We start from the raw sequence: 72,089 nt of genomic DNA, 5'->3' as shown, positions 1-72,089 counted from the left end.
TAGGTAGATGGGAGCCAAGCTATGCAATTAACAACAAATCTCTTAACTTCTCGAATTCTCTTTGCCAGCTCCAGTGCAAGTGTTAGGGTTGGAGGTCGTACTTTCGCATCACTCCGGAGCGTGATTATGAGATCTACCCCACCAATTTTCAAAATTCACTGCTCATTTGATGTACAACTTTTTGGTACCATAATTAATTAAGATTAAATAGTTTTGCATGCAAGGTTTTGTTTTGAATGGGGGAGAAAAGTGACAGTCATATATGAACTAACGAGATGATTTGAAATGCTCTCTAAGCTAAAGTTTGTCGTCTTGATATCGGACCTCGGTACGGAGTTTTTTTTTTGACATACCGAATATCAGTACACCATCCATACCGAGTACCGGTATCGAATCGGTATAGTACGGTACGCTTTATACTATCCGATTGGGGCTGGTATGGTGTACCATACTCTAAACAATAAATCTAGTTAATTTCTATAGCAAAATTTCTACAGAAGTATATACAAGATAGCACTGACCCCACTTTATGGGGCAACAAAGCCCATGCTCTCCTTGGATATTCCATTTCCATTCGTTTCCCCATGTTATCGAGTGCAGGCCCTTGATACCAACGAAGACATGAAGACGGCAACTCTGTACAAAAATAGTTGTAAGCACCAACCACAGCACTCTGAACTCCTTTTCTCCCTACGTCTCATTCATCCTTGTCAAAATCAAACTGTGGGCAGCACTTAAAGTGCAGTTGGCTTTATGGGCTGTATAACGCTTGTCCAATTTTGCGAACCAACAATATTATCAAAAATTTTCCGCGCATCACAAATTGATACCCAAGTCATGCACGTTTCCTATTACTTTTTTTTCTTTTTTTCCACTAAAATAAAAGAGGAGGAGGAGGCAGGAAGGGACAAGTCCATTCCTGCGTAGCAGCCCCCACTAGGCCCCCACTCCACTAGGAGAATGTTCGATGCGGATAGAAATGACCGTATATTGGGCACGCTGGCCGGTTTTACTCATACCCTCCCCACCCGTAGGCCCGGCTCGCTACCCCTTTGGGCTCTGGCACGGTTGCCCTCCGTGTGAGTACGTCACACCCAGTACCACCGAGACTACTAGCGGACTCATTTATGCATGGTTCCATTTACCTACGGTGTATATGTGATGCCCCAACCTAAGTTCACGAATCGGAAGTTGTATCAACTTGCTGCATACTCATAGTGAACTATTTCCATGAGCATGTGGACATCTTAACATGATATCATAAATATGTAGTAGAACAAATTCAATAATAATATATAAATTTTATTTTAATAACTAGTTCAATATTTAAATGTCTCACGATTTTAACAATATTCTAAGCATTACATAAATTTAAATAAATTTTAATCTAAGATAATCTGTACCAAAGTTTTGCTAGTCACTCTTCCATATTGAAAACCCCGATTAGGCTTTCTGAATTTATAAAAAAAATAAAAAATCGTATAGTGAGCTAGCTAAACAAATCAAATAATCAAATAGATAATAATTAACAAAAAATAAGTATATATATAGTACTAATATACAAATCAAATTTTTCTTAAAATATTAAATTTTTATTTAGTATTCAACTTCTATCAAATATTTAATACATCTTATTAATCTTAAGCTATGACCACATCTTTTCTATGGCAGAGTCATATATAATACTGGCTAATCTTCTTGTGGTGAGCTGTGCATTATCTTGCAGCAAATTAAGTACTTCAGGACTGTGTATCTGCTTGCAGTATATCACTCATCATCTTGAATATAATTTTCGGAAGAAATTATATGCTAGTGTATTAGCTCCATTGGCGGGCCCTCAATATAGCCAAGTCCAAATTATGTAGTGGAGAAGGGGAGTGGAAGTGGGAGAAGGGATTAAGAAAGGAGAGGTTTTTCAAGGAGGGTGGGTATAGGGAAACATAGAGAAGGGTACAAAGATAGGGGGTTTGGACCGGGCTAAAGATCAAATCATGGGTGCAATTTGGAGGGGGTGGTCGTGCATTCCATATTGGAGGGCTACATGGCGGTGCCAAATGTGTCCCTGCATGCATTATGGCCATATATTGTACACGTGTGACTGAATGACGAGTATAAGCCTAGCATGGTGAGGATAGGCAAGATAAATTATTATAAGGTAGGTCATAATTACATGCATGTCTTTATGTTTTCAACGTCAAACATGCCTGAAAGTGAAGAGTCTTTTTACTTTAGGGAGATATTCCTTTTTGAGTCCATAGTTGTAGCTTTGTCATGTAATGATGAAGCTCGAGTTGCTTGTGGAAAACAGTAAAGTCGATTTGTCGACCTTTGTAGCTTCATTAATTAAGTAGCTGCTAGCATTTGTAGCATTTGCATGTAGTTGACTTGTTATGATTTTGATGATTCATCACATTGAACGGTGCTATGGGAACACTACATGCTTGTTTCCTCAAAGGAGTCACCTACGTGTAGATATAATATTATCAACCAGGATCCTCTGTGGTGCGCAAACTGCACTGCTGTGCAACCCTTTATGGCCGTCATCAGGAGATGGGCAGCCATCAAACAACATTGTTTTTCGGGAGCCGGTAACGTGTCCAACTTAGTATGCCATGGAATGAGATGCATTATTTTGGGGTTTTAATAAAATTCATTTATCTTATTCATGTATATATTTTTAGGTTAATTATGATAGAACGCGACGTTTATTTGGTATTAGATATCTAAGGTCTATAGGAGCAATGTAGGGTGGACAATTAATTGGTTGATTGAAGAACTGGTTCCACTTTTTTATTCCTTAAATTGTCACAACAAGGCTAGGAGACTTTATTTACATGGCTGTCGATGGTGGTTAATAACCATAAGATGGTGGCAACTCTTTCTTAATTTCGGAGCAGCGACTCCATAGTAACACCCGGTAGTAACAACCTTTCAAGATTAATGATGTTCTCATCATGTGATAACCTTTATATGCTCTCTAATGTGAACTAACATGAGTCGAGTTACTTTGAGCCAAGCCATGCAATGAACAACAAATCTCTACAGTGCAAGTGTTAGGGTTGGAGGTTGTACTTTGGCATCACTCCATAGCGTGATTATGAGATCTACTCCACCAATTTTCAAAATTCACTGCTCATTTGATATATAAATTTTTGGTACCATGATTAATTAAGATTAAACAGTTTTGCATGCAAAGTTTTGCTTTAAACGGAGAGAAAAGTGACAGTCATACATGAACTAATGAGATGATTTGAGGTACACTCTAAACCAAAATTTGTCGTTTCGATATCGAACCTTGAATAGGTACTACACTAGCACATTGTTGGTATGGTACGAAGTTTTCTTGGCATATATACCGAGTGCCGATACACCATTCGTACCGGATACTGATACTAAACTGGTATGGTACGATATGCTCCGTACCATCTGATTCAGGCTGATACGACGTACCATGCTCTAAATAATATATCTAGTTAATTTTTATAGCAAAATTTCTATAGAAGTATGTACAAGATAGCACTAACCCTACTTTGTGGGGCAACAAAGCCCATGCTCTCCTTGGATATTCCATTTCCATTTGTTTCCCCATGCTATCAAGGGCAGGCCCTTGATACCAACAAATACATGAAGACGGCAACTCTGTACAAAAATAGTTGCAAGCACCAAGCACAGCACTCTGAACTCCTTTTCTTCCTGCCTCTCATGCATCCTTGTCAATCAAACTATGGGCATCCCTCAAATGCAATTGGCTTTATGGGCTGTATAACCCTTGTCCGTTTTGTGAACCATCAATATTATCGAAAATTTTCCACGCATCACAAATTGATACCCAAGTCCTGCATGTTTCCTATTACTTATTTTGCGGCACTCATTTATGCATGGTTCTATTTACCTCGGGTGCATAAGTGATGCCCCGACTCGAGTTTACGAGTCGGAGGTTGTGTCAACCACCGCATACTCATAGTGAGCTATTCCCACAAGCATGCAAGGTATCTAAACATGATATCATAAATATGTAGTGGAATAATTTAAATAATAATATGCAAATTTTATTTCAATAACTAACTCAATATTTAAATGTCTCATGATTCTAACAATATTCTAGGATAGTATATCAATTTAAATAAACTCTAATCTAAGATAATATGTGCCAAAGTTCTGCTAGTCACTCTTCCATATTGAAAACTCCGATCAGGTTAGTTTTATAAATCTATATAAAAAAATCGTATAATAAACTAGACAACCTAGTAAGCAATGATCACTTTAACTAAACAAATCAGACGATCAAATAGATAATAATTAGTAGAAAATAAGCATATATGCATTACTAATATACGAATCAAATCATTCTTAAAATATTAAATTTCTGTTTATGGATTCAAATTTTTTTAAATATTCAATTCATCTTATCAATCTTGAGCTATGACTACATCTTTCCTATAACAAAGTCATAACACCAGCTAATCTTCTTGCGGTGAGCTGCATATCATCTTACAGTAAAGTTCTTCAGGACCACATATCTGCTTGTGGTATATCACTTATCATCTTGGACACAATTTTCAGAATAAATTATATGCCAGTGTATTAGCCCCATAGGCGGGGTCCTCAATATAGCCAAGTCCAAATTCAAATAGTTATAGGTTTCATATTTTAGTTCTAAAATCATGCGATATCAAAATCAATCAATCATATCCATAATAAGATCATATATCGCCATAATATTTCAAATAACATATTCTGCAATAATATACCATCCATCAAATTCAAACATCATGAATAATACTACTTAAAAGTTGTAAATATAATAATTTAATAATTGCTAACTAATTTAAAAGAAGTAAAAATATTACTTACATTGCGAGCGAATCCAATGTATCAGTCCAATCAATTTCAAAAATTCTTCTAAGATTCTGGTATTTAAAAATTATATTTCCATCAAAACTTATCATGATTATTTCAAAAATAGAAAGTCTAATTCCAATACCCTCACCAAAGTAAAATATTACTCAAAAGTCGGTTCGATCAAAGTAAAATTCATCTAATTATGTTTGCACTAAGATATAGGAGTTTCGATAGAGATCAAGGTTTATCAATTCTCACGATATATGTTCGAAAAGGGCCAAGGTGGAGGTTGGCACGCCACCTGTCAAACATAGATCAGGGCCCTTCATCAGGGGTGATCTAGAATCTCAAAGAAAGGTGCCATGCTAGATCCAACATCTCTAGAGAGTAGAGAGAGAAGGTCCAATAGGGAGAGATATAAGAGAGAGAAAGGATGGAGAAGAGAGAGGAAAGAGAGAGAGAGAAACAAAAGAGGAATGGCTCTTTCTCTCCTCCTCTTCCTCTTCTCTTCTTTCTTTCTTCTTCTTTCTTAGAAAAATAGAGGATGAAGAAGGCTTTGATTGGTGGCTGACTATGGTAGTTCGGAAGGTGGAGCAAGCGATGGAGACATGAGGCAAAAGGTGGCTGGCGGTAGTGGTTGGCTAGCCAAAATCAAGCCAAAAATAGGGCCGAATAGAGATGATTTCTTGCCTCGGTGTACCCAGATTCCAGCTCGCTCATCGACGGATGGGGGTTTGGTTCTAACCATAGACCAACATGGGGAAGCGGCCAATAGCTTCGACAATGAATGTTGCTGACATGTATTGCCAAAAAAAGAAAAAAAGAGGCAAAATGGGAGATCCTTATCTGGTCGATTTTTGGCCGATTTCACGGCCAATGGCCATAATTTTGGTTTATGGGAAGAAGAATAAGGAATGGGAAAGAGGTCGGAGCATTCCTTGGCTCGGTCAGCGTCGTCGGATCTGATTTCCGGGAAGCACAGTGACTAGGAATCGATGAAGTTCGGAGGAGGACTCTGATAAAGTTGGGAGGGCCTTATATAGCAGTGGAGGCTAGGCTTATCCTAGCATCAGATAAAGTTCATGGTGGAGGAGGACTCTTCCTCCTCCTCCATGATCTACTAGGGCATTGCCCTGTTTCAGAGTTTATAGCGGCCTTCAAGCCGGGATTTGGGTGCTGAGCTAGGCCAATAGGCCGGCTCAATGAGGCTAGGCCTCACATTCTCCTCTCCTTTAAAAATTTTATCCTCAGAATTTTCTTTCCTTGTGCTTTCAAAAAGTTAGAGATACATAGTTCTAATCTTATCCTCAAGTTTCTAATAATTCTATTTATCAATACAACTTCATCAATAGTTCTTATCATAAGAATAAAGTCCAATACCTCTAGACTTGATTCTTTTGATAGATGATCTAAAAAAAATCTCTCTTATAAATATATATCAATGTCTTAATTCTGAATAAGAATGTCAAAGTTTCTTTGTCAAAATATTAACTACTCTTGATTAATCGATCTATCACAAGATTAGATCATAAATAACTCCAGTCCACCCTTAGCAGAATATTCATCAAGGTCAATAGATAACCTCAATCTCTTCTAATTTGATGGAGTATTAATATTTATTGAAGAAGTACAAGATTCAGATTTAGGAGAAAAGAGGCCTCCACTAAAATATTTCAGATCTAAGATCAAAAATCAATGATCTATTAATTCTAGTCTCAAGATGCTAAGAGTTTCTTTAGCACAACATAAAATTGGAAAACCTAAGTTAGTAGGGCAACATCTAAAACATCAAAATATTGACTTTTCGTTAATTAAGCAAATCTTACTATACAAGGAAACATATTAAGTATTTTGTTATTAAAACTTGCCAAATCAAAAGGATAATACTTCCAACCAATTTAGAAAAAATATAATTCAGTCCACTATGTTTTTGCTGCGCACTCTAATTCAAGCCACCAAAATTCTTTGGATTCATTGATAATTTTTGATCAAAATACTACTTTATATTATGAACTAAAGAGATTAAAAATTTTAATTTTCAGATAAAGCCCTAAAAGGATCCTTTGATTCTCGTCCTCTAATTTACCCTAAGCACCCATTTAGATTAACTCTCGAACCAATTGATACATTCAGAATCATCATATAGGCCAGTTACTATAATTCAAACATGAATTTACCTTAATGCTCTTGAAAATTCAACTAAATGATTTTAGATGAAACTCCAGTGAGTAAAAATAGTCAGAAGAATTTTTTCAATGCTCCACCAAGCTAGAATGCTTGAAATCAATAGATATGAGTAAAACCGACTTAATATCTCTCCTGAAGTTTTCTTCATCATGATATTTAGCATATATCTAAAATTTTCTATGATAATCATGTAAGCCTCTAAAATTCAAATTCTTAATGCAAAACTAGATTTCTAAAGGAACCTCAACAACATTAGCAAAAAAAATTCTAGATCAACTTATAAACTCAAACTTTGAATTGAAGTTTCATACACACCATATACTCATCGATAGACATAAATAAGATCTATTATTTGGATCCAAAGATGGTGATACAAATTATTAATGCTTCCACGAAGATGAATACTTTATGATCTCAAAATAAATTTAATTCTTCAATAAGAAAATAAATCTTTTTGTAGTATCACCAAGCATATTTTTCTTCTACATGCTAGTTTCATTTATAATCCACATACAGATTCAAAACTCAAAGAATATTCCAATCGGGTACCATAAAAATATTTCATAGTCCCAAATCTTAAATAACTTTGTATGAATAAATACTACCTTGCATCTAAAAAATTAATTTCAAAATTAACCAATATCAGAATATACCTCCACATCGATTGTTGAGTTTTCAAGTTCACTTAAATAACAAATAATCACAATGCGTGATAATATTCCATGGTCAATCCTCTTGGATTTAATGTAGATCTAAATCTAACTAATTTTAACTTGATCCATAGATTGTCTAACCTTTTATCATGTAACAAATCTTATAAGTAAATTTTTATCATAATTTTTTGGTAACCTTTTCATACATAATCACAAAGGCTTAATAAAAAACTTTTAAAGTAGCTTACGAGGCAATCAACATAGAGTTACGTCCCAATATCCATAGTGTCTAAGCATCTACACTCATCCTATGTCAGATTTTCTTGTCTTAGAATTTATTCACCTATGCTTTGATACCATTTGTAACAACTCAGAATCTTACCTAAAAAGGCTAGCTGAAAGGTATTATTTGGATTCCTTGATCCTGTATAAGTATCCAAGATCTATCCAGCTAATAACCGACGTGGGACTAAATACATGCTCGCACGGATCCTCACATATTCTCTCCATTTAAGCCTTGGCGACCTCACCAGGCTAAGGGTTCAACTTCATTCAAATCTAGTCACAAACACTATGATCGACTCGTGGTCAGCCTCTATAAACCCATGTTACAGAGTCTCCTAGTCTACATTGGTCATGAGCCAGATGCTCTAATACCATTCTGTCATTCCCCCAATCCGAGTTCATGAACTAGGAATCGTGTCAACCACACATTCTCATAGGAAACTCTCTCCACACGTATGCAGGGCATCTCAACATAATATCATAAATATGTAGTGGAATAATTTAAATAATAATATGCAAACTTTATTTCAATAATTAGCTCAATATTTAAATATGTTGTGATTCTAACAATATTTTAGGGTAGTATATCAATTTAAATAAACTCTAATATAAGATAATCTATGCCAAAGTTTTACTAGTCGCTCTTCCATATTGAAAACCCCAATCATGCCAGTTTTCTAAATCTATAAAAAAATAAGAAATAGTATAATAAGCGAGACAACCTTGTAAGCAATAATCACTTTAGCTAAATAAATCAGGCAATCAAATAGATAATAATTACAGAAAATAAAAATATATGCAGTACTAATATATGAATCAAATGTTGCTTAAAATATTAAATTTTTGTTCATAGATTTAAATTTTTTTAAATATTCAATTCATCTTATCAATCCGGAGTTATGACTACATCTTTTCTATGGTAGGATCATAACACCAGCTAATCTTCTTGTGGTGTGCTGCACATCATCTTGCAGCAAAATTCTTCAGGACTGTGTATCTGCCTGCAGTATGTTGCTCATCATCCTGGACACAACCTAAAGGATAAATTATATGCGAACCTATTAGCCCATATTGGCGGGGTCCTCAACATAGCCAAGTCGAAATTCAAAAAATTTTAGATTTCATATTTCAGTTCTAAATTCATGCGGTGTCAAAATCAATCAATCATATCCATAATAAGATCATATATCGTCATAATATTCTAAAATAACATATCCGTAATAATATACTATCCATTAAATTCATGCATCATGAATAATACCACTCAAAAGTTGTAAATATAATAACTTAATGATTACCGATAAATTTAAAAAAGTAAAACATTAGTTACATTGTGAGTGAATCCAAAGTATCAGTCTAATCAATTTTAAAAAAAATTTCTACGATTCTAGTATTTAAAAATTATATTTTTATCAAAATTTATCATAATTATTTTGAGAATAGAAATTCTAGTTCTAATACCCTTATAAGGCTGACCTAATGTAAGTGGCCAACACCCCGGTTGATCCGATCAAAGTGAAATTCATCTAATCATGCTCACACTAAGATATAGGGGTTTCGATAGAGATCAGAGTTGATCAATTCTAACAATGTCCGGAAAGGGCCAATGTGGGGGCGGGCAGGCCACACATCGAACATGGATCACGACCCTTCATCAGGGTTGATCCAGAATCACGAAAAGAGGTGCCATGCTAGATCCAACATCTCTAGAGAGAATAGAGAGAGAAACAAGAGAGATAAAGTATGAGGAAGAGAGAGAAATAAGAGAGGGATGGCTTTCTACTCTACTTCTTCTCCTCTTCTTTCTTTCTTCTTCTTTTTTGGCAAAACAAAAGATGAAGGAGGCTTTGACTGGAGGCTGACTATGGTGGTCCGATGAGGTGGCAGTAAGCGGTGGAGACATGAGACGGAGGGCGGCCGGCGGTGGCGGTCAGCCGGCCAAAATTGAGCCAAAAATAGAGCTGAATAGAGCTGATTTCTTTTCTCGGTGTACTCGGATCCCAACTCACGCACCGACGGCTGGAGGTTTGGCTTCAACTATAAACCAACATGGAGAAGTGGCCGATGGCTTCGGCGATAAATGCCGGCAATGGGTATTGCCGAAAAAAGAAAAAAAAGAGGCAAAAAACAAGGGATCCTTATCTGGTCAATTTTTGGCCGATTTCGTGACCGACGGCCATGATTGGGTCATAGAAAGAAGAACAAGGAATGGAAAAGAGGGTAAGAGGACCTTGGCTCGGTCAGCATCATCGGCCCTGATTTTCGGCGAGCATAGTGACTAGGAATCGACGACGCACAAGAAGAAGAAAGAGGAGAAAAGGGGCAATGACAATCGGCGATCATTGGTGGTGCTTGAAGGGAAGTTGGGAGGGCTTATATTGTAGTGGAGGCTAGGCTTATCCTAGCCTCTGACGGAGTTCGTGGTGGAGGAGAACTTTCCTCATCTGCTGCTATGATCTACCAAGGCACAACTCTATTTTTGAGACAATAGCGGCCTTCGGGTTGTGATTTGGGTATTGGGCCAGGCCAATAGGCCAGCCCAATGAGTTGGGCCTCACAACATAAAAAATATATCTACAAAAATATGCTAACTTATTACATATGTAATGTAACCATCTTGCTTCAGTGGACAAATGTAAGTATCTTTTGAGAGTTCAGATACTCCTTAATTTTATTCTTTCCACTTCAGTTAAATCACCTACTATTTATTTAGGTGCTTCCTACAAAAGAGTGGCTATTGACTAAGAAATGGTGGGACTTTCTCTAGTACATATTGCTCCTTATGTTTTTAGGTAAACGGTGTTTCTACTTAGCTCAAGCACCTAATGTAGCTTTGCTTTGCTGGGACTCATCTGAAAGGAATGTTGTGGGATATCTTTAGTAGCTTAGTTGTCGAAGAGGCCAGCCCAAGCTCTGAAAGGAGTCTTCTTCCTCCTCTGCTTCCAGCAGAAAATGGAGATTTCTAGTTCAACTAGAACTCGAAGACTTCACCTATTTAATCCACCTCCTCCCTTTATTATTTCCACTACCAGAATCGTTGGAAATCACCGTCGATTCCAAACTTCTTCGTCGAGCCTCCTCTTCGAATCGTCATCGAAAAAAGGCTGCCAGAGCCTCATTGGACCAAGGTGAGAGTTCTCCACCTTGTTTCCTTTCTTTCTCAGGCTTCTAGCCATTATTCTTGACCTTTTTAGAGCTGGCAATCGTTGGATTTGCATCCGAAATAGGCTACCCCTGTTTCGGTTCTCTTTCCCCTATTTTTCGACCACCGTCGCCATTGGCACTCATCACCGAGACTCTTGGCCTCTTCCATATGTTGACCTCTGGCAGATGCCAAAGCCCCCAGCCGCCAGTGAGCGGATTGGGACCCAAGATCGACCAAGCCACTAGCCCTTGTTTGGCCTATTTTTGGGTTGAATCCGACCGGCCACTCGCCGACTGCCCTCTACTGGCCAGCACCGGTGCCTGTTGTGCCCTTGCCGGACCACGACCATGACAACCACTGGTCCACCCTCTTCCTTCATCCTCTGTTTTACCAAGAAAAGAAGAAGAAGAAGAAAGAAGAAAAGAAGAAGAAAGAAGAAAAGAAGAAGAAGAAAGAAGAACAAGAGGAGAGAGAACAAATCCCTCTATTCTCTCTCTTTATTTTCTCTCTCTTCTCTCTCTTTATTTTCTCTCTACTTTCTCTCTCTAGAATGTCCAAGAAATTTGGAGTTGGGTTATGTCGCCTAATCTACGAACTTTAGTTGACCATTATAAAGGGCCTTAGTTATGCCCTAATGTTAGGTTCCATACTGGACCGATCACCCTGAACATCTAGAAGGTTCTTGAAACCCTTATTAATGAACCATGTTGATTAACCTTGGCTCCAATCAAGTCCATGCCCTATAATTTATTGATCGAATCGTTCAGGCCTAACCCACCTAGAACCGCCGAACACTTTCATCCGACCAACCGTCTCTCAACTTATTTATTTTAATAGAAATTAACCTTACTTTTAATATTTTTAATAGGGTTAACTGAATTGCCTAGTGAAGTTTGACAGTTTAAGATGAAAGAGGTAAGTAAATCTTATACTTCTTATTAGTTTTCGAACTTGTAAGTAGAACTTGCATTCTTTATGATCATATCTTCCATACATAAAATCTGCTTGTGAAAATATTATACTTTTCTTAAAATAATAAATCAACATATGTTTTATGAAAATCGTGTTTTAATATGAAAAGTAGTTTCACGGATGATTTGATGGAAATAGCTTTGTTATGAAATTTGAATTTGAATATGCCATTTAGTATTTTTCATCTATGCGTATGTTTTATAAAAAGATATAAGTATTTGAAAAGCTCTTAGATAGCTATGTATGACCCTCGTCAGTGGGTATAATAGTTGGTAATGGCCCTCGCCAGCGGATATAATAGTTGGTAATGGCCCCGTCAGCAGGTATAATAGTTGGCAAACTATGACATACAGTCGATTACGACCCTGTCACGGGTATAAAGTGACCGTAGCACAAATATCTATGAGTAATATTTTGATCCATGATAGGAATACATGACATGAAGAACGATTTTTGAATTTATTTGCAGTATAAACTTGGTATTATCTTTATGAAAAATGAATAATTTGTTCATGCATGCTTTATTTTACGGCCTGTTTTTAATATACTGTAATATGAAATGTTTATTTTGGAATATCTTTTGCTATCCTTAAATGATGCATTGACATAAAAAACTTATGTTTGATCTAGTAAAGTAGTGAAATGTTTGTTTTCTAAGCTGTATTACTCATATACCTCTATTTTTATTTTTCTCTCTCCAAACAAATAGGATCAGTAGGGACGAAGGTTGGTCTAGGCTTGGAATTCATGCTAGCAAACTTGCCAATTTTGTAGAAGAATTTTATTATTGACTACAAATTGTAGCTAATGATCTTTTGAATGTTAAGGTTGATGGGTTTGGTATTGATATTGGATTTAGACGCTCTGAACCAATTTTGGTTTTATTTAATGGATGATAAAATTAAATATGTAATTATTATATTTTGTTGTGATAGTAATTTGAAAACTAAAAGTAATGTTGGCTTCATGTTCTCGTGGGTTGTACCCCTCGATAGCACAACTATGTCATGTTCTGGATTTGGAGCGTGACAAGATCTAAACTCACCTTTTGGAGATCTAAGCAACACTTTATTTCTCTTTCTAGAGATATAGAGCTATTGATGGTTGAAAGGAAGCCCATGCCCCGTGGTTTACCAAGAAAAACAAATAGAAATCTTATACAGTATACCATAAAAAGATCAGGGAATATGAGTACAAGGTTCTATCTCTCCATATAAAGCAGACTATGCTTGTCACCATCTCACTCTTCTGTTTATAAAGCACCCTTCTTCCAATTATGGGCAACAAACTCATCATCTGCAGATACTCTATCAAGGGCCCAATCTAGAGGAACCCCATAACCTACCATTTTCAATTGGACTGTCATCAAAATAACTACTGGTCCATCCTATTTTTGCTTGCATAGTGAACCCTACAAAGTCCAAACTTGCTGCCATATTCAATCTTCAAATTACACCATCCAAGGAGAACCCATGTTGAGCAATAAGGGCTACAAAAATAGGCAAGTTATTATAATTTCTTTGAGAGAGAACTCACACTGCATCAATATCCTATGCTGATAGACTTAACAACAGCCTTGAGCTCATTAAAATCCACAGTGCTCCTCTCCGCCACACGCCCATAGCATAATCACTCGACCTAAAACAAATGAAAAGGGGTATTCTAAAGCTTAGAGACAAAGGCAATGCTACCACTTAAGCAATCATATATATGTGGCTCCCCTTCCTAATTGATTGAGGAATTTATAATGTGCATCCCTTGGCATGTTAACTGAGGCCACATGGAGACACCATACATTTGATTGGTCTCAAGCACTGATTTGTTACAATAGCAGGTACTATGTTATGGATGGTCCAATTTGAATATCTCCCATAAGTTTGGAGAAAATTACTTTTGGTCCCTGTAGTCCAAGTATCACAAATACATTTATAATCTATGGTGTCCATCATAGTTTGTGTACATGTTGAGCACTTGCTAATTGGATTTTGCTATCCAAAATGACAGAGGATTAACTAATCCACTCTCTTCATCTGATCCATTTATTAAAATAAGGATGGTTCAGACAAGTTCAAAAAATACCATTAATCAAAAATGACCTTTATCAAGTAGTGCTCTTTAGTATAGATTAGACAATCACCATAAAATTAGAAAGAATAGGTGACAAGATTTTTCAACCCTTGAATAAATAAGATTCTTATAAAGGTTATTCAACAATTGTAGTCAGCCCCAAGTTATTTTAACTATCATCAAACTCTTTTCTGCTCTCTTCCTTTTTCTTTTTGAAACACCATTGCATGAAGATGATGGCTTGATATACCTCTACCTTGTCATCAATAAATCTCAAGTTTTAAACAAAATAATGTCCTATGATGTTTATGCTGTAGCTATTGCAGTCTGATCCAATATTAAAATAAATATTGTATATAAGATGAGGACAACTTAGATAGGTGGAGATTACAATTATTTCATCTTGCTCTATACACATCTGTTATTATGTCAATTCATCAAAAATTTGAAAGGCCGAGGAGGGACATAGGTCACCTGATAGTAAGCATATATAATCAAAGGCATGATGTTGATTAGGTTTCCAATGGTTTGACCCCCTCGTCGTAGCTTTATTCCTTACTACCTCGTATTCAGAAACTGCTAAAAAATTGGACGGGACATAGTTGAGTTTGTTCCTCAAGTGATTTTCTTTTATAATAAACATGTCATATCTCCCTTGTGATAGTGATATCTTAAGGTTTCTAATGTATTCTCTCTGCATAGGAAAATTAAATCTTTTTTCTGTTTGCTGTAGTGTCTCTCTCTTGAACTCATATTTGTTAGTCTTCAATAGACAATAGGGATCCTATGCTGATAATGTGAGCCATTGGATATAATCAACTATCTCTGAATTGCTTATAAATGAAAATCATATGATTGGGATAACTCTAGTCTATACATCAAATGACAAGAAAAGGGCGTTGTATTGTATTATAAAACTATCCTTGTTTGACCATTTTATACATAGTTTAAGAATATCTGCATCATATAACTTTTGGTCTTAAGTAGTTTAGAGGTAATAAATTATATTTAACAACTTGAATCATGGAATTTTATACCCTATATATCATCTGGTCAAGCAAAATCCAACTTTGAATCTAGTCAACTAGATTCGAATCCACCTCTCTCCACACACAAAAACACACAAACACATATGCACACTAGGTAATTCTTCTAGAAAATAAATAATGCTATTCTTGTTAATCAACTTAAGAGGCCCTTTTCCAAAAATGAAGGTAGTTCTAGGTTCAAAAATTGGAGTAATTTTTCAATATATTTATGTTAGGAAGAAGGGGAGTCTTAATACCAGAAGGACGATATATTTACTAGACTAGCCACTTACAGAAGACATCGTGTTACACACACACACACACATACACAGAGATGTGTGTGTGTATTGGAATCAAAGTTGATCTAAAGGCTTAAGCCATTAAGTTTTGGACCCAATCCTCTATAATATTAGTCTTTCTCCCTTTAACTAATTATTTCACATGAGACTAATCCTCAACATGCAATCGTCAATAATCTCCCTCTTCATGTATGAGCTAGCATGTTACCATATCACAAATGCCTATAAGTTTAGACACCTTTATGACTTGGAAAGTTGCGTAAGATTGTCAGCCATCAGCTTTGAGACCCTTAAGCTATTAAATTTTGACCTTAATTATATATTTGAATCTTTTTTCCTCCTACTAATTATTCTATTTATGACTAAACCTTTTACATGATCCTTAGCAATTCAAACCTAGGTTACTCCACCATGAAGGTCTTCCTTCACTTTTCTTTAATAGTAGTTGAAGTAGTAGTAGTAGAAGAAGAAGAAGAAAAGATGCAACCTAGAAGATTATCCGAGAAATAGAATACCATCTTGAGCACAAAGTTGACAATGTGAAGTATCTCATATGTTGATGGCATACTGAACACGAGATTGTCTCGTGTTGACTTGACTAACTTATTCACACCAACCCGCTTAATTAGGCCCGTTAAGTCAAATTGGTTATTCATTCGTAGTGAAAATAGTCGAGCTGCTGAATATGTATATCATGATCAATTGGATCAGGCTGATCCAACTTATGAAATTAATTCAAATAAAGAGAGTTAAGTTGTTAAGCCTGATAGTACTGATTGCTAGCCCATTCACTATTAACTTGTACTTTTGATCTCAATTAGCTTGCTACCATCATATTATAGAGGAAGTTGTTGGAGAACATGAGTCCAAATTCTGTTTAAATCGAATATTTATATAATTAACCTTATTGTTGTATTGACTTGTTTCAATTATTTTCTTGACTTGTTTATCCCTCTATTTACATGGTTTAGACCATACAAGATGGAGTATTAAACCTTCTATGTGTTGCCCAGTAGATACAACCCAAGAGGGGGGGGGGATGAATTGGGTCTTTTAAATCCTTTTATACTACTTCTGAAACTTTTTGATTAATTATGCTAAGTTGTATAGATGCACAGTGAAATTTAAACTTAGCAACAGTTTGATGTATAGAATGTGACTTGATTGAATATGCTTGCAACTAAAGGATGCGCGTATAAGAGTTAAGCAAGCAATTTATCTAAGTAAGTAAGTGAGTAAGTTAGACAATGACAAGAAGCATTACAAACACAACAAACATATAGTGGTTCGGTGCACCCCAGCATCTACATCCACTCCCCAAGACCTCTTGGAAATTTCACTATAATCCTACAGATTACAGCCGGTTGTTTTACAAGTTCACAACCTAACTTGTTGTTTTGCAAGATAACAACGAACTCGGTCGGTTTTCACAGGCTCACCGACTAGAACCAACCGATTGTTTTCCCGGGTTCACAATCAAACCCAGTTGGTTTTCCCCAAAGGCTCACCAACCACAACCTTACAACGTTGGTTTTTCCTTTGGCTCACCAACAAATCTTAACACCGTTGGTTTTCCTTTGGCTCACCAACAAACCTTAACCTCTTGATTCAATCCCTTGATTGAATCAAGTTACAAGATATTAGACTAAGAATTTAAAGCAAGTACAAGCTTCTTAACTAAGCAAATATATCAAATATAAACAAATGGAGTAAAGAGAAGCTCTCAAACGAATTTTGAAGATGAAGGAACTCGGCTTCTTCTTTACTTGACCCTCTTCTGATTTGGCACGAGGTAGAGGATGATTGAGGCAGCACACGGATGGAGAGGAAGCTTTGGGATTCACTAGGATGCTCTTCTTCTCTCTATATCGCTTTGGATGGCCCTTTTGTGCTTATGGGAGATTTTTCTTGTAATCTCTTTGAAATCTCTTCCCTAAATGTTTTCTCCCACTTCCATTCCGTCTCCCCTAGCTCTCCTCTTGATTTTATAGCTTTACATATCGTGGAACCAGAAATCTAGCCGTTAGAGACAAAAATAGAGCCGTTGTCCACAGTCTGCAACTCCTGACAAAGTTTCCGTTGGGATCGGAGTCGACTCGCGCGATCTGGAGTCGACTCGACTGTAGCAGGAGTCGACTCATGCTTTTCTGGAGTCGGCTCGGCAACTGTTCCAGATTTGAATTAAAGTGGTCTTCTCGACTGGGAGTCGACTCGACTTAACCCGGAGTCGACTCGCCAAAATCTGGAGCTGACCTTGCACTTTTGGAGTCGGCTCATCCCAAGGAATCCATGGATGCATTTTTCAACTTTGCTTACTCGAGTCGACTCAGAAATTCTGGGAGTCGACTCGGTGCTCAGAGTCCGAACTCCCGAGCTTCTGTCTTTTGGCTCGTGCTGTCTCGGAGTCGACTCGAACTGTCTCGGAGTCGACTCGGCCCTCAGTATCCAAAAAACAGTCTTCTGTCTTTTGGGGTCGCGCTGCCTTGGAGTCGACTCGAACTGTCTTAGAGTCGACTCGCCTCTCAGAGACGAAAATGCCGTCTTCTGTCTTTGGGGTTGCGCTGCCTCGGAGTCGACTCGGATTTTGCGGGAGTCGACTCGGCTCTCAGTGTCTGAAATTGGCTCTCTGACTTTTTGCTTGTTTTCCTCTGGGAGTCGACTCTAGCTTCCTTTGGAGTCGACCTGCCAACTATCGGAGTCGACTCGAGTTCCTCAGGAGTCGACTCGGCTCTCAGGGTCCAAAATAGCTTCTCTGTGTTTCTGCCTTGTTACTCTCTGGAGTCGACTCGTACTATCCAGGAGTCGACTCGAGGACTATTCTTTTGGATTTTCCTTTGAATTTGCTCTTCCAACTTGAGTCCTTTGAACTTGAAACTTGGGTCAATAAATTGTAGCTTTCTTCCAACTTTTCATGAGAGCTTTGGAGGCCTTCTTGTGTTCTTCCAACTTGCTATATTCCTTGCAAAATAACTATCTTTCTCCTTGCAACACAAACGTTAGTATTTATACTTCAAGGTTTTGTGATCATCAAAATCAATCTTTAAATCAATCTTTGGGTCATCAGTCTCCCCCTTTTTGATGATGACAAAACTTGGAGTATATGCAATATAAAATATATTGTGTTCTAGAAGTAGTGCATAGCTAAGTTGCATGAAGTAGAAAACATATATATTTAAAACATACTTCATGATAATGCTTTAGATTTAATCAGCTTAACATAATCAACATATCTAAATTTAAGCTGGTTTGTATTCAATTCAGAACATACAGAATATAAAGCATTTTGAACATATAGTTAGGTATTTCTTCCCCTTTTTGACAACATCAAAAAGATAGTGAAATATTAAGCACAAAGATAAGACTACTCAAATATTTCTTTTTCTTATTGTACTCTGATTTGCATGTCAAATTATTGCAAGGATATGAATCATATAACTCAAGGCAATAATATTAGAATAAGATTAATGAGCATAGATCAGAGGCAATTAAGATAATTTCAGAGCAGAACACATCGAATGTGATTCCAAGGATAGTTTTCAACTCAAGTGTAGATGGAATCTTTCTTAAGTTAATTCAAGAAGTACCACGAATGATATTCAAAGAAAGTACGAATGGAAATCTAACATCTCTTCAAGAATAAGTATGAAAGCTCGTTCATTTAAGATCTTTTGCCCAATATATTAAGTATTTTATCAACATGAGAGCAATTTAATTAATTTTCAGAGTATAAGTGCAAAACTCATATACTTGAAAAACATATCATCATGTTGGATCATTAATTCTTAATGACTTCAAAGTTCTTTTATGATAATAAGAACATTGGGGCACAAATACCAAAATATGCAATTTTTGATACATCTTAGAGCTTATTTAAAGACTTTCTTTTATTTCTTTAGAAAATAAGCACAATTTGATACATAAAAATATGAATTGGCATAAAATTTGAAGTTCTAAAGAGCAAGCCAATTAGGACTCATTAGTGAATTTCAAAATAGATTTTCTAAAAGGTACTCAAGCAAATTCAACATATCATACTCCCCCTTTTTTATTAAATTAGAGGCTCTTAAGATCAACTATTTGAATTGCAATTTGGTTCATGATTTACGCATAAGATATATTAACCAAATAACAAGCCTCAAGGTGTATCATAAAGATTTTCAGATTAAATTTCAGATGATACATATTGGAGAGCATTAGGATCACTTTTCATTTAGTATGCTTTCTCTCTCCTTTAGTTATAGATTTATGCGATTAAGTTCCATAAGATCTCTCCTTCTAAGATTTTCTTTCTCCCCCTCAACTGATCATTCCATTTAAGAGTTTAGAATTTGAAGATAATGTTCCGTAAAATTGTCAATCTCAAAAAAAATATTTTCTATAAGTTTAAGCTTATTTTCATAAGACTCAATGTTTGAGATAAGACAACCTTTATAGAACTCATCTCAAGGTATAAACTCATTATATAATTAAAGCAAGTCTTGCAATATAAGGAGGTTCATTAAAATCAATCCATAAAAAGATACTGAATATCTAAAGCTCCCCCTCAAAAGATGCATTCTTCTTTAATCATTCTTTTCTATTGTTGAATTTCAGATTTTAATGATAAACGTGAATAAAACTGAAATTCTTTTTAATAAAACTGAAATTCTTTTCTAGCAATATATACATGAAGCACAATAAATTTTTTTAATATCAAAATAAAATCATATATTTAAAAATATTTGTTTACAATTAAGATCATCGAAAGACACATCATTTGGACCAATATTGGTACACTCTAAAGATAAGTAATGATATGTTTCGGATGCGTATCGGAGCAATCAACCAAGGCATCAAGATGTTAAGTAAATTAATTCTGTTTTTCTTACATTAAGATTTTATTTAGAAATCATATTGAGTTTAAGCTTTTATATAAAATCAGATTTTGAATTTCATAAAGATTTTCAATAGAGGCTTTCAAAGTCATAATTTGAGATATGTATCTTCCACACTGTAGCTCATCTTAAATCATTATGATTGAAAACACATATTTCAATAACATTAGAGCACTTTCAGAATCTTTATATTTAATATTGAGTTTCGATACACGATGGAGGATATTTTAACAAGTATTAGGACATTATGTATCAAAGTTAGGCAAGTAGAAAGATAGATCAAGATCAATTCATTTTGCCTAAATAGAAATATCCTTCTCTTCTTCTTTTTGCACATCTATTTAACTTTCAAAGATAAACGTGAATGACAAAACTGAAATTTCTTTTTTAATATTACTTAAAAAAATAGTACTTCAAATATTCAATCAAATTATCCAAGCATGGAGCATTACACAATATTGAGAGTCCGTAATTTAAAGCATCATGCCACATGCAAAACATATTACGTGTTAAGTTATGCATTAAAATATTAAGAATAAGCATGTCAAGGATCAAAATCAATTCTTTTTCAAATAAACTCTCCCTATTTAAATATAATCTTGCATTGATTTCATCCTTAAGGTGTGTTTCCAAGTGATTAAAGCTTGACTTGATGCTTCTTATATACTTTCATTTACTTTGTCATTCATTTTTACTTTCTTATGCTCTATTCTCTATTTGCTCCCTATCCGGTGGAGTTGGAAGGGGCACGAGGTACTACCACTAGCCTCCCTCTTGTGCCGTCCCTAATATGCCCTACACCGAATAGTTGGGTCAAATAGTGCCGGGTACTACCACTAGCCTCCCCATTGGCACCATCCCTATGATAGTATAGAAAGGTTCAAATGTTCACTTCAAACTTTTCCTGTTTAAGTGTAATTAATTACAGATTTTATCCCTTTCAAAAGTGCTGAATATATTATGCTTGTTTTTCTTTTCCTTAAGATTGGAGTATTTGCCTTTGCTTAGATTTTACATCTCTTGAATAATATCCATTTTCTTTTCTTTATCTCTCTCTCTTTTTGTTATTCTCAAGTAATTTACATGAAAGAGCAGAATAAAGAAATAATCTTATGTATCATATAGATATATATCATGCAAACAATATTTTCATTGTGCTCAAGGATTCATAACTTTTCACAAGTTATTTTACATCAAAATTTTAAGCATATACTTGTGTATTTCATGGTTATGATATAGGCATAGGTGCATTTTAATTTGAGCAAACCATGAATCAATTTCTGAAAGCATAAGTCAATGAATACATATATATAGACATGATATCAAGGAATTAATAATTAAAGATTTTAACCATGCCATACTAAGATTTAAGTTATTGACTTTGTTCAATTAATTTATGAGAGAGGTATCTAGAATTACCAATCCATTCTGCATTCTTCAGTCAAATACCTACTAGATTTCTTATGTATGAACTTTTGGCTGAAGAAGGTCCTCTCTCTTGTTTGCATGAGAATGTTTATTGTATCTTACATGGAGATATCCTTCAAGTTGAAATCTCTCATTTTCTTGCTCAAGGATCCTGCATTATTAACAAAATTCTTTTCTTTCTTGAAAGAAAGTCATTAGTTTCTTCAAGATACAAAACATTCATATAACATATTTCTTAACTAGGTAACTCAACCTAAGATATGATAATCATTGAATGTTGAGTCACTTTACTCAAGAGATTGCCTAAATATAAGCAAACATATGTCACTTGAACTAAAGAGATAGTTTCATTAACCAAGACTGTTCAAGGACAAGCATGTGAAGCAATAGGAAGATTCATCAAGGTCAAATTAATTTCTTATTTTCAACATCAATTTAGCTTAGATTCTATTTGCTTAAGATAATTATCAATAAGGCATGCTAGCTAAGTTTTGATCAAATTGCCTTAAACAATTGTTTCTATCAAAATTCAGATTATGATTCATTTGTTATCAATAAATTATGATTCATTAGAGTTAGATTGAAGTCTTGCACAAGGGCACATAATGATCACACAGTCTGGTCTATTAAATAATTATTCTATCATGCTTTTGATGCTTGTTCCAAATCACAAATTGCTTTATCATATTTGTAATGAGTGTTTTCAAATAAGGTGGTTATTTTACATAGATCCCTTTTTAATGAAATAACCACATAGGAGTGTATTCTACACATTCATTTGACAGAATATAAAGCTCATAAAGCAAGCAGATGATAATGGTGATCTTTACTTCTAATCATGCAAGAATTTCATCAAGATCTATTTCATCTTTTCTTGATTTAGTCTTTTAGTAGTTATCAATTTTTCTTTATTGAGTGCATTTCTGAAAAACTCAATTTGGTTCTAATTATTAACAAGTTTTCAGATTGGTATATGTAAAAGATTAACCATATACATATATAATCTAATTTTAGTATCTTGATAATAAATCATTAGTCTCATAGAGAATAAAATGAATTCATATTTCTACAACTAGAATCTTTTCATGAATGTTCTATATGCATTGCTTGATGAATGATATCCAAAGATAAAAATATCTGTATCAGATTTGGCATTATTTTCAAAAGACCATATCAAGCATATCATAAGTTACTGAAAAATATGAAAGATATGCAATAGATCATTTTCTATTTTTCAGAAGATCAAATGGAGTTTTCATCAATAATAGACCTAATAGATACCATATATATGACAAGCAATGATGATAGCTTTTAATCAGACTATCATACAACATTGCCTTCTTCATTTCTTCAAGGATTCTATTGATCCTATTTTAACTTATGGTGTTCTTGGTGCAGAAGCAATTGCATTCAATATTATCTTCTGTGCACAACTTAATACAAAATTGGTTTTCAACACTATGCCATGATTCATAGTTTGCAAACCTTTTTCATTTGATTCCTTTTTGTGAGTTTGTGCCAATGCAGAAAATATTTCAATTTAAGTGCCAAGAACAAAACCAATGTAAGCTTTTGAAAACTTAGTGTTGGAAACAACATTTTTAGATTTAAAAATTGATTTTTGTTTGTTTCCTTAGTTAACATGCATAGTAAACTTTGACCTTTCAGAAGATACTCTAAGTAAGCCAAAGGCAAGGTCTTTTGAGATTAAGTACATACTAGCATGAGTTGATTTTATATCCAAAATGGTTTCTTTAATCTTGGTATTCATAGTGCATATATTCAAAGGTATACCAAGTGCACATTTTCATATCTATGATCGATAAACAATAATGCCATGGATAAAAACTCTCAATCAAGCATATAGAGAATTCATAGAGTTATTCTTAGCAACTTATCCAATAGTGAGTAAATCATACTATAAAATGAAGTGATTTGATAATATTTTCAAAAGTATTTTCTATATCACAAAATTGATCAATACTTGCAATTCATATTTTAATCAAATACTAAAGCAAAAGTAATGATGAGATGCAAGGGTTACTGATTTCATTATTATTAATTTTTTAATTACTTTTCATAAGTGTATTTTAAGTTTCACTCTTTAATGTGTGTCTAGAGCACCCATTTATATGAAAGTTCTATTTGTTTCATGGGTATCTTGGCACACCTTAATCTACATCCTCATATTTTTATTTTGGGTACCCAAGCTTGCTTGGGTTCTTGAGAGTTAGGACATATAGTTCCTTTTGGAACCCAAATTTGTTTAATTGTAATAACTTTACTACTTGATTTAATTATGTTAGAACGATAGGTAAAGTTGTTATGCCCATTCTTTTTATGTTTGAAATAAGTTATCTTATTTAATGGTTTGCTTGGTGAATTGATAACCTTTTTCTTTAGGGATTCATTGCTAAGTGAAGGAGTTAAGCCAAATTTTGATTTATCAAAATCTGCATGTTGGCTTTCAAACATCATTTTTAATCTTTCTGAACTTACAGTAAATTTGTTAATAAAAGACTTCAATTGGTTAATTTCTTTACTTAAGTTTTGATTTTCTTTAATTAAATTCTGATTTTTCTGAATTAATTGTTCTGAATTTAACCTTAAAATTTCATTTTCAGAATTTAGTTTATCTTGTATTTCATCATTAGAATTTCTTTCTTTTGAAATTTTCAGATTTAGTTTCTTAAGATTTTTATTCTTCATAGCTAATTTTCTACATTCACCATACAAATCATGAAAAGCATTTAATAATTCATCATAAGAGAATTCTTCTTGAAAATCATTTGAGGTAAGAGTAGATTCAGATTTTACCTTGTCTTCTTGTGCCATAAAGCACGAGTTAGTTACCTTTTGTAGTTCCTTGGAGCTAATATCATCATTGTTGCTCCTAACTTTTAATTTTTTGCTTGACTCTTTCTTGGTCAAGGCTTTCTTCCTTTTTATCTCTTTCTTCCTTTCTTCTAGCTTCCTCTTCTTCTTTGTCTTTAGGAAGCTTTTGAATCTTTCTTCCTGATTTAGAGTGTTTCCTGCATGCTCAATGTTAGTCTTGCAATTATCCTCAAGTAAACTAACATGGGGTTCTTCGGAAATATCATAAGTTGCTTCAAGAGTATCCCATATTTGTTTGGCAGATGAACATATACAAATTTGGTTGAAAATATTTTTATTAAATGCACAGTAGAGAAGGTTCATAGCCTTAGCATTTAGTTCAGCCAAATTTTTATCGAACATACTTTCAATTAATTTCGTGGGTGTGTGTAGGCCATTTGTTATGACATTCCATAACTCATAGTTTTGTGATTGAGTAAAGATTTTCATTCTAGCTTTCCATTGAATATAGTTAGATCCATCAAACAGTGGAGGTCTGTTTTTGGAAAGTCCCTCAGCAAGTAATACGTTATGTGGGGTTGTCATGATCTTTGGCTCTAGTCGGTTAAGACTACAAATAATATTTGAGCACCTGCTCTGATACCACTTGTTGCCCAGTAGATACAACCCAAGAGGGGGGGGGGTGAATTGGGTCTTTTAAATCCTTTTATACTACTTCTGAAACTTTTTGATTAATTATGCTAAGTTGTATAGATGCACAGTGAAATTTAAACTTAGCAACAGTTTGATGTATAGAATGTGACTTGATTGAATATGCTTGCAACTAAAGGATGCGCGTATAAGAGTTAAGCAAGCAATTTATCTAAGTAAGTAAGTGAGTAAGTTAGACAATGACAAGAAGTATTACAAACACAACAAACATATAGTGGTTCGGTGCACCCCAGCACCTACATCCACTTCCCAAGACCTCTTGGGAATTTCACTATAATCCTACATATTACAGCCGGTTGTTTTACAAGCTCACAACCCAACTTGTTGTTTTGCAAGATAACAACGAACTCGGTCGGTTTTCACAGGCTCACCGACTAGAACCAACCGATTGTTTTCCCGGGTTCACAATCAAACCCAGTTGGTTTTCCCCAAAGGCTCACCAACCACAACCTTACAACGTTGGTTTTCCCTTTGGCTCACCAACAAACCTTAACACCGTTGGTTTTTCTTTGGCTCACCAACAAACCTTAACCTCTTAATTCAATCCCTTGATTGAATCAAGTTACAAGATATTAGACTAAGAATTTAAAGCAAGTACAAGCTTCTTAACTAAGCAAATATATCAAATATAAACAAATGAAGTAAAGAGAAGCTCTCAAACGAATTTTGAAGATGAAGGAACTCGGCTTCTTCTTTACTTGACCCTCTTCTGATTTGGCACGAGGTAGAGGATGATTGAGGCAGCACACGGATGGAGAGGAAGCTTTGGGATTCACTAGGATGCTCTTCTTCTCTCTATTTCGCTTTGGATGGCCCTTTTGTGCTTATGGGAGATTTTTCTTGTAATCTCTTTGAAATCTCTTCCCTAAATATTTTCTCCCACTTCCATTCCGTCTCCCCTAGCTCTCCTCTTGATTTTATAGCTTTACATGTCGTGGAACCAGAAATCTAGCCGTTAGAGACAAAAATAGAGCCATTGTCCACAGTCTGCAACTCCTGACAAAGTTCCCGTTGGGATCGGAGTCGACTCGCGCGATCTGGAGTCGACTCGACTGTAGCAGGAGTCGACTCATGCTTTTCTGGAGTCGGCTCGGCAACTGTTCCAGATTTGAATTAAAGTGGTCTTCTCGACTGGGAGTCGACTCGACTTAACCCGAAGTCGACTCGCCAAAATCTGGAGCTGACCTTGCACTTTTGGAGTCGGCTCATCCCAAGGAATCCATGGATGCATTTTTCAACTTTGCTTACTCGAGTCGACTCGGAAATTCTGGGAGTCGACTCGGTGCTCAGAGTCCGAACTCCCGAGCTTCTGTCTTTTGGCTCGTGCTGTCTCGGAGTCGATTCGAACTGTCTCGGAGTCGACTCGGCCCTCAGTATCCAAAAAACAGTCTTCTGTCTTTTGGGGTCGCGCTGCCTTGGAGTCGACTCGAACTGTCTTAGAGTCGACTCGCCTCTCAGAGACGAAAATGCCGTCTTCTGTCTTTGGGGTTGCGCTGCCTCGGAGTCGACTCGGATTTTGCGGGAGTCGACTCGGCTCTCAGTGTCTGAAATTGGCTCTCTGACTTTTTGCTTGTTTTCCTCTGGGAGTCGACTCTAGCTTCCTTTGGAGTCGACCTGCCAACCATCGGAGTCGACTCGAGTTCCTCAGGAGTCGACTCGGCTCTCAGGGTCCAAAATAGCTTCTCTGTGTTTCTGCCTTGTTACTCCCTGGAGTCGACTCGTACTATCCAGGAGTCGACTCGAGGACTATTCTTTTGGATTTTCCTTTGAATTTGCTCTTCCAACTTGAGTCCTTTGAACTTGAAACTTGGGTCAATAAATTGTAGCTTTCTTCCAACTTTTCATGAGAGCTTTGGAGGCCTTCTTGTGTTCTTCCAACTTACTATATTCCTTGCAAAATAACTATCTTTCTCCTTGCAACACAAACGTTAGTATTTATACTTCAAGGTTTTGTGATCATCAAAATCAATCTTTAAATCAATCTTTGGGTCATCACTATGCTTTGTTGATATGTCCTCGTAGTATGTTTTTGAGGTCAATTAATTAGGTATCACATGCAACCTGATTACTAAGTCATTTAGTTTAATCAGAAAAAAGAAAATCATGCACCAAACAAATGAAAATTATTTTCTCATAAAAAGGTGCAGAATTAGCTTTCCAACCTTTGCATCACATGGTGCATTTGACAATGATTTGATATTGTAACAACTCAATATTACATGCAATATCCATCTTTCAATAAATATAGTTTCAAACAAGAAGAGAAGATATTAGAATCAATCAAAGATCAAATCATTTCTTTCACTCTCAATTGCACATCAACATTTGCATTTCATTTCATCTTGCATGTTATATAACAGAACTCAATTTTAAAAATGATGGATCAAGTGTCCCCCTCTTTCTCTCCCATTCATCTCCTAACCTTGAAATGTCGATTTTGTGTTGAAAACTTTTGAAGTTGTGAAATTATTGTTTTCTGTATGGTTTTAGTCTTACAAGTTGATACCAAGAGCCCTTATGGTACACTCGCTATGAGGTCTCAACCGAAATAACACTCCGTGAACACAAATAACCTCCCTAGAAATTTCCATGTCATGTGCTTTACTTTACAATCCAAGAATATATTGCATCAAATAACCAATTTAAACGATAACACTTGGAAGCTTGGGAAGCTTGATGAAATGCATGTGAAGAGATCTATCTAAGTAGAAAAAAATAATTGCATCCATCAATGGTGCTCGTATACGAGATGCATCACATAAACAATTTTCCTACATAAAATTGATTAAAATATGCTCTCAGAAAATGTCCTTGAAGTCTTGCTTTGATAAATTTCAGCTACACAAAATAAATCCTTATTGAGAAATATTATCCATCCTTCCAAGATAATCATTTTTTAATCAGAATTTGCCGTGAATATTATTTCCACTTTGCATGCTCACGTATAGATATTGAGTAAAGCAGACAAGTGCCCTCCCTTCACAATTTCGTAACCATTTTTTTCTCCATGTAACGAAGGGTAGGATCCTGTTGAAGAAGCAAACAAAAGACTAGAAAACGTAGGAAACAAACGGATCCCCACCGGCAACTCCACCAAGGAAACACGAAAGAAATATGAGAAAGGAAAAGCCATCGACAGGCACCTCAATCAAAACTACCAGACGGCCATAAATGAGTGAGAAGATACGGTTTGGCTTTGCACCAATAGCTTGAGATTCCAGGGGCTTTGTGTAAGGCCCAATAGTTCCACATAGGAAAGACTCGTTTCAGAGCCTGAACATATAAGGCGGATGTCTCCAAATCCTGCGGATACGTTTTGGGAGGAAAACGAAACCGGAGAGATGTGAAGGACGCTTGCGTGAAGCTCCGAATTACCAGACAATATCTGGCAGGGAGCTCCGTATTTCCCCCTCATGTGGCCCCCACGTAGATACTGGGTGCTTCACACGCTCCGCGCAGGCAGGGTCGTGACATTTGGTATCAGAGCCGAGGACGGTCTTGTCCGATGGTGGGAAGAGTATGAGGCCCAATAGTCCCATATCGGAAAGATTCGCTCCAGAGGCTGGGCGTATGAGGTGGGTGTCTCCAAATCCTGCAGACACATTTTGGAAGGAAACCAAAACCGAGGAGAGGTGAAGAACACTTGCGTGAAGCCCCGGAACCGGACAATATCTGGTAAGGGAGCCCCGTGTTTTCCCCTCATGTGGCTCCCATGTGGATACTAGGTGCCTCACGTGCCCCACACAAGTGGGGGCGTGACAATTTGCATAACTTTGGCTGGCTAAGTGACACCATTGTTTGCCACACATTGCAGTCCATCTTGTTGGTCTGTCAACGTAGTAGTGGCATGGGAACTGAAGTGCCTACAAGAGTAGTGGGCACCATCATTTGATTTGTCAACCATCAACATAGGATCTACTCATCAAAGGCCTCTTAATTGTTGGTAAAGAAGATAATAGAGCTTATGTCATGTCAAAATCCATAGAACCCGTGTGGATGTCTGTTAGTGTGCGAGAATTTAGAAGAAGATTCTTAAAAAAATTATTGTTGGCATGTTAATGTTATGGACCAAAAACATAGTATCTTTCAGAAGGATATAATGGAAAACAATAGCGACAAGATGAGCACCATTGGAGCTGAAAATAGGAGTTGAGGAGTCACATTTGCGTAAACAAATCATTTAGAATGGATGGAAACAGCATGCAGTTGTTGGCATCTCAACCATTTACACAGTAGAATTGATGTCTCACAAGTTAGCTGATGTTTGCAATGCTATGTCTCAATCTTGTATTAGATAGAAAAAGTCTAAATGCATTAGAACCAAAATAAGAGACATCGAGAATGACGTGGGCATCAAGTTAGTTCAATGCATGATTACAAGCTTTCAGATCGTTCGGTCGATGTCTCTCTCTCTCTCTCTCTCTCTCTCTCTCTCAAGATTTATTAAGGATATTACTGTTGGGCTGGGTGATATCACAATTATCATTGAGCTTATTTTCTTGGCCCATATTGGTTTTGGGTAGTTTGAATTTGAGTAGAGTTATATTGGGAATTCGTTTGAGGATTGTGGAGTGATTGATTATAACCCTATTTGATTTTGATGAGCTCAAAGCATTTGAGTATATCTTATGTTATACTAATGAATTCAATCTAGTGTTTCAGTCAAATATTTGTGAATTTATGTTTAAGTGTCTCTAGCTTTGGTTCAATACACTTTGGATAAGTATGGAAATCAATTTGAACCAAAGTCTGAATCTCGAGTCGACTCCGGAAGATTACGAGTCGACTCCAAGCGTATCAGAAGCACTGGCACAAGCTCGAGTCGACTCCTGCACATTACGAGTCGACTCCGACTGAGAACAGATAGCCGGACAGAAAGATTCATCTCAGAACCTGTCAACGAGTCGACTCCTGAAGAATTCGAGTCGACTCCGATGCTTGTCGAGTCGACTCCAGCATAGTACGAGTCGACTCCATGGAATAACAGACAGAAAGACAGAGAAGCCATTTTGGACTCTGAGAGCCGAGTCGACTCTCGAAGAACTCGAGTCGACTCCGACGGTTGGCAGGTCGACTCCTAAGGAAGCAAGAGTCGACTCCCAGAGAAATGCAAGGCTACAAGTCAGAGAGTCAACTTCGATGTCTGAGAGACGAGTTGACTCCCGCAAAGTCCGAGTCGACTCCAGGGCAGTTCAACTCCAAAGACAGAAGACCGATACTTCGGTGTCTGAGAGCCGAGTCGACTCCCGCAAAGTCCGAGTCGACTCCGAGGCAGTTCAACTCCAAAGACAGAAGATCGGTATTTCGTGTCTGAGAGCCGAGTCGACTCCCGCAAAGTCCGAGTCGACTCCGAGACAGTTCAAGTTCAAAGACAGAAGACCTGTCTTTCCGGCTCTGAGAGCCGAGTCGACTCCAAGGAAATCCGAGTCGACTCGAGGAAGTAAAATCGAGAGGATGAGTTTTGAAGCCCTGAAGATCGAGTCGTCTCCAGAAGGGAAAGTCATCTCCGGACAATTGGCGAGTCGACTCCAGGTTCAGCCGAGTCGACTCCAGAACGGGACGGCACTCGATTTCAAATTTTGAACAGTGGCTGAGTCGTCTCCAGTAAAGCATGAGTCGACTCCAGCAACACTCGAGTCGACTCCTGATCGAACGAGTCGACTCCGATCCCAACGAGCATTTTGTCAGGAGTTGCAGAATGTGCAGAACGGCCTTGAATCTGTGTGTAACGGCTATTTTTCTTTGGGAATGGCTTAAATAGCCAGAGTGAACAGTAATAGAGTAAGAAAGAGAGACTCCATTCAAAGCTAAAGGGATTTCCACCAACCAAAAGCTCTCTAGAGTGATTACACGAAAAAGAAGGAAGAAGTGCATTGAAGTCAACTCTCCAACTGTCTTCCTCACATTCAAGGCTCTCCTCCTGACAGCAAGTCTACATCAAATTCAAGAGGAGTCAAAGAGTTTGAAAAGCCCCTTCCTCCATCTCCAAAATCAGTTTGAGGGCTTCTTACTCTTCCTTGCTTAAATTGTTTAAATACGCTTTTGAGAAGCTTCCTTTTTGTTTGTGTCAAACTATTTGTTACTTACTTGATTCAATCAGGGGATTGAATCAAGGGTGTAAAGGTTTATTGGCGAGCCAAGGTTAAAACCAATGGTGTAAGGGTTTGATTGTGATCCCGGGAAAATAATCGGGTGGTTCTAGTCGGTGAGCCTGTGAAAACCGACCGAGTTCGTTGTGATCTCGTAAAACAACAAGTTGGGTTGTGAACTTGTAAAACAACCGGCTGTAATCCGAGGGATTATAGTGAACTCCCAAGTGAGGCTTGGGGAGTGGACGTAGGAGCAAGGGTTAGCTCCGAACCACTATAAAATTGCTTGTGTTTGTGATTGTTTCATTGTCTCTTCCTTTCCCTTCATCCACTGCATATAGCAACTAATTAATCCACTCGCAAAAGTTTTAATTAGTTACTCACAAAGTCTTTTAATTGCAATAATTATTTTAAAACCCAATTCACCCCCCCTCTTGGGTTGTCTATCTGGGCAACAAGGATTAAACTTTACAAGAGAAGGCCTAAAAAACATTCCCTAATTCAATCCAAGACTCCAATCAAGTAAAGAAGGTTCTTTTCTTGGCTAGAAGAGGACTTGGGCAATGCTTTCTTGCTCTCTCTAGCTTAGGCTCTTGATGTCCAAGCTGTTATAGCTATAATGATCTAGATCCTTTCCTAGAAAAGCTAATTAGGAGGTACTATTTGGTTTTCTTAGTCTTGTATAAATATCCAAAATCTTTCTAATACATAACCAATATGGACTAAACATATATTCACATGGATTCTCACATACTCCTCCTATCTTTGCCTTGGCATGATCACCAAGCTGAAAGACCAAATCCAATTATAATTATCACAATTGTCCTAAGTTGAGCTCCAAAAAAGCTCATGTTATAGTGTCTCATAGTCTACATAAGCAGTGGACTGAGTCTGCTCTGATACCATTAGTAATAATCCTATACTGTACCAAAAAGTTAGCCAAAAAATATTATTTAATTTTCTTAGCCCTGAATATATACCAAGACCACTCCAGCAAACATCCAATATGCCCCATGGTGGGTTTTATCATTAGCCGGAGACAATAGCCTAGGAAAATGAAATGCGTAGAGAGGTTTCTATTACGGTGGTGGTGCACCCAAGATTATAATGGAGGTAATCTCTGAAATAATCCTTCACATTGTTGGTGGAATTATGCAAACTATTAAAATTTTTTTCTTGTGTGTATGCTCTCTTTCTCTACACCTCTTTGCATGCTTACTTAAGGCTGTCAACGAGCCGAGCCGAGCCCGAGCCACCCCAGGCTCGGCTCGGCTCGTTCCATAAAAGTCTAGGCTTGGGCTCGGGCTCGGGCTCGGGCTCGGTACCGAGCCCTGTACTGGGCTCGGGCTCGGGCTCGCCTGGCACAGCCCAGCTCGGGCTCGGGCTCGTAAGGCTCGTTTGCCCGAGCCCGAGCCCGCCGCAGCGGCCGACGCCCCATCCGGCCATCCCCATCGTTCGTCGGAGGACGGGAGGAGAGAAGAACGAAGGAAATAAAGAAAGAAAGAAAGAAAAGAAGAAGAAGAGAAGAAAGAAGGGGGCGGCCACGAGCACCGCTGGCACGGGCGTCGGCCGCGGGTCGGCCGCAGGTGCCACGGGCGCCGGGGGCTCGGCCGTGGGGGACGGAGTGAAACTTTCACTGTGAAAGCAGGGGGTAGGGGGGACCTCGATGCGGGAACGGCCGGATGGGGTGGCGGTACTTCACGCTTGTTGCCTCCTCCGCCGGGGGCAACGGCATCGGGGGTGGAGAAGGGAGAGGAGGCATCATCGTCGTTGTCCTCGTCGTCAAAGGGGAGGGGGCATCAGCTTCGGGCTTGGGGGCGAGCCGGCGAGGAGGGGTTTGGACTTTGGAGGGAGACACCGAGGCAGGGGTGAAGGGGGGTTTGAAGGGTGTGGGGGGTTTGGAGGGCAGGAGGGGGGGTTTCGGACCTTTCGATGGACGGTGGTGCTGTCTGTGGAGTCGGGGACTGAGACGGCAGTGGACCATCGAAGCCAAAGCCTTCAAGCCTTCGATTCAAACCACTGAAGGCAATGAGGGCAGACCAGCAGAGCTAGGTGGAGGCGTGGAGCCGGGATTCGGGGGAGAGCGCCACTGTCGGGGGAGGGCTGGGAAAGATGGAGAGTCGGAGGCTCGGAGAGTGGGAGACTAGGGCAGTGGGCAGCATGGGAGTTGGCCAGTTGGGACCCAAGTCAATCGCGATTCGTGAATTGGCGAATGGCGATTCGGATTTCGGGAGGGGGCTGGGTGGCTGGGCCTGGGAGTGGGACTGTGGGAGACTTCAGTTCACAGGCTCGTTTGGGCCCGTGAGCTGCTCGGGCTCGAGCTCGAGTGTAAACGGGCCTCATATTGGGCTCGGGCTCAGACTCGTTCCACTAACGAGCCGAGCCCAAGCCGAGCTTTTACCGAGCCGAGCCCGAGCAGCTCGGCTCATTAACAGGCCTATGCTTATTGCATATCTTGGACATGATTTGTAGCAAGGATCGGGTCACCTTGTCCGTTAGATGATCCGAAGCATAGCCGTGCGGTACTCTACAATTACTTGGAGAACTTTCCCAATTCTATCTGTTCTGAGTCCAAAATTGAAATATCTACAGGAAATGTTTGTCCACATGACAACATAAAGATGCATATTAGTGCAATAAATATTTTGATTGATTTCACCCATATTATTGTCTCTCTCCTGCACATAAAACAGTAATTGCACAGGCATGTCCCTGTATATTTTTCTTATCTTTTGCATTCTTGCTGTATAGTAAGCTTGAGCCAATTCCAGCATTGTTTACAGCCTTTTAACGTGTTTTTTTTTTCCTTGATGGTAAAAACGACAATTCATATAACTCTAACGTGAATACATCCTGCCAAGTCGGAAGAAAATAAAAAGTACAATAGGAGCGGAAGCTCTATTGTGGGCGTTCATATGAACTTCCCGGAATGTCGTGCAACATAGGAGGCGACACAGTCTGCTGCCCTGTTTGCCTTCTAAAAAATATGTGCTACCTGGTGCACACCCAGCTCCACAACTAGCCTGCGCGTCTCACGAATAAGTGGATGACCATCTCCATACATGTCCGCACCCCATATCCACTCGATCACCATAGATGAGTCCTCTTCGATGTATACCCGCTCGGCGCCAAACACCCGCCTCGCATATGATATCTCCTTCCAGGCTGCTCGAAGCTCTGCCCTGCCAATTACGGTAAGGCCTGACGTGCAACGGCTCCCTGTTGCAACCAGACTACCATGGTGGTCTCTGATCACAAATTCAATACCTCCGGACCTTCCATCTATCGCCATGCTGCCGTCAAAGTTCATATTGAGATAACCAAAAGGTGGGGGCACCTGAGAATTTAACATTTTCATATGCCTGCTCAGTTTAAACCAATTCTTGCAGTGACCGAGGATAACATCATGTCAATGTGCAGGCTGGGTTAATTCGCAATAATGCTTGGAATGAGGTCAAGCCGTATAAATGTTTTGGATAAGATATTGTTCACAAAATCCATAGGATTCCTGCTACTTGTACTAATCCGCCGATCAATGAGTTTGGAGGGCTATCCTTGGAAACATGTATGCTAAGTTCATTTGTGAGCATGTATCTAAAATTCATACTCACCTACAGGATGATCTTAGTTTGGAATGATGGAAGAAACTAATAATGGAGGTAATTGTACTCTTTTTTTAAATAATTCATCAAATAAAATTCTTTATTTAAATTAATTTGAAATGGTCACATGACAATCACTTTGTCAAGTGACCCATTTCAGTTGTTAAAAAGAAGAATTCAGAGTGTGCTATCCATCTATTGGACATATTTCAATTACTAAATTAAAAGAAGAATTCAAAGGGAAGGAGAATTTGAGGCGAGGAGAGCACTCTATCCCGAGATCCCTTGAAAAATAGGATTCCTTCCTCTTGAGAGGTGTTTTAACTTATACGGACTTCAAGGAATGAAAAATTCAATATATAGTTAAACACTCCCTCTCCACTGCATATAACTTCTCCATATATAAGCCCTACTTTCCTTTTTTTTTATTAGATATGCATAAAAACAGGAATTTTGACTCCTTCATATTCTTTGTATTAGCTCAGTGGTTCGCTAAGTAAATTATATGATGGGGTTAGAGGACAACAGGTTATTGTTTTATTAGGGAAAACTATTCCGATCATTAAATAATCATTTCATATATATATATATATATAATGATATTTTATATTTTAAACATTACATTCTAAAAATTTTATTTTTATTTGACAAAAAATAAAAATATTTTTATGATATTTTGAAAACTTTATACTAAAAATATGCATAAATATTAATAACATCTATGCGCTACAACATTTATATATTTTTTTTCTGCAAGCTATCTAAAAATGGATAATTTATGATTATTTTTATTTATACTATAATTAAAGAATGATGATAATATTTGACGCAAAAATTATTAATATTTTATATTTTTTATAAATAATTTTGATTTTTTATATTTTTATATAAACTCAATTGAACCAATCACCTTAAATTTCTAGTAGCCTTGTGTTGCATGAAATTTGTATAATGAATTGTATTCCTGATTTTAATGATTATATAGTTAGTATTAGTTTTTATCATTGAACTTTGCTAAAGATCTATTTTACATCCAAATAGTATCCAGCTTATATCTCCGTATTTAGATAGAAAATATGGATATAACTCATATCCCACTTGTGTCTATGTCTATTAACGACAAATATGCATATGCACAATATTCGATTCGCATGTGTATCTATTTTAAAAAATATAGATACTAATTTTGGTATCCATTTAATATTCATAACAATTAAAAAATATAGATATACTAGTATTGATCCATATCCCATCTATTTTCAACCCTACTGTCATTGATGGCATCATATATGTTTTTTTCTAATAAAATTACTTAAGGAATGAATACTTTGAAGATGATAATTTTATATCATGGCCAAAACTTCCGACTTCCTATTAAATGCCCACAATGGATAAACAGACCCACAATGGGTGAATGGGCCTACAACAGACGAACGGGCCTACAATGGATGAATGGAGCACACAATAGATGAACAGGCCTACAACGGGTGAATGGGGCCACAATGGAGGAACAGGGCCCACAATGGATGAACAAGCCCATAATGGATGAACCGGCCATCAATGGACGAACCGGCCCAAGTAGGGCCCAAAAGAAATACGGCCCACAATGGACACAGCCCAACAAGGTGAACAGGGCCCAAACTCGGCGCACAATGGATGCAGCCCAACAGAGTGAACAAGGCCCAAAAAGTATATGACTTACAATAGACACGGCCTAATAGAATGAACAGGGCCTGAACTTAGCCCAACATGGCCCAAATTTGACCCATAAAGGGCATGACCCAATAAGGCCCGAAATGACTGAATCGGACCCACATAATGTGTACAACCCAACAGGACCTAAAATAGCTGAATTGGGCTCAAGTTTGGCCCACAATGGGCACGACCTAAAAGGGCCCAAAATGGCTGAACTAGGCCCAAGTTTGGCCCATAATAAGTACGGCCTAATAGGGCCGAAAATAGTTGAACTGGGCAAAAGTTTGGCCCACAATGGGCACGACCCAATAGGGCACGGCCCAAAATGGCCGAATTGGGCTCATGTTTGGCCCACAATGGGCACGGCCCAAAATGGCTGAATTGGGCGCGCAAGTTTGAATAGTGCCCAAACTCGGCCCAACTCAAGCCATGAAGGTTTTCTTCTTCCCGATGAGCAAGGAGGAGGAAGGAGATAAGGAAGACAGTGAAGAGGGAGGGAGCTCTAGCGGTGGTCGGGCCTGGGTGGCCGGACGTTGATGGCTACCTAACCATAGTGGCGGCAGACGGCTGCTGCGGTGGCCGTCGGGGAGGAAGATGGAGAGCTCTTGGTTTGGCTCGAAACAGGGGAACAGAGGCTCCGTTTTCTAGGATCAGAAGAGCAGGGTAAAGGGGAGCTCACCAGCCAGTCGTCGGAGGGGAAGGATCTCGGCCATGGGAGCAAGTCTGATGGGCTAGCAGCAGCAGCAGTGCTTCTGGAAGTAATGCTCGACCAGAAAATAAGGCAGCAGAGCTAGGGAGCTTCCAAGGGGTGGCGCTCGGCCGGGTGGCACGCCGGCCACCGAAGAAGAGAAGGAGGGAGGAGAGGTTGGAGAGGCTCGGTGGTGGTCCGACACAGAGGACAAGAGAGATTTATAGAATATTATCTAATGGTCGAGGCTCGTTTATCGCCACGATTCTTGCGGTGGTTGAGTGGGATCAGCGGTCATTCAAGAGGCCGCGACACTGCTGCGGAGCTGCCGCGGCATCTCTGCCTCGTAACGCATGTGCAGAGGATCGTGATCGCGATCCTCTATTCTATATTTATTTTTTTTGGGCTGTGGGCTGAAGTCGGCTAGGCCTACCAACTTTAGCTTTTTTGGGGCCTATTCTCACATTCTTTCCTCCTTAAAAAAATTTCTTCGTCGAAATTTAAAGAATCTAGGCCTTCTAAATTTAGAGATGCTGAGCTCATTGAGTAACATAAATCCAATATCTCATTCTCCTCGATCAAAATCAGTGTGATAGACAACTTTGGATCAATTAGAAACTAGCATGATTAGCACTAGAGAAATGACTAACTAAAATCTAACATTAAAATTATCATTTTGATGCAAGTTCACTCCAGATCGGATTAGGATCAATTCACAGCAAGAGCGATTGAAATTAATTGTATTTGGGATAGAAAAAGAAATAAAATGGATTTGATACACTTATTACAGTAGGGTGTTGTTCTACAAAAGATAATAACCAACCTTAATTAGAGTTAGATTATCATATTGCTAGGATTGTGATTCACAAATTGAGCATGTAATGATGGTCATTAGACAACAACGGTTTATCTCAAAAATGATTGGCACCAAATCACAAGAGCAAGTCCGAAAAAGCAAAATATTGATATCGTGATTCGATGTCACAAAGCTTAAAATTTTGTTTAAACTTATAAATCATAAAGAGGGAACAATTGCAGATGACTTATTTGGATACTTACAATTTAGATCATGATCAACTCACCCTAATCATGAAATGCTCAAAATTTTCTTTAGCATACCAACAATGAATCTATCATTGAGATATTAAAGTCTTATCATGATTAACCTGACCTTTCCTTATTAACAAAAGCCTTTTATATTGAACAATCTAGTCTTTCATCATAATATGTTACCAAAACACAGTCAATATTTTTGACCAGTAAAAAAAATGACTCAGTCCACCATACTTTCACTGCGCAACGCTGATCAATATTCTCAAAAATTTCTTAATGATCCTAAATCATCATCATTCTTTTAATAATATCCAAGCAAAATTTTATCCTTACTTTCCAAATACACTAGATCATGATTAACCCTCGAGATAATTGCCATATTTGTACCATTGCATGATCCAGTAATCATATTCTAGATTCAATCTGAACTAATAGATTCCTTTGACAATTTCTTTATACAATTTGATATGGATCTCTCATTTAAGCATATTAATTGTATGCTCTATTGAAAAATTTCAGATTAACTTACTCAAAAGCATACTCAACCTTCTCAAATCTTATCTTCTAGATTGAACTCAATGAGGCCTCTCATGAAATCTTTGAACTCATGGCCCTGATTTATAATTTTTAACTCACAAAAATCTAATAATCTAGTTCAAAGATTTACAGAAAATTCTACCAAGATATAAGCTCTATGATTTTACATTGAGATCAATTCCTCCAATAAAAAAAATATTTTTATTGCAATATTGCAAACATACATGATCTGATAAATCTACTAAACTATCTAAAATAAAGAGACTAGTTTACCTTAGCTTAGAGGATCAGTCATGCCCCGAATTCGGTTCATGACACGGCCGTGTTATTGCCAAGTTAAGCATACAATAACACGCAGCCACTTTAAATCTTCAAATTGTAAACAACTATATTCATAAAAGTCATTAAATGTTCATGTATTAAAATCCATACAAAGCTTCTAAAAACAATATCAACATTTAATATTCGTCTTTCCCATAACCCTGGAGCATGTTACGCTCCTTGTTTCTAGCATCTCCTATTCATCTGTAAGAATATAAATAAATTGGTGTGAGCTATAAAGCTCAGTAAGTAAACAAGCATAATCTTATCGGATCAAGCATAATAATTTTGTATGCCAATGCACTATTTGAAGAACAAACAGTTGTAATAAAGAAAGCATTTTCTATAATCAAACCAGACGTAAACCTTTTATCTTTATTCCATGCTTTGAAATCCATACTCATCGTTATTCTTGCTTTGAAATCCGTACTCATCATTATTCTTGCTTTGAAATCCGTACTCATCATTAATCATGCTTTGAAATCTGTGCTGTTATTATTCTTGCTTTGAAATCCATACTTATCATTATTCCTGCTTTGAAATCTGTGCTGTCATTATTCTTGCTTTGAAATCTGTGCTTATAACAAAGTAAACATTTCATATAAACCAACCAGTCATAAAACTATGCAAATCCATTCATGCAACTTCGTAAATATGATTATGCATCATAAAATTTTTGCCATTATTCCATACTTTGAAATTCATACTCTCAAATGGTAGTGTAGCTATGGCTGCTCTTATTCCCACGGCAAGGCGTTTACCACTGCAGGGTTATCTTCCAGTTACTATTACCCACTGGCGGAGAGTCGTAAAGCCAAATTACTTTTACCCACTGGCTGGGGTTGTATGCCTAGTTACTGTTACCCACTAGCGGGGGTCGTACATAGCAATCTGAGAGTTCTTTAAAACATATCATGCTTTTCATAAATCTTTTCTCATCATACATTGGAAAGTGAATAATGGCATCATGCTGAATAAAATTCATGATCATGCTAAAAATTTTATTCTTTTCCATGCATCTTTCTACATCATCATAATCATGTGTAAATAATATAATAATCATGATGGATGTTGTTACGGGGGAACTAAGCCGCCATGCTCCACGTGACCGGCACGCGCGCCCATGAAGACTACGGCTGTCCTTTGATCCAGCAATCCGACCCCGAGTCGGACATCTTCGGCTCCACAGCCCGACCTCGAGTCGGCTGCCCTTCGATCCAGCAGTCCGGCCCCGAGTCGGACATCTTCGGCTTCGCAGCCCGACCTCGAGTCGGCTGCCCCTTAATCTAGCAATCCGACCCCAAGTCGGATATCCTCAGCACCGCAGCCCGACCCCGAGTCGGCTGCCCCCTGATCCAGCACTCCGACCCCGAGTCGGAGATCTTTTGATAACGACAGGCTGCTTCCCAGAGGCACGCCGAGGCCTCCTGCTCCACTACTCCCTGCAACGGCTGTATCCGATGCTGTTCCACGATCTCCTGTATCAGCCGTACAAAGCGGAACTCCACTACGCCCTGTCATGGCCGTACCCAGCGCTGCTCCACGACGCCCTGTAACGGCCATGTCAGTGGCCACTCCATCGCGCCCCACGATGACAAACCCCCCTGAGAGACCCTCCAGCCAGGTATATATGCGGCTGGGGGGAGAAGGGGGGGGTAAGCAATATCTTCCAGAGCACTCTCTTGCTTGCTATTATCATTTCTCCTCCTCCTCCAATCTCCTCTGACTTGATCGTCGGAGGGCCCCCACTACCCCAGTGGTGGTGCGAGGCTTGCTCGCAGGTTTCCCGGTGGAAGGTGGAGCGTAACCAACACCAACCAAGACAACTCAGACGGAACCCCGTCCACACCGCTGTGTCAATCGTTCTCGGTTTGGACCACCAGCAACAGTTGGCGCTAGAGGAAGGGACTGATCTCAGAGCGATCGTAATGGCACGGCGAGGTGGTCGTGGAGCTTCCAATGCCTCCGGTCGCGGGGCCTCTCGCGCCTCCGGCCGGGAGGCCGCTGCGTCTCCAACACATTCTCAGCAACACTCAACCGTTCCACCCCCGATTCAGATGGTCGAAGCCGCTCAGTTCGACCAGTTAGCCCAGCAGGTCCGCACCCTCGCGGAGGCAGTGCAGAACCTGCAGGGTGTGATGTCTCGGGCGCCGCAGCGGGCCCAGGAGCCGCTGCTCCCTGAGCGCTCACCTGTCCTCCTTAACCCGCGCTCCTTCCTCTCCCATGGGGAGGAGCGCCGGCGCGAGGAAGATTCTCGAGCACGGTCCATTCTGCCGGGACCGTCCCATCGAAGCTACGCGGGGTACAAGAGGCGGGCCCGGGCGCGTTCCCAGACCCCCCAGTCCTCAAGGAACCCGCGCTCCAGTCGGTCCCCCTCTCGGTGCTCCTTGTCTCCCACCCACCGGTCGCGCTCCCTGGACCGGCGGGTGGACGATCTCCACCGACAACTCCAGGTCCTGAAGGGCCACTCTAAAGATCCCTTCGCCGACTTGGAGATCTCCTCCCAACCGGCGCTTGCCTCGAGGATCCTGCAGACCCCAAATCCGCCGGGATTCAAAATGCCGGCGATCGAGCCCTATGACGGGGCGGCGGACCCACGGGATCACGTGGAGAGTTTCAGGACTCTTATGCTGCTCCATGGAGCATCAGATCCCCTCCTCTGCAAGGCCTTCCCGGCGACCCTCCGTGGCCCAGCCAGGGCGTGGTTCGCCGGCCTGGAGGCTGACTCTATCCAGTCCTTTGACCAGCTCACTCGCCTCTTCATCAGCCATTTCGCCGTCAGTAGCCGGCGGCGATTGGTTTCCGACTCCCTCTTTGATGTCCGACAAAACGAGGGAGAAAGCCTGCGGGATTACCTTACCCGCTTCAACAAGGCTACATTGGAGGTCCGGAACCTGAGCCAGGAGGTGGCTCTCTCAGCCCTGAAGCGTGGCTTCCGGAAGGGCAGACTCACCTTCTCCCTGGACAAACGCCTGCCGCGGAGCTTTCCGGAGCTGTTGTCTCGGGCGAACCAGTATGCAGACGCCGAGGAGGCAGCCGCCCACCGGAACAAGGAGGCCGCCGAGGCCCCTCTAAAGCTCGGGAAGAAAAGGCGAAAAGAGGCACCCCAGAGGAGGAGCCCGACGCCTCAACATCGGCGCAGAAGCCCGTCACCGGCGAGGAACCACGGCGCCCCACGCCCTCGTTCTCCGCACCGACGCTTCAACCGGTACACCCCACTCCTGGCCCCCCGGGCCCAGATCCTTATGGAGGTCAAGGGGCGGGAGAACCTCCCGGTCCCGAGGCAGATGAAGAAAATCCCTGGGAGGAGGCCCTCTCGAGCGTACTGTGAGTACCACCGAGACCACGGCCACGACACCGAAGACTGCTTCCAGCTTCGGGACGAGATCGAGGCTCTCATCCGCCGAGGGCGTCTCGGTCGATATGTAAACGACCGACGTCCCCCCGCAGACCGCGCCCGGCCGACCCGGCCCCTCAGGAGCCTCGGGAGCAGAATCGACCCGTCGCGGGCGTGATCCACACCATCACTGGGGGCTGCTCTCGGCCTGTGAGGAACGCAGGGGGCTCGGTGGAAGCATCAGGGGTGGCCGTCGCGAAGAGGCAGCGGGTCGGAAATGTAATCACTTTTTGTGATGAGGATGTAAAGGGGGTTCAGACCCCCCATGATGATGCCATGGTGATCTCCCTCACTATGGCGAACTATGATGTAAGGCGTGTTCTTGTGGATAGTGGAAGCTCAGCTGATATTTTGTTTTACGAGGCCTTCCAAAAGATGAGCTTGTCCCGACAAGTGTTGCACAAAACATCCACCCCCCTCATAGGATTCACTGGAGACGCTATCTCGGCCGAAGGTGTCGTTGAGCTGCCTGTGACTGCGGGCGTTGCACCCGCAGAAGCCACGGTGCGGCTTGGGTTCTTGGTCGTCCGTGTTCCCTCGGCCTACAACGCTATCCTCGGACGACCCGGACTGAACGCCCTTCGCGCGGTAGTCTCTACATACCATTTGCTAATGCGGTTCCCCACGGCGGCCGGGATTGGAGAGGTCCGAGGTGACCAACCGACCGCACGGCAATGTTTCCTAGCAACTCTCAAAGGGAAGAAGCCCGTGGAGGCCCTAAGCGTCGAGTCCCTTGACGCCAGAGACGAGGTGGCTTTGCGGCACGGGGAGCCGGCCGAGGGTGTGATCGAAGTTCCCCTTGAGGAGGGTCGCCCGGACCGTACGGTCCGGGTCGGTGCCAACCTCGACTCGGAAGCTCGGCTCAGGTTAGTGGAATTCCTCCGAGCCAATGCTGATGTATTTGCCTGGTCGGCGGCCGATGTACCCGGGATCGACCTGGAGGTCATTTCTCACGCCCTCAACGTCGACCCGACCCACCGACCAGTAAAGCAGAAGAAGAGACACTGTGCCCCGGATCGGATCCGGGTGGTCGACCAGGAGGTAGACAAACTCTTGGATGCAGGCTTCATAAGGGAGGTGAGCTACCCCGAGTGGCTGGCAAACGTCGTACTTGTCCGGAAGGCGAGCGGGAAGTGGAGGATGTGCGTCGACTACACCGACCTGAACAAGGCGTGCCCCAAGGATAGCTTTCCGCTTCCACGGATAGACCAACTGGTCGACGCGACTTCCGGCTATCAGCTGCTGTCTTTCATGGACGCCTTCTCCGGCTACAACCAAATAATGATGGCTCCACAGGACGAGGAGAAAACTGCCTTTATAACAGACCGGGGGCTGTACTGTTACAAGGTAATGCCCTTTGGTCTGAAGAATGCTGGCGCCACTTACCAGCGCCTCGTCAATAAAATCTTCAAGGAACAGATTGGCCGGAACATGGAGGTGTACGTGGACGATATGCTGGTGAAGAGTCGCCATGCAGACCAGCACATTGCGGATCTGGAGGAGACTTTCGCCACCTTGCGGAAGTTTCGCGTGAAGCTGAACCCAGCGAAGTGCGCCTTTGGTGCTTCGGCCGGGAGGTTCCTCGGTTTCATTGTCAACCAGCGGGGGATCGAGGCCAACCCGGACAAAATCAAGGCCATCCAAGATATGTCCCCTCCGACCAAAGTGAAGGAGGTTCAGGAGCTCGCTGGAAGGGTCGCCGCGCTCGGACGATTTGTGGCAAAATCGGCCGAACGCTGCCAACCGTTCTTCAAGGTGTTGAAGCGTCCGAAAGACTTCCTTTGGACGGCCGAATGTCAAGTGGCATTCGACCAACTCAAGGAGTACTTGGCGTCTCCTCCCCTGCTGTCCAAGCCGCAAGAGGGGGAGATGCTCTACCTCTATCTGGCGGTCTCCCCAACCGCAGTCAGCGCAGTACTGGTTCGGGAAGAGGCAAAGCTCCAGAAGCCTGTGTACTACATCAGCCGGGTCCTACGGGATGCCGAGACGCGGTATGCGAAGGCAGAAAAGATCGCCTTCGCGCTGCTCACTGCGGCCAAGAGGCTTCGCCCCTATTTCCAGGCTCATCCTGTCACCCTCTTGACCGATCAACCACTGCGGCAGATCCTCAGCAATCCTGAGAATGCGGGACGGCTGGTGAAGTGGGCAGTAGAACTTGGTGAGTTCGACATCCGCTACCAGCCCCGACCCGCCATCAAGGCCCAGGTGCTCGCGGACTTCCTCGCTGAGTGCACTGTGCAGGAGGCGGAACCTAGGCCGCCGGAAACACCCAGCCTCGACCTCCCAATCTGGACGCTTCACATTGATGGGTCGTCGAACCCCGAAGGTGGAGGAGCCAGGCTGGTCCTTACCAGTCCCGATGGAGTGATAGCCGAGTATGCCTTGAGGTTCGGATTTTCAGTGACCAACAACGAGGCGGAATACGAGGCCCTAGTCACAGGACTCAAACTCACCAAGGAGCTCGGCATCCGGCGTTTGAAGGTCTTCACCGACTCCCAGCTGGTGGTCGGGCAGGTCCGAGGGGAGTTCGAGGCTCGGAGCCCGACCATGCAGAGCTATGTCTGGAAGGTGCAAGCACTCATTCCCGACCTCGGCAGTGTTGACATTCAGCAGGTCCCGAGAAGCGAAAATGCCAGGGCCGACAGGCTGTCCCGCTTGGTGGGCGCAGACGCGCACAACTTGTCGAGGGCAATCTACCTGGAGACCCTGGATGCCCCGAGCATCGGCGAGGCCGGAGCGGTGATGGCGATTGATCCGGAGCCATCTTGGATGGACCCGCTCGTCGCCTACCTCGCCGAAGGGATCCTCCCAGAGGACGAAGATCAAGCTCGGCGACTCGTCATGAAGTCCGCCCACTACGTACTCTATGAAGGGAGGCTGTATCGGACCTCGTTCACCGCCCCCCTCTTAAGGTGCCTCCGCCCCGCGGAAGCGGCCTACGCCCTCAGCGAAGTCCACGAAGGCATCTGCGGATCGCACCTGGGGGCTAGGTCCTTGGCGCATAAGATCATGAGGCAAGGCTATTATTGGCCTACCTTGTTGGAGGACTCAAAGGATCATGTGCGGAAATGCGACGCCTGCCAGCGCCACGCCAACGTCCAGAGAGTCCCTTCTGTCCCCCTGGCGCCAATCACTGCACCCTGGCCCTTCGCCCAGTGGGGAATGGATATCCTCGGACCATTCCCCGTCGCTTCAGCTCAGCGGAAATTTTTGATTGTTGCAATCGACTACTTCACCAAGTGGGTGGAGGCAGAGCCGCAGGCCACTATCACGGAGGTGCAAGTCCGGAAGTTCGTGAAGAAGAACATCATTATCCGATTTGGGGTACCTCGGGTCCTCATCTCGGATAATGGGCGACAGTTCGACAACAAGCATTTCCGTGACTTCTGCGAGGAGTTCGGGATCGAGCATTGGTTCACATCTGTGTCGCATCCCCAAACCAACGGCGAGGCCGAGGTCACAAATCGGACAATCCTCCAAGGAATCAAAGCGCGAATCGGTCGGACGGGGCAAGCTTGGGTCGAAGAACTCGAGAATGTCCTTTGGGCGTATCGGACCACGCATCGGACCCCTACCGGGGAGACGCCTTTCAGCCTAACCTATGGCACGGAAGCCGTTGTCCCCGTGGAGCTCGGACTCCCCTCACCTCGGGTGGCCGCGCACCGACCCGAGGCCAATTCGGAACAACTCCGAGGGAACCTGGATCTCTTGGAAGAAGCGAGGGAAATGGCACAGGTTCGGATGGCGATGTATCAGCGGAGGGTGGCCCGATATTACAACTCCAAGGTCCGACCGAAGCTTTTCAGAATCGGAGATCTGGTGCTAAGGCGAGCTAAAGCATCTCGACCTGCGGAAGGTGGGAAGCTAGCGCCAAATTGGGAAGGCCCATATAAGGTTCGCTGGGTAAACCGACCTGGCTCCTACCAGCTGGAGGCCCTAGATGGTCGAGAAATTCTAAGGAGCTGGAATTCCGCTAACCTGCGGATGTATTACCAGTAGAACGACGATGCCAGGAAGACAGTTCAAAAATGTATAACGCTTTGCATTTCAATAATTTCTGGTTACAACGGCGTGCTCGTGTGATTACAAGGAATTCCCAGGGGGGAATTAGGGTGTAAAGAAAGTAAAGAAGAGGTGGAGACTCCGAGGAGCTGAAGATCTGGGATCCCGAAACCTCCATCTGAAGCGGTTGCAATCCCGTCGGAAGTGGGTGCTTCCAACCGGAGGCGCCATCGGCGTCTCACGAAAGAGACGAAGAGCCGGCGCGGATGAAGAAGAAGTGGACGAAGGAGAAGTCCACACTGCCTCCAACCGGAGGCGCCATCCACGCCCCACGAAGAGGATGAGGAGCCGCCGCCGACGAAGCTCCCGCTGCCTCCAGAGGAACGCCACCTCCAAGGGATATTCCGGTCCTCCCCAGTGTTAGGGGAGAGAAGGAATACGAGGGGGAAGAGCATATGGAGGCGCGGTCCCGGATCAGGCGTCTGGTGCAGAGCTCAATCGGGAGGCTGAACTTCAAGGAGGGGAGATGTGATCCCGGATGAAACGCCTAGAGCGGAGTTCCGCCGGGGAGACCCTCCTTGCTGATCCCAGATGAAACGGCTAGTTGGCTGAAGTCGCGAGGGGCGCGCCTCCCGTTCCTTCGGCAGGAGTCTCTCAGCCATGCGCCAGAGAGAAGGTCCACGATCCATGGCAACTTGAACAGCTCCGGCTTGGCAGGCTCCATCGCACCTGCACCTATATTTATAGCCAAACTACGGCCCCCCGGTCGTTCCGATACGGGTGGCTCCAATAAATGCGGGCGCATTGAATCCGGAGCCGATCCGGCTCTTAAGGCGTATCTTCCCGCGATTTCCTAAGCGTCATTCTCCTTAATCGCATTTTTTGTGCAGGACACTCCGGGTGCCCTGTACCCCTAGGTCCACGTATCTCCGCCCGCGCCCAGGCCGCATCCGCCTCGAAGAACGCGCGCATCGCGGCCGCTTAACTGACACTCCTCGCAAGCAGCAACTGGCGATCCGATTTTCCAGGTAACCCCTCAATTAGCATTTAATGCCCATCTGGTGTTCCCCAGGCGACGCTTGGAGAGGAGGAGAAACACGATCGCAGCTGGCCACGGAGAAATCCCGTCGGGCGGCAAGCGACAGGCGCACGACCAGCGAGCGGAATTTTCCGAGGCTCGGCCCTCGGATGCCAGGCTAACCCGATGATCATCCCGGGAGCAGACTAGCCTGAAGCCCCGACCGGTCGCCTCGGCTTGCGCCAGCCTTGGCCGACCAACGAGCGGAATTTCCCGAGGCCCGGCCCTCGGATGCCAGGCTAACCCGATGATCAACCCGGGAGCAGACTAGCCTGAAGCCCCGACCGGTCGCCTCGGCTTGCGCCAGCCTTGGCCGACCAACGAGCGGAATCTCCCGAGGCACGGCCCTCGGATGCCAGGCTAACCCGATGATCATCCCGGGAGCAGACTAGCCTGAAGCCCCGACCGGTCGCCTCGGCTTGCGCCAGCCTTGGCCGACCAACGAGCGGAATCTCCCGAGGCACGGCCCTCGGATGCCAGGCTAACCCGATGATCATCCCGGGAGCAGACTAGCCTGAAGCCCCGACCGGTCGCCTCGGCTTGCGCCAGCCTTGGCCGACCAACGAGCGGAATTTTCTGAGGCCTGACAACCCTCGGATGCCAGGCTAACCCGATGATCATCCCGGGAGCAGACTAGCCTGAAGCCCCGACCGGTCGCCTCGGCTTGCGCCAGCCTTGGCCGACCAACGAGCGGAATTTCTCGAGGCCCGGCCCTCGGATGCCAGGCTAACCCGATGATCATCCCGGGAGCAGACTAGCCTGAAGCCCCGACCGGTCACTTTGGCTTGCGCCAGCCTTGGCCGACCAACGAGCGGAATCTCCCGAGGCTCGGCCCTCGGATGCCAGGCTAACCCGATGACCATCCCGGGACCAGACTAGCCTGAAGCCCCGACCGGTCGCCTCGGCTTGCACCAGCCTTGGCCGACCGACGAGCGGAAGAATTTCCTGAGGCCTAACCCTCGGATGCCTGGCTTAGCGCCGGAAGAATTTCCTGAGGCCTAACCCTCGGATGCCTGGCTTGGTGCCGGAAGAATTTCCTGAGGCCTAACCCTCGGATGCCTGGCTTAGCGCCGGAAGAATTTCCTGAGGCCTAACCCTCGGATGCCTGGCTTAGCGCCGGAAGAATTTTCTGAGGCCTAACCCTCGGATGCCTGGCTTAGCGCCGGAAGAATTTCCTGAGGCTTAACCCTCGGATGCCTGGCTTAGCGCCGGAAGAATTTCCTGAGGCCTAACCCTCGGATGCCTGGCTTCGTGCCGGAAGAATTTCCTGAGGCCTAACCCTCGGATGCCTGGCTTAGCGCCGGAAGAATTTCCTGAGGCCTAACCCTCGGATGCCTGGCTTAGCGCCGGAAGAATTTCCTGAGGCCTAACCCTCGGATGCCTGGCTTAGCGCCGGAAGAATTTTCTGAGGCCTAACCCTCGGATGCCTGGCTTAGGGCCGAAAGAACTTCGAGAGTTAGGAGTCGGCAAGACGCTGCCAAGAGTTAAAAAGAAAAAAAAGAGGAGGACGAAAGCGAGATGAAGAAACATTCGACTTGTATTATTTCTCATTGTTTCAGGGCCAAGGCCCATACAATTTGGCAAAACGCCGACATACAAAAAAAAGAGGACAACGAAAGGTACAAGAGGTCAGCTTGGAGGAACCCCCGGGTCGGGAGCGTCGGGCTCGTCCGCAGGGGGTAGGGAGGCGGTAGGAGAATCAGCAGGCGATGGCGCCGGAGAGGAGTCGAGAAGGGAAATCCCACTCAGGTCAACTTCGGGGTACTTAGCCGACACCCTTGCCAGGCCCTCCTCGAAGCCTAAGATGAAGGATTCGGACCCCGCGTCCGACGCGTCACGGACGAACTCGTCAGACTGACGATAGGCCCGTACCGCCTCCGACATATCACGGGTGAACTCGGCGGACTGACGATAAGCCTGTACCGCCTGGCGCCCGATCACCGCACTCTTCTCGGCCAGCGCCGCCTCTGCTCGCTCCGTAATCTGAGCCTTAGCCTCCAAGACCTTCGCCACAATCCGGTCTTCAGCCTCGGAGGAGACCCTCAGCAGATTAGCCTGAGCCTCCTTACGCTCCGCCTCGGCAGCAGTGCGAGCGGCCTCAGCTTCCTCCAGGCGCGAACGGAGCTCTTGGTCGTTCGCGCGGGACCTCTCCAAGGCTGACTCCAATTCGCCCAGTTTGGCTTCAAGAGACCGGGTTCGGTTGCGGGCGCTGTCGGCAGACCGCTGAGCCTTCTCCCACCTCTCTCGATAGTCCGCGACCTTCCGGGACTGCTTTTCAGCTCGTTCCTCCGCCTTCTTAACCCTGCTTTCGAGGCCCGAGGCGACTTTGAGCTGCTCCCGAGCTTCCAACAGTTGCTTCTCGAGGGCGGCGAAGCCGAGTGCCCGCTCTTCGGCCTCCCGGAGCCTCGCCTCGAGGTCCCCGGTCGTCCTGCCCGCCACGGCCTGGCCTCCCTCTTCCACTGCTTTCAGTCGGTCCTCGGCCTTCGCCAGAAGCCCCGCCTGTTCCTTGTAGCACTCCTCTAGACGGATCATGTACTGGGCGAGCTAAGAGATAGGAAAAGTGAGGGCGTCAGGCGGAGAACAACAGAGCTAATAAATGATGAAAAGCGGCCAGAAGAACACTCACCGACATGAGACAGACACAGCTGGCAGCCCCGACGTCAGAGACCCCCAACTCCCGGACCCGCCGACGGTCCTTCTCCAGCAGCACTGTTTCGATGAGGTTTCGGGCGCCATCGGTAGTGAAGGCCGACCCCGATTTCTCCCCGGAGCCGGATGGTGGTTCTGCAGCCTTACCCTTATCCATCGCCTGGGAAAGAGTCCTGCTGATTGTGCTCGGGGCGGGGGTCACTCCAGGAATTGATAGGGCCCCGCTCGGCCGGGGCCTCGGCGCGTCCCTCCTCGGATCATCAGGAGCCAGCTGAGTCGAAGGCCGGACCGGGGACCGATCACGCCCGACCCGTCCGTCTCGAGCGGGCTCGGATGATACCTCCGGAATAGCGGCAGTCTCACCACCGGAGGGCTGATACAGCGTCAGCTGCCGGTCCGTGCCCACGGCGTCTCCCTGATCGGTGGGCCCGGACTCGTCGGTCGGCGTCGGAGGCACCTCCCTGCGGGACTTCTTCGCCGGCGGGGCCCCGCTCGGAGGAGCTCGTTTCCTCCTCAGGACCGCTTCCAGTAGGGACGACCTACCAACAGCCGGTCCCTTGTCCGACCGCATGACGTCGTCAATCTCTGCAACAAGAACGAGATGGTCGAGGGCTGAGAAACCGAAGGAAAGAACGAGACGAAAGAGGAGAAAAGAGTCAAAAAAAGAAATGGTGGCGGGCTCACGGTCGGTGGGGACCGAGCTCAGACCGACATTCACCAAGGTATCCTCGGAAATAAGACGGGCCACCGGGGGGAGCTGGCCCTCGGCAACCAACCCCTTCAAGGCGGCCAAGCCATCGGATTCCTCCCTCGACAGTCTCGATAGGCCGATCGGGGACTTCATCGGCGTCTCCCAGGTCGCCCTGATTTCCCAAGAGGGATCTACATCGATGAAGAAGAAACGCTCCTTCCAGCCGTGAATGGAGGAAGGAGCCTCTTTGATGAGGCCGCACCCTCGCCGCGCCGCAAAGCACCACCACCCTTTGTCCTGGGGGTGGCCACTCAGGCTGTAGAACTCCCAAAAAACATTCAGAGTGGCGGGAATCTCGTGCATGCGGCAGAGAACCTGGAAGACCGTCAGGGCACGCCACGAGTTCGGCACCAGTTGCGTCGGCGCAACTCTTAAACCCCGGAGTACCTGCACGACTAAGTCCGAAGGGGGAAAGCGGAACCCGGCCTGGAGAATGCCCTCATTGATGGCGATCTTCCCTGGAGGAGGATGGGACATCCTCTCCTCAGGCCCCGGGAGCGTAACGTTGCAGGCCTCGGGAAGGTGGTACCGAGCCACGAGTTTGTTTAAGTCCTCGGCGACCAGCTCCGACTTAATGCGGTCTGCTCTCACTTCGCCCATTCCTAATGGCCAATAAACCTACGGTCAGGACGGGGACAAGAAGGGGGGAAAGACCGGAACGACTGGGGTACACTAGTACAAAAGGAGAAAGTACGAAGAGCCCTAAGTAGAAGAATGGGGTAACTCACCGGAAGAGAAGGAAGAACGGCTCCGAGAGCGTCAAAGGAGAAGCAAGCGAACAGTCCGACGGCAACAACGGCAGCGCAAAGGGGAAACTCGAAAATGTCTGTAAAGAGGAAGACGGACGGGGGAGGGCCCCCGGTTAAATAGGCGGAAAGGCGGGTGATGCCTCGATGACGCCAGAGGACGCCTGGCCGCCGAAGGGTCGCTCGCGCCCCAAAGGCAAATCGACACCATTAAGGAAGGATGTCCGCCGAAATCCTCAGACTGCCAGGTCAGCAACAACCGCCATACGCCATAAAGAAGGCGGGGATCTCGAAGCGCGCGCGCCTCTTCGAGGGATGGCGGCAATCTCGAAGCATCACTCCCTTCACCCGTTTCCCTACTGGTTCCAGGCTCGGAAGTGGGGGGCTACTGTTACGGGGGAACTAAGCCGCCATGCTCCACGTGACCGGCACGCGCGCCCATGAAGACTACGGCTGTCCTTTGATCCAGCAATCCGACCCCGAGTCGGACATCTTCGGCTCCACAGCCCGACCTCGAGTCGGCTGCCCTTCGATCCAGCAGTCCGGCCCCGAGTCGGACATCTTCGGCTTCGCAGCCCGACCCCGAGTCGGCTGCCCCTTAATCTAGCAATCCGACCCCAAGTCGGATATCCTCAGCACCGCAGCCCGACCCCGAGTCGGCTGCCCCCTGATCCAGCACTCCGACCCCGAGTCGGAGATCTTTTGATAACGACAGGCTGCTTCCCAGAGGCACGCCGAGGCCTCCTGCTCCACTACTCCCTGCAACGGCTGTATCCGATGCTGTTCCACGATCTCCTGTATCAGCCGTACAAAGCGGAACTCCACTACGCCCTGTCATGGCCGTACCCAGCGCTGCTCCACGACGCCCTGTAACGGCCATGTCAGTGGCCACTCCATCGCGCCCCACGATGACAAACCCCCCTGAGAGACCCCCCAGCCAGGTATATATGCGGCTGGGGGGAGAAGGGGGGGGTAAGCAATATCTTCCAGAGCACTCTCTTGCTTGCTATTATCATTTCTCCTCCTCCTCCAATCTCCTCTGACTTGATCGTCGGAGGGCCCCCACTACCCCAGTGGTGGTGCGAGGCTTGCTCGCAGGTTTCCCGGTGGAAGGTGGAGCGTAACCAACACCAACCAAGATAACTCAGACGGAACCCCGTCCACACCGCTGTGTCAATCGTTCTCGGTTTGGACCACCAGCAACAGATGTTATTTATCCAAAATCATGCAATCATTTACTAACACATGCTTGATCCTAATTTTGTGAAAACATAAATAATCATATATAATTTCATAATCGAAGAGTCACTAGTATTTCATAGGACATAAGATTATATCAGGGTTACTTACTTCTTTCACAATTCAAATTACATAATAATACTTATTCATCTTATAAAATGTGATACATGATCCATAATAAGATTAAGACAGGTTACTTACCTTAATTTACTCACCAAAAGCCAATTCTCCAATACCTAGCAAGATCATTAAATTACATGTCACTTGCACATTTAATTTCTATCTATGTATAATCTTAAAGTCATTTATAGCCCATCCATAGGACTCAATTTTATTTTCGGGTCCATAGCCTAATTCAATTTCTGGTTCAGGCCCATGGCCCAATTCAATTTCTGGTTCTGGTCTAATCTACTTTCTGGTTCGAATTTGATTTCATTTCTGGTTCAGATCTGGATCAATTGCATACTGGTTCAGATCTGACCCAATTTCTGGTTCAAGTCTGAGTCAATTGCATACTGGTTTAGATCTGACCCAATTTCGGGTTCAGGTCTGGATCAATTGCACACTAGTACAGATCAGACCCAATTACTGGTTCAGGTCTGGATCAATTGCATACTGGTTCAGTAAATTCTAGATTTAAGAATATTGGGCTCGGACCAGAGCCTAGCCCGGCCTCGGGCTTCTAAAGCTAAATTTATTTGAAGCCTACTCCAAAATCAGGCCCAATACGGCCCACAACAACTTTTATTTTATTTTTCTTTCTCCTTTTTCCTTCTTTTCCTCTTTTTCTTTTCTTTTTGTTTTTTTTTCTCTTCTTTTTCTTTTCTTTCTTCTCCTTCTCTTCTCCTCCCTTCCCGAACCTTCTTCTCTTCCGTTCTTCTTCCCCTCCTCCTCTCCTCTCCTCCCATGGGGCAAAGGGGCGAGCCCGAAAGTGCTCCGGAGGAAGCCGGCGGCGCTGCAGCCAACCAGCGGCGCCCGCGGTCCGACCTGCAGCAGTCGCGGCCCGGCTGGCCGCTCTCCTCCTCCACCTCCGGTGGAGAAGATGGGGCGCGTGCACCTCTCGAGGAGTAGAGGAACCGGCCGAAGCTGGTGGTGCCTGTGTAGCGTGCGGCCGACGCCCGCGGTCGGCCCAATGGCGTCCACAGTGCCCCGATCCGGCAGCGTCTACGGCCAAAACAGGGAGATCCCCCTTCGGCTCGTCTTCTCCGATCACCTCTGGCCGAGATCAAACTGGTTCCACCCATGGGAACCGGATTTGCACTAGCCGAGGACCATTCCCATGAATCGGAAGATAGGTTTGCATTTTTGGATTTCTAGATCCAAGATTTTAATGGAAGGAAAAGAAATCGGATGAAGGAGAAAGGACCTCAGCCAATGTCAGCTCACAGCCGATCTAAACCTTTCTCCTCCCTCCTCTTCATCTTCTTCCTTTTCTCCTTTACTCTTTGATATCTTCTATTTCCTTTTTCCCTTCTTGGTTTTGTTTTATAGCTAGACTGGATCCTACTTGAATGAAGTATGAACGATGCAAGAGAGAAGAGATCAAGACTTACCTAGCACCGGGACAACTCTGTGATGTTCCCTCCGGCGGCTCAGATCCCTACTCCGATGATATTGCTCCTGCTTCATTTCCTTGTAGCAGAAAAAGAGGGGAATGAGAAGAAATGAGAGGGTGATGGAGTTCCTCTGCGAGGGATCCATGGGCCTTAATAACCCTTAGCTATAAGAGGAGAGTAGTGGTGATCATGGCTGTCAGGCAGTTGTAACCGTCTCAGCTGGCGATCACCGCCTCTGGGTCTCCAGATGGGCCGGCCACGTTGGGCTTGGCCCATTAGCTCACTGTATGTAGGCTGGTCCTCACATTCTTTCCCCCTTATAATAATTTCATCCTCGAAATTTACATACCTTAATTCTTAAACAAATGAAGTTACTTAGTCTTTTATCTAACATTCTACCATGTTTCCGCTACGCACTCTGATTCAAAACACTAAAATCCTTGGATTCACTAATAACTTTTGATCAAAATACTACTTGTATTATGAACTAAAGAGATCCATATTTACAATTTTCCAAGCACAGCCTAAAAAAAAAAAGACTCGTTGATTCTTGTCCCCTAATTTACCACGAACACATATAATCTAGATTAACTCTCCGGTCAATTGATCCATTCAAAATCATCATATGGGCTAGTTACTATAATTCCCAAATGTGTAGAATCTTAATTCTCTTATCAATTCAACTGGACAATTCCAAGACAAACTCTTATAACTAAAATTAATTAGAAAAATTTCTTAATTTTCCACCAAACTAGAAGACTTTAATTCAACACAAATAAATCAAACCTCAAAGATCTTCCATCATAACCATCTAAGTCTAAAAAAAAAATTAAATCCTTCATGCAGTTTAAGTTTCAGCCACAACCTCAACACTATTGACAAGAGACCCTAGATCAACTTATAAACCCAAACTTTCAATTGAAATTTCATCTACATCACATAGTTTACGATAATTAAAATTATTAGTAATTCCACCAAGATGAATACAATAAAATCAATTCTTCAATAAGAAAATAGGCCTATTTGCAATAACTCACAACATATTTTTCTTCAACATAAAAGTTTCATTCATACTCCACAAACATGTTCAAACCTCGAAGATTATTTTAATTAGGTATCATAAAAATCTTTCATAGCTTAAATCTTAAACAATTTCTTATGAAGAGATCCTAACTTGCCACAAAATAATTAACTTCAAGCTAGAAGTAATATTACAATATACCCCCATATCAAAATGAACTTCCAAATTAACTAATAAACAAATAATTACATTCTATGATAGTATTTTATGATCAATTCTCTTTCACTAAATTTTGGTCAAATTCCAATTAATCATAACCTAAAATATCCACCGAGAGGACTCCTAACATAGCTTATTCACACTTTGGTTACGAGCCCAGTTAGCAAGCATTCCGATTTTAATAAGTATCTCCAAAATCAAAGTCTCCACTCAATATCAAAGATCCTTTGTCAAATCATAAACCTAGACTTGAGGTTAAACTAACACACCCAATAGTGTCCAATAATCATGAGAAAGATCTAATAGCCCAATCCAAACATGAAAATTCAAATAACTAGAATTCTCCCATCAACATGCATAGTCTATGGTCTTAAGAATTTAATCCACTAATAGAAATACAATTATTTGCAATATCCAAGTATGCCAATACCAATTATAATCCCCATACGGATTTAACCTTGAAGAACAATCCTCTATAATACTATGAAAAATCTTCCTTGGCTCACTCCAATTCTATGACCAATCCAAGTACAAATCACACTCAATAATCACCTCCAAATCCATAACAATTTTAAACTATCGAGTCGTTTAACCAACATCCGAACATGGTATAACCGCTATACCATGGTTAACCTTCCTACACTAATCTTAGGTCAAACATCTCTCATCATGATCAAAAACATCTTATCCAGTCCTTCCATACTCATTGAATACCAAACCCTAGTACTTACATTTTATCACAATGCTTAGCGACCTTTCATCTAAGCACTGAATGTAATTTTACTACTTTTGTTATGTTCCAAGTGATCATAACCTTAAGCTATGATACATTTCTATGGCAAACCCTAGTGATCTTAAACTTATTCTCTGATTCTAATTTTGTCACAATCCCATGGGATCATAACTTAAGCTCTGGCAGTTTTCCAATCACAATTCATAATGATCTTAAGCTAAGCTTTGATAGTTTTTCTGTCACAATCACGTCCCCAGAATGGCTTGTATTAGCCCTACATTCCTTCTTTTTGTTGCTCATTGTCACCTAAGACAATATAAACCAATATTATTATTTTATTTTTTTTAAATTTATTACTTTTTAATTATTATTATTATTCCAATTATGTGAAAGCTAACTTAGCTACCCATTCCCATGATTAATTTTTAAAGTTTTTAAATCATGGTTAAACTTATTGCTCTGATACCACTTAATGTCACGCCCCGAATTCGGTTCATACCAATAGATTTGTTCATACAACAATATTCCAACTCGTCTTCCTGCTCCAGTTTTTATGACACGGCCGTGTTATTGCCAAGTTAAGCATATAATAATACGCAGCCACTTTAAATCCTCAAATTGTAAATAACTATATTCATGAAAGTCATTAAATGTTTCACGTATTAAAATCCATACAAAGCTTCTAAAAACAATATCAACATTTAACATTCGTCTTTCCCATAACCCTGGAGCATGTTACGCTCCTTGTTCCTAGCATCTCCTATTCATCTGTAAGAATATAAATAAATTGGTGTGAGCTATAAAGCTCAGTAAGTAAACAAGCATAATCTTATCGGATCAAGCATAATATTTTTGTATGCCAATGCACTATTTGAAGAACAAACAGTTGTAATAAAGAAAGCATTTTCTATAATCAAACCAGACGTAAACCTTTTGTCTTTATTCCATGCTTTGAAATTCGTACTCATCATTATTCTTGCTTTGAAATCGGTACTCATCATTATTCTTGCTTTGAAATCCGTACTAATCATTAATCATGCTTTGAAATCTGTGCTATTATTATTCTTGCTTTGAAATCCGTACTTATCATTATTCCTGCTTTGAAATATGTGCTGTCATTATTCTTGCTTTGAAATCTGTGCTTGTAACAAAGTAAACATTTCATATAAACCAACCAGTCATAAAACTATGCAAATCCATTCATGCAACTTCGTAAATATGATTATGCATCATAAAATTTTTGCCATTATTCCGTAATTTGAAATTCATACTCTCAGATGGTAGTGTAGCTATGGCCGCTCTTATTCCCACGGCAAGGCGTTTACCACTGCAGGGTCATCTTTCAGTTACTATTACCCACTGGCGGGGATTGTAAAGCCAAGTTACTTTTACCCACTGGCTGGGGTCGTATGCCTAGTTACTGTTACCCACTGGCGGGGGTCGTACATAGCAATCTGAGAATTCTTTAAAACATATCATGCTTTTCATAAATCTTTTCTCATCGATACATTGGAAAGTGAATAATGGCATCATGCTGAATAAAATTCATGATCATGCTAAAAACTTTATTCTTTTCCATGCATCTTTCTACATCATCATAATCATGTGTAAATAATATAATAATCATGATGGATGCTATTTATCCAAAATCATGCAATCATTTGCTAACACATGCTTGATCCTAATTTTGTGAAAACATAAATAATCATATATAATTTCAAAATTGAAGAGTCACTAGTATTTGATAAGACATAAGATTATATCAGGGTTACTTACTTCTTCCACAATTCAAATTACATAATAATACTTATTCATCTTATAAAATATGATACATGATCCATAATAAGATTAAGACAGGTTACTTACATTAATTTGTGTTACGACCCCCGCCCTGATTCGGCGGGCCGCCGCGACGGTCCTAGGATGCGGGTAGGCATAAGGTTACCAGCCACCGCGTAGAACCCTACTACCTATCAATCATCATAAATTCCAAAAAAAATTTGGCATGATATATGCACAAAATGAGCACTTTTGATCTATGTTAACCTGTCAGAATATATCCACACATACCACAATCTACCCGTCAGAGCAGCAATCGCATAATCCTGTCACAAAATAACCCTGAACAATATAAATCAATATATTATCACAGGCACACCCCATCTACATAAAAAAATATCCGATTTCCATTTCATTCATGGTCAAATCTATATCCACAACAAAATTTATGCCTATAACTGTACACCATACACACTGAGGATTTATAATACATCAAAATATATAAACCTCTACTCTACATTATACTATGCTATGAAGCGGCACAGATAGCAAGCAACCACTAATCCTGCTCCTCTCTATATATCAGCTGGCCTGCAACAAAAATATCAACTGGGGAGTGAGTATATAAATACTCAGTGAATGGAGTGGAGAGTACTATGTATATGAGATAGAATATAATCATAGCTCGAGATGAAATCTCAAGAGCATATGAATGGTGATCAATAACAAGATGAACAAGAACTCAACATAAAGAATATGAAGTAAATCATCAATATCACCATAATCAATATCAACTCATCTGAAGCACATATGGAATAATCAAGTAAACATATATGCTACTCATGAATATGCTCAATAGATCATAATACTAGAATATACAAATCGGGTGTCAATATGCTGAGACATCGATAAACAGCTATCAGGAGGCGGATCTTACGCCCTAGGCGAACCACAACAACTCCCTACTGTCATATGCATGCATAGAATATGACACCACACCAATAATATAAATACTGGCCAGTATCCAGAACAGAAATCCATAGAAACCCATGAGAATCACCTCACATCTGAATACTATTGGCACCTCGCAAGAATGCTACATCCGCAGGAAGCCATACTGCACCTCGCGGGGTCTTACTATGCCCGGCGGCAAGCAGATATATAAGTCGCAGGACCGGCCGATCCTATGCCTAGGGTCGTGTCCCCCCCAGGAAGGGACTGGGCTCCGCCCACCCAGAAGGCTACTATGTGCACACAGGCCAATGTCTAACACCATCGACTATAGGTGTCCTATAAATACTACCAAGCCATGCATAAATGCCATAATGCACCCTCCCAATACCCTACTAAAAAGAAGTATAATCAAGACTACCACTCACTCGATCACGACATAATCATAAACTAACATCAGCGTTGGGAGTGAGAGATCAAGGGAGTGCAATGCAACTCAATATACCACTGACAAGGCTCTACAAGTCTTTGAAATAGAGAAAATAAAATCAATTTACAAAAGAAGTCATTTCACAATTCGGAACCAATTTGACTACTCTTCCACCCCTTGTAATTCCTCTCAATGTTTCCTCAAATGCATGTACAAAATAATCAAGCATGGAGAAATAAGATTATAGAGGAATCTACTACAATATCAATTAATATGCTCAAGTGGATCAATTCACACTTGGTGACATTCATGAAAATGAATTAAGAATGCTCATGGTGCAAAGTATATGACTCCCACTCACCTGCCAATCCGGCACGGTCCTGATACACCTCCAAAATCTACAGTAAGCAGTAGGGGACTTCTTTCTCTTGTCCCCTAGCTTATTGCCCAACTGTGACATGCATTAATTATACATTCAGTCTTGTATCAAGGACTCATAATCTATGTATCAATCATAAACATAGAAAACTTTAATTGACTCAACTCCCCCCTCACTAAATCTTTCTTTTTCTATTAATTAACTTGCTATTTATGTGTATTTTGATGCAGGAGCATCTCACTCACACCTTGGGCCATTACTGTTGGGGTAAGGTGCGATAAAAAAAAATTGAATCCTTTCTCTTTCTAAAATTTTTCTGACTCCCGAGCCGTCTCCGACTTTCCGAGTCGACTCCGCTGAGGCTCGAGTCGACCCCAATCTACCCCGAGTCGACTCCAGTTGACCTCGAGTCGACTCCGGCGCGTTTTGAGGCGACTCCCATCATTTTTCTCACCTTCTTCATCTCGGATGAACAGTAATACGGACTGACAGTGGGTTACTTCATCCCAGTTTTGATCCACTTTCCAAACTCCAAATTTTATAAAATTTTTATCTAACATTCTACACTCATAGGGGTTTCTAGAATGATAATATATATCGGCAACGGAGGCCGATTGGCCCTCGAAATAATTCACTGAAATCAGGACTTTGACACAAGTTTTCCGCAGCCTCGGAAAACCTTGTCGAAATCCAATTTCCTCTCTTTTAACGCCCTCTAACACTTCTATCTAACCTCTTTACAGCCTCAATTCCATTAGGGGACTAGGTAGGGATGGGTATTTATCTTTTTCTTTTCGAAAAATCGAGGTCTTTGCGTAGAGGGGAAGGAGACCTACACTTTTTCCTTCAGCTGGCAGCGCAACCGGGGCTCCCTTCCCTTCTCCTTTCTTCTTCTTCTTCTTCTTCTTCTTTCTTTTCACCTGTGACTAGCTCTATTTCCTTCTCTCTGTTTAAAATCCACCGCCTCAGCTCAAATCCACTGCCAGCACAACTTAAACCCCCTTTTAAGTCACATCACAATGCTAAATTCCCATTTTGCCCTTGCCACTTCAATGCATCTACAATTATACCATTAACTTTTGATTCCTTCCAATTTTACCCCTTATATCAATTCTAAGAACTATTCTATCCTTCTTTATAAAATTTTTTTTTTTGGGGTTATTACATCCTCCCCCCTTATATAAAATTCGTCCAAGAATTTAAAAGAGTAAATTACCTGATTACTCAAAGAGGTGAGGGTATCTGCTCTTCATATTCTGCTCCGACTTCCACGTGCACTCTTCAACATTGTGCCGGTGCCATTGGACCTTCACCATACATATTTCCTTATTTCTCAGCTTCCTGATCTGAGTATCAATGATAGCTACAGAAAGCTCTTCATAAGAAAGGTCTTCTTCTACTGTAACTTCCTGCACTGATAGCACATGAGATGGATCCGGCACATACTTTCGAAGCATAGATACATAAAATACTGGATGCACATGGCTGAGATTTGGAGGCAGTGCTAATCTGTAAGTACAGTGCCAACCTTGTCTAATATCTCAAAGGGGCCAATGTATCTGGGACAAAGCTTGCCTCTCTTTCCAAACCTTATTACCCCTTTCATAGGAGAGATCTTAGAAAAATATAATCCCCCATGCCAAACTGCACATCTCTCCTTCTGAGATCTGAGTAGCTCTTCTGCCTACTGAACACTGTCCTCAACCTTTCCTATATCATTGGCACTTTTTCTGATGTCTTTCTGATCAAATCTGGTCCTTTTAGGTGCTTCTCCCCAATCTCAGACCAGCATAAGGGAGATCTACATTTCCTCCCATAAAGTGCCTCATAAGGTGCCATACCAATAGTTGAGTGATAGCTATTATTATATGCAAACTCAACTAAAGGTAAGTACCTGTCCTAGCTACCTCTGAAATCCAGTACACACATTCTGAGCATATCCTCAAGGGTCTGAATGGTCCTCTTCGACTGCCCATCTGTCTGAGAATGAAATGCTGTACTGTAATCAAGTTAAGTTCCTAATGCCTTATAGAGTTTCTGCACCTAGAGGTAAACTGTGAACCTCTATCTGATATAATAGAAACTGGTTCCCTATATAAAGACACTATCTTATCCATATATATCTCGGCATACTGAGCTACTGAATATGTGGTTTTTACCGGCAAGAAATGGGCTGATTTTGTCAATATATCTACAATTACCCAGATGGAATCATATCCTTTCTGTGTTCTGGGCAGCCCAACCACAAAATCTATAGTTATCCTTTTCCATTTCTACTTGGGCAAAGGTAACTCTTGCAATAGTCCTGTTGGCTTCTGATGTTCAAATTTCACTTGCTGACAAGTCAAACAAGAAGCCATATACTTGGCCACATCCTTTTTTAATCCGTTCCACCAATACATGCTTTTGATATCATGATACATCTTGGTGGAACCAGGATGAATGCTATAGGGAGTGTTGCGTGCTTCATGCATAATCTTCTGTCTCAGATCTCCCACATTTGGCACACAAAGCCTACTGCCACACCTCAATATCCCATCTACTATCTGAAAACCTTTCTGACTGTCCTGATTGCACTTCTCCTTTCAGTTTCACAAGGACTGGATCTAAATCCTGTGAAACCTTGATTTCATCTATCAACCTCGGTTTCACCTGAAACTGTGCAATCAAAGGACGAACTTCTGATACCTCAAAAGATAGTCCCTGACCAAATAAATCTGCCAGGTCTCTAACTATCTCTCTTCTCTGGATGGAGATGTGAGATAAACTGCCCATTGACTTCCAGCTTAATGCATTTGCTACTACATTAGCCTTGCCCGGATGATACAGGATTTGGCAGTCATAATCATTCAACAGCTCTATCCATCTCCTCTGTCTGAGATTCAAATCTCTTTGCTGCTGAATGTACTGGAGGCTTTTGTGATCAGTATATATTTCACATTTCTCACCATATAAATAATGCCTCCATATCTTTAATGCAAATATGACAGCAGCCATTTTCAAGTCATGAGTGGAATAGTTTACCTCATGCTTTCTCAGCTGTCTGGATGCATATGCAATCACCTTGCCATTCTGCATTAACACACATCCCAATCCCACTCTGGAAGCATCACAGTAAACTACAAAGTCGCCTGTATCTATAGGTAGAGTCAAAACTGGAGTTGATGTGAGGCAATCCTTCAGCTTCTAGAAGCTCTGTTCACAAGAATCTGTCCAAGTGAACTTAATCTGCTTCCGAGTCAGCTTTGTTAATGGGGTAGCTATTTTTAAAAAGTCTTTTACAAACTTTCTATAGTACCTAGCCAGATCCAGAAAACTTCTGATTTCTGTTACATTTGTAGGTCTCGGCCAATCCATAACTGTCTCAACTTTTTTGGGATCCACTCTGATTCCTTCCTTGCATATTATGTGTCCCAAGAATCCAACTTTCTGTAGCCAGAACTCACATTTCGTAAGTTTGGCATACAGTTCATATTCTCTCAAGGTTTTTAGTGCTATCCTCAAATGCTCTTCATGATCAGCCTGACTCTTAGAGTATATGAGGATGTCATCTATAAAGACTATCACAAACCTGTCAAGATAGGGTTTGAAAACCCTATTCATCAAATCCATAAATGCTGCTGGGGCATTTGTCAGCCCAAATGGAAGCACTAGAAACTCATAGTGCCCATATCTCGTTCTAAATGCAGTCTTCAATACATCGTCCTTTCTGATTTTTAGCTGATGATACCCAGACTGCAGATCAATCTTCGAGAAGTACTCAGCCCCCTGTAATTGATAAAACAGGTCATCTATCCTGGGGAATGGGTATCTATTTTTGGTGGTCACTTTATTCAGCTGTCTATAATCTATACATAATCTCAGTGACCCATCCTTCTTCTTCACAAACAAAACTGGGGCACCCCATGGTGATGTACTGAGCCTAACAAACCTCTTGTCTAGCAGATCCTGCAACTGCACCTTTAACTCCCTCAGCTCTGTAGGTGCCATACGATAGGGAGCAATCGATATAGGGTTTGTAACAGGAAGAAGTTCAATACTGAACTCAATTTCTCGATCAGGTGGCAATCCTGGTAATTCTCCTGAAAATACATCGGGATACTTCCTAACAACTGAAATCTGCTGCAGATCCACAGACTCTACCTGGGTGTCCATCACATAAGCTAGATAGTCTTGACACCCCTTTCTCAGCAGCCTCTTTGCTTTTACTGCATACACCAAATTTATTGGGATCTCACTCCTGTCCCCTTGATATGTAAATTCACCCCCCTCTAAGGGTCTGAAGATAACACTCTTTTCTTGGCAGTTAATGGTGGCACGATTGTCTGATAACCAATCCATGCCCAGTATGACATCAAAATCTAACACTGCCAACTCAATCAAATCGACTGGGAGTGTCTTACCTTCTACCTCTACTACACAGGTAGGATACACATATTTCACTTCTATATTGTCCCCTATAGGTGTACTAATAGCTAAGGGAATATGCATCAATATCTTATCCTTAGCTAACTTTTTAGCAAAATAAGGAGACACAAATGAATGGGTAGCTTCAGAATTAAACAACACTCTAGCTTTAATCTTATCAATGAGGAGCATACCTGTCACAGCTGCATTCGATGCCTGTGCCTCTTATGGATTTACCGTGAACACCCTTCCTTGCCCTCTGCCTATTGGAGCTGATGGTTGTGATGGTCCAGCACTCTGCTACGACGTTTGTGCCTGACCCCTGCCTCGGCCTACAGGCCCTCTGCTACTGGGTCTGTCCATCTGCACAGAAGGGTAGAATGCCGAAGGTACAAACTGCTGGGTGACACCCTGAGGGTATTCTCTATCAAAATGACCCGGCTGTCCACATTTGTAGCACACTCCCTGACCCATTCTACATCTGCCAGGGTGCTTCTTTCCACATGTGTCACACACTGGCCATGACTGAAACCTTAGTTCAGTCTTGGTCATAGCAACTGGAGAACGAGGTGCTGATGGTAGAAAAGCATCCTGTGACTGACCTCTTCTCCTCCACTTCCTCTTACGTGGGGCAGGTGGACCTGAGCGTACAGACTGCTCCGTCGGGCCTTCCGAGAGACTTGCTCCCTCAGATCTACCTCTGCTGCTTTGCCCTTTTCCCATACTCATTTTTCTCTGTTCTCTTTCAGCTCTTTCCTCTTTGTTTCTGATCTCCCACTATTTTGCTTTATCTATAAGCTTGGACAAAATGGAGACCTCTACTGCCAACACCGCATTATAGAGCGAAAAAATCAGACCCCGTCTGAAACTTTCTATCCTGGCAGCTTCAGTGGGGATGATGTAAGGAGCATACCTCTCCAATCTGGTAAACTCACGAGCGTACTCAGATACGCTCATTTCGGACATCTGCTTCAGCCTCTCAAACTGAAGAGCCCGATTCTGCCTCTCCGCTGGAGATAAGAACTCATTCATTACTGCTTGCCTGAACTCTTCCCAGGTTGAAGGATTACTACTGTACAATCTGTCCTCCACGTGCCTCTGGTACTAGTGCCAGGCATCTTCTTTCATAGTGAGCCCTACAAGCTCTATGGCCCTTGCATCAGAATAAGACAATCTCCGAATCATCTTCTGTGTTTCCTCCAGGAATCTCTGAGGATCCTCACATTCTTCCCCCTTAAACTCCGGAGTTCTGAGCCTTAGAAAGTCCTGTACAGTAATCCTCTCATCATCTAGAGCCCGCCTGGCCAAACTCCTCGGCACAAGTACAAGAGGTGGGATGGATGTTATTGATGGGGCAGGAGGCTTCCCTCGAGTAATTTGCTCCCTCAGAGCTTAATTCTCCGCCAGTAACTGCTCCACCAGTGCATCTCTACTTCCTATTTCTCCTTGATCATCAACCCACCGTCTATCAGCAGGAGGAGATTTTTCTCTGTGGGGCTCAACATGTGCTAAACCTGCATCAAGCTCTATCTCTGGCTCCGTCCTCTTTCCAGAACTAGCGGGTCCTCTCCTTGGAAGCATCCTTTATATATCTCTGAAAAGGAACAAAGAGAGAGGTGGTCACTACACACTGAGTCATAAAATGCTTTACTAAATTGTAAATAACTCAGCAAATAGCATAAAAAAAATTCTATGCTCCATAGTATAATCCTATACTTAATCCTAACTCATCCTATTACTCTGACAGGACTCTTCTTTAACCTTTGCTCTGATACCAAATTTTGTCATGACCCCCGCCCTGATCCAGCGGGCCGCCGCGACGGTCCTCGGGTGCGGGTAGGCATAAGGCCACCAGCCACCGCGTAGAATCCTACTACCTATCAATCATCATAAATTTCAGAAAAATTTTGACAAGATATATGCACAAAATGAGCACTTTTGATCTATGTTAACCTATCAGGATATATCCACACATATCACAATCTACCTATCAGAGCAGCAATCACATAATCCTGTCACAAAATAACCCTGGACAATATAAATCAATACATTATCACAGGCACACCCCATCTGCATAAAAAAAATATCCGGTTCCCATTTCATTCATGGTCAAATCCATATCCACAACAGGATCTATGACTATAACTGTACACCATACACACTGAGGGTTTATAATACATCAAAATATATAAACCTCTATTCTACACTATACTATGCTATGGAGTGTCACAGATAGCAGGCAACCACTAATCCTGCTCCTCTATATATATCAGCTGGCCTGCAACAAAAATATCAACTGGGAAGTGAGTATATAAATACTCAGTGAGTGGAGTGGAGAGTACTATGCATATGAGACAGAATATAATCATGGCTCGAGATAAAATCTCAAGAGCATATGAATGGTGATCAATAACAAGATGAACATGAACTCAACATAAAGAATATAGAGTAAATCATCAATATCACCATAATCAATATCAACTCATCTGAAGCACATATGGAATAATCAAGTAAACATATATGCTACTCATGAATATACTCAATAGATCATAATGCTGGAACATACAAATCGGATGTCAGTATGCTGAGACACCGATAAACAGCTATCGGAAGGTGGGTCTTACGCCCCAGGCGAACCACAACAACTTCCTACTGCCATATGCATGCATAGAATATGACACCACACTAATAATGTAAATGCTGACCAGTATCCAGAACAGAAATCTATAGAAATTCGTGAGAATCACCTCACATCTGAATACTATTGACACCTCGCGGAAAGCTACACTGCACCTTGCAGGGTCTTACTATGCCCGGCAGCAAGCTGATATATAAATCATAGGACCGGCTGATCCTACGCCTAGGGTCGTGTCCCCCATAGGAAGGAACTGGGCTCCGCCCACCTAAAAGGCTACTATGTGCACACAGGCCGATGTCTAACCCTATCGACTATAGGTGTCCTATAGATACTGCCAAGCCATGCATAAATACCATAATGCATCCTCCCAATACTCTACTAAAAAGGAGTATAATCAAGACTACCACTCACTTGACCACGATCCAATCATAAACTAACACATCAGGATTGGGAGTGAGGGGTCAAGGGAGTGCAATGCAACTCAATATACTACTGAAAAGGCTCTACAAGTGTTTGAAATAGAGGAAATGAAATCAATTTACAAAAGAAGTCATTTCACAATTCAGAACCAATTTAACTACTCTTCTACCCCTTGTAATTTCTCTCAATGTTCCCTCAAATGCATGTACAAAATAATCAAGCATGGAGAAACAAGATTATAGAGGAATCTACTACAATATCAATCAATATGCTCAAGTGAAAATCAATTCACACTTGGCAACATTCATGAAAATGAATTAAGAACGCTCATGGTGCAAAGTACATAACTCCCGCTCACCTGCCAATCCGGCACGGTCCTGATACACCTCCAAAATCTACAATAGACGGTAGAGAACTTCTTCCTCTTGTTCTCTAACTTCTTGCCCAACTGTGACATGCATTAATTATGCATTCAGTCTTGTATCAAGGACTCATAATCTATGTATCAATCATAAACATAGAAAACTTTAATTGACTCAACTCCCTCCTCACTACATCTTCTTTTTTTCTATTAATTAACTTGCAATTTATGTGTATTTTGATGCAGGAGCATCTCACTCACACCTTGGGCCATTACTGTTGGCACAAGGTGCGATAAAAAAAAAATTGAATTCTTTCTCTTTCTAAAATTTTTCTGACTTCCGAGCCGTCTCCGACTTCCCGAGTCGACTCCGCTGAGGCTCGAGTCGACCCCAATCTGCCCCGAGTCGACTCCAGTTGACCTCGAGTCGACTCCGGCGCGTTTTGAGGCGACTCCCATCATTTTTCTTACCTTCTTCATCTCGGATAAACAGTAATCCGGACTGATAGCGGGTTACTTCATCCCGATTTTGATCCACTTTCCAAACTTCAAATTTTATGAAATTTTTACCTAACATTCTACACTCATAGAGGTTTCCAGAATGGTAACATATATCGGCAACAAAGGCCGATTGACCTCCAAAATAATTTACTGAAATCAGAACTTTGACACAGGTTTTCCGCAGCCTCGGAAAACCTTGTCGAAATCCAATTTCCTCTCTTTTAACGCCCTCTAACACTTCTATCTAACCTCTTTACAGACTCAATTCCATTAGGGAACTAGGTAGGGATGGGTATTTATCTTTTTTGAGGATGATAGTGTTATTTTGATGATTAACAAGCAATTATCTAGAGTATATTATAAGTTAAATTGATACTTCATTTATAAGTTCATTACTCTCAGTATATTTGTATGAATTGATATAGATACATGTCTTTGTTCATTTGAATGAATCTAATCTTGAGATGCAGCAAAGTGTAGATTGAGTCGACCCAAAGGTTGATTGGGTCAACCTCGGCACATCAAGAAGTCATTTGGCACACTTCTGCAAAATTGGCACAGATGAACAGTGAGTTGGGTCGACCCAAGGTAAGCATGAGTCGACCCAAACTTCAAGAACCTCAAAACATGAAAGAAATATGTTCTCTGGATTTACTGAGAGGGTCGACCCAAACAGTGGTTGAGTCGACCCAAGCTTGAGTCGACCCAAACCCTGAGAGGGTCGACCCAAAGGCAAGACAGAAAGGCAGACAGAAAATGGTTCTCTGGAATTACTGAGAGGGTCGACCCAAGAAGAAGTTGAGTCAACCCAAGTGAACTTTGAGTCGACCCAAAGAATGGTTGGGTCGACCCATGGGAAGGAAGGCTGAAATTTCAAGTTTCTGTGTTTTCTGAGAGGGTCGACCCAAGGAATGTTTGAGTCGACCCAAGTGAATGTTGGGTCGACCCAAGGACAGGTTGAGCCGACCCAAACACGGGCTGAAGCATAACGGCTAGTTCTGCAGATGTACTTTTTGTCCTTCCCAAGGTCAGTAACGGCTAGTTTTTCAAATCTAACCATTGGGGCTTGTCCAAAGGATGTGGGAAGCTATTTAAAGGGGCACTATTCATCAGATAGAACGACTTTTGAAAGAGATATCAAAGAGTACACAAGAAAACAAAAGTGCCCTAATCTTCTTCATTCAAGTGCTTCATTCAAGAATCAAAGAAAGGGGTTGAGCAGATTCAAAGAGTCATCAAGAGCTCCATCCTCCCTTGAAGAGTGAAGCATCCTTGACAAAGAAGAGCAAAGCCACTTCAAAGCGATAAATACTTTCTAACTCTTCTTTGTAGTTAATATTGTTTCATTTGCTCATTTAGGAGTTTGAATCTTTCTTTTTGTTTGTCGAACTATTTGTAAAAGTTCGTTGGTGAACCCGTAAAACCAACAAAGGTTTTTGGTGAACCCGGAAAACCAAAGTGTAAAGGTTCGTTGGTGAGCCTGCAAAACCAACAAAGGTTTTTGGTGAACCCGGAAAACCAAAGTGTATAGGTTCGTTGGTGAGCCTGTAAAACCAACAAAAATTTTTGGATTGTGAACCCGGAAAACAATCCAACTGTAATCCGCGAGATTATAGTGAATTCCCAAGGGGTCGCTTGGGGAGTGGACGTAGGTGCTAAGGAGAGCACCGAACCACTATATATTGCTGTGTTTGTGTTGTGCTTGTGTTTACATTTATTCTTGCATTATCTTCCATCTTTGTTCTAGTTTAACTCATTCAAATTATCTAAGAAAGCAACCACCGCACTTAATTAAGAAAGCTTTTAAAACACCAAAATTGAGAAGAAACCAATTCACCCCCCCCCCCCCCCCTCTTGGCTTGTCACCTTGGGCAACATTTTTCTTTTCGAAAAATCGAGGTCATTGCATAGAAGGGAAGGAGACCTACACTTTTTTCTTCAGTTGGCAACGCAACCGGGGCTCCCTTCCCTTCTCCTTTCTTCTTCTTCTTCTTCTTCTTCTTCTTCTTCTTCTTCTTCTTCTTCTTTTTCTTCTTTCCGCCTATGACTAGTTCTCTTTCCTTATCTCTGTTCAAAATTCACCGCCTCAGCTCAAATCCACCGCAAGCACAACTCAAACCCTCTTTTAAGTCACATCACAATGCTAAATCCCCATTTTGCCCTTGCCACTTCAATGCATCTATAATTATGCCATTAACTTTTGATTCCTTCCAATTTTACCCATTATCTCAATTTTAAAAACTATTCTATCCTTCTTTATAAAAAAAAATTTGGGGGGGGTATTACAATTTGCTCATCAAAAGCCAATTCTCCAATACCTAGCAAGATCATTAAATTACATGTCACTTGCAGATTTAATTTCTATTTATGTATAATCTTAAAGTCATTTATAGCCCATCTATAGGACTCAATTTTATTTTCGGGTCCATAGCCTAATTCAATTTCTGGTTCAGGACCATGGCCCAATTCAATTTTTGGTTCTGGTCTAATCTATTTTCTTGTTCGGATTTGATTCCATTTCTGGTGCAGGTCTGGGTCAATTGCATACTGGTTCAGATCTGACCCAATTTCTGGTTCAAGTCTGAGTCAATTGCATACTGGTTCAGATCTGACCCAATTTCTGGTTCAGGTCTGGGTCAATTGCACACTGGTACAGATCTGATCCAATTACTGGTTTAGCTCTGGGTCAATTGCATATTGGTTCAGTAAATTTTGGATTTAAGAATATTGGGCTCGGACCAGAGCCTAGCCCGGCCTCGGGCTTCTAAAGCTAAATTTATTTGAAGCCCACTCCAAAATCAGGCCCAATACGGCCCACAACAACTTTTATTTTATTTTTCTTTCTCCTTTTTCCTTCTTTTCCTCTTTTTCTTTTCTTTTCTTCTTTTTCTTTTCTTTCTTCTCCTTCTCTTCTCCTCCCTTCCCGAACCTTCTTCTCTTCCTTTCTTCTTCCCGTCTCGATCTCCTCCCCCTCCTCCTCTCCTCTCCTCCCATGGGGCAAAGGGGTGAGCCCGGAAGCGCTCCGGAGGAAGCCGGCGGCACTACAGCCAACCAACGGCGCCCACGGTCCAGCCTGCAGCAGCCACGGCCCGGCTGGCCGCTCTCCTCCTCCACCTCCGGTGGAGAAGATGGGGCGCGTGCACCTCTCGAGAAGTAGAGGAACCGGCCGAAGCTGGTGGTGCCTACGTAGCGCGCGGCCGACGCCCGCGGTCGGCCCGATGGCGTCCATAGTACCCCGATCCGGCGGCGTCTACGGCCAAAACAGGGAGATCCCCCTTCGGCTCGTCTTCTCCGATCACCTCCGGCCGAGATCAAACTGGTTCTACCCATGGGAACCGGATTTGCACGAGCCGAGGACCATTCCCATGAATTGGAAGATAGGTTTGCATTTTTGGATTTCTAGATCTAAGATTTTAATGGAAGGAAAAGAAATCGGACGAAGGAGAAAGGACCTCAGCCAATCTCAGCTCACAGCCGATCTAAACCTTTCTCCTCCCTCCTCTTCATCTTCTTCCTTCTCT

The sequence above is a fragment of the Phoenix dactylifera genome, chromosome 13 (genome assembly GCF_051530095.1).
Source record: "Phoenix dactylifera cultivar Ajwa chromosome 13, Ajwa_hap1_PhDact_Kaust_v1.1, whole genome shotgun sequence".
Taxonomy (NCBI): domain Eukaryota; kingdom Viridiplantae; phylum Streptophyta; class Magnoliopsida; order Arecales; family Arecaceae; genus Phoenix; species Phoenix dactylifera.
The sequence above is the reverse complement of the archived record's forward strand: the minus strand, read 5'-3'. Positions refer to the sequence as shown.